The sequence below is a fragment of the Entelurus aequoreus genome, linkage group LG13, assembly GCF_033978785.1.
Source record: "Entelurus aequoreus isolate RoL-2023_Sb linkage group LG13, RoL_Eaeq_v1.1, whole genome shotgun sequence".
In the NCBI taxonomy this organism is placed as follows: Eukaryota; Metazoa; Chordata; class Actinopteri; order Syngnathiformes; family Syngnathidae; genus Entelurus; species Entelurus aequoreus.
The window spans coordinates 54264232-54336320 of NC_084743.1; the positions used below are offsets into that span (position 1 = coordinate 54264232).

Below are 72089 nucleotides of genomic sequence, written 5' to 3' on the forward strand. Positions count from 1 at the left end.
GTTGCCGCGCTCGGTCTGCCTGTTAGACTGCGGATGGTATCCCGACGACAGCCTAGCTGTTGCTCCCAGAGACTTGCAGAAGGACCTCCACACAGCCAGAGCAAACTGCAGACCTCTGTCAGAGACCAGGACGGATGGTATGCCACAGAGACGAAATACGTGGAGTTCCACAAGGTTGGCAGTCTCCAGTGAAGGATGAAGTGAGCCATTTAGAAAACCTGTCGACCACGGTGAGTACGACCCATCACGAAGTCCAGGGCAACGTGAGACCAAGGGCAGGATGGGACTGTAATTAAGCATTATTAACTTTGTATTGGTACAGTATTGTGTGTAAGTGTCATTAAGATGGTAATTGACCTCGGCTCACCTACATCTCATTTACTCATTACAACAAATCAGCTGCCTAATCAACACCAGTCTAAGAAGAGCACGTTGTTGAAGGACAATGTGTCTACATTTACATGGACTTTAAACAGAACCCACTATTTTCCAAACACTTGGAAAATAATAGGGCTACATTAAAAAAAAAAAAAGAAAGTGTTCTGCACTGTGCCTCTATCCTTACAGCAACTGCAGCTTTGTTTAAAAGTATTTGCAAAAAGTAGGACAAATGAGAAAGCACAGACACACACACATATATATATATATTTTACTGTATGTGTGTGTACGTGCTAATGATGTAAGCTCCTGAGGGTAAAATTGGGTGGAATGCAAACAATTACATTGTAAAACGATGGTGTTCTACTTTAATTAATTTGTTGATATAGTATATTATTATATATGATACATACAGTAAAATGAATTATTTATGCTTATTCTCCACTCCCATCCTGAGAGGATTTATCTTCTTTAGAGTCTGAGATTATTTCAAACATCCTGAACAAATTCCCAATAAGTAACATACTGTAATACAGTATGGGCCGCAGGGGTACTCAGTTGTAATACTCTTTTCCACCACTTGTGGCAGTAATGTCAATCTTACAGAAGAAGTCTGAAGCTCAAGTCATAGTTTCCTAAGTGCAAAAAATATTAAAGATTAAAGTAGTGAAGCTGTATTTTCTGTTGCACTTTAATTTTATTGACAGTTTAGTTTAGAAACATATTCATAATTAATTTAGGTTATTTATTTTCACGCAACATAATAGTATGTAAATATATTTTTTATTTGAGTCCTTTCTTATGCAGTTATTTTGGTTGGTACTTCTTTTTTTTTAATCAGCCCGAACTAAGCCATTTGACAAGGTTGTAAACTGTAAAGTAGGTTAGATATAATTATCTAATACCATTAAAATAAAGAGTAAAATTACTAATTCAGTGTTATTATTTGAGTGGGCTCTGGGCCCCCCAATAAATGGGTGAAGGTTGGGTCAAAAAGGTTAAGAACCCCTCCTGCAATACACTGTGTACTGTGATTCCACTTTGCACAGTTAAATATCCCAAAGAAGAGTGGGGAAAACGTCTATTTTATTTATTCCTACCTCCTCTCCATCAATTACAGATAGACTGTTCCCTTCCTGATATCACTTACAATAACAAAAGGATTAAATAACAATAGACATAGGTAGATTAGTAAAGAAGACAATGATTAATAAACTAATGCAAGAATATACATTATTATAAGTATTAGTTAATAAAGAGTCAGTGCTTACAGAACCATAACGAATGAGTAGATACAATCATATTCTTAATAACTTAGTAAATACTGAATGGAAGGTAAACATTGTAGGCTATAAGCTACTAGGAGTTAGCAGCCACACAACAGCTAAGCACACAAGTAAATAAAACAATGATTATGTTATACGTTTCCTTAAATGAACAATATTGTAGTCTGAAAACCGAAATTTGTCAATATAAAGAAATATCAAATAATTACAGTTTTACATTACTTATTAGAAAGTATCCAGTAACAAAAGTGTCCGCATCAACTTACTGCAATATGATATTTGCTGAATGAATTTTGTGGCCATTAAGTGTCGCCAAAAAAAACTATTACCACTCTCCTTTTATTTGAAGACAGCATAACAAATAGGTTAATGTTGTTGATACCTGTCATTATTTTCTATTTGAGTAATTTCACTTGACCAAGCCTTTTTTAACATTTCATAGGCTCAACAGCCAATACTGAATCTTGATATCGCCAGCTAAAATTGGTGAACAACAGGTATATTTGTAGCTAAATAATGAGACAAAATATGGACTTCATATAAACAAGTGCAGAAATATATTGTAGATGAGACTAATATTTGTAGCAGGAAATGAACTGCAAACAAACATTCTTTTTCTCATTAGCGTCACGATCTCAGCAGCACGGCACTCGTTATGTCAATCAATTGCATGAATAAATCCAACTTTGTCTTTCACCGATTAATGTTTAATTTGTGGACCCCTCAGATGTAAAGACATGATGTGCCTCCAATCTTTTCTTCTCTAAATACTGTAAGTGTCAAATGAAGTGAGGTAGTAGCAAGCGTGCCTTCTTGGTGATGATGAATGGTTTAAATCTTTAAAAGAGAAAAACAGTCTTAAGAATGTAAAAATCCACTCCATCCCATTTTAAATATTTATATAATATTCATGATCGCTTTTATATTTGCTTGTAAACCTTTTAAATACACCCAAATCTGAAGTGATTCAGGTAAATAAAAGCAGCCTCATGGGGCCCCAGACCATCGCCTGCAAGCGAGAAGTGCCTGGATGGGCCTCTAGGTCACGTGATTGCAACCCACCTATAATACGAAACAAAGGAATATACATTTTAAAAAATGCCACAACTTGCATGACATGACAACCAATTCTGTGTTTTTGCTAAATAATTATGACAATTCTTTGTGAATTGTATTTCATATTAGTACATTTATGACCTGGTTGTAATATATTGATATTATTGAGGCATTTAAATAACTATATTTGTTAAACTTGCATGTCACAAAATTCAGTGGGAACAAAAAGGCATTGTTTTTGGACAAAATAAATATCTGTTTTTCTTTTTTTAAGCAACGATTTGGGCACCATTTCAGTACCGGTGTTCTGTCGAAAAGAGCTGCTTTAACAAAAAAGCTACAAGTAAGTAATTACCGTAAATTACGGACTATAAGCCGCTACTCTTTCCTGCGCTTTGGACCCAGCGGCTTATAAAATGGTGTGGATCATTAATGGATTTTTCTTGGTTAGCGGCCATAATGTTTTGTATTCAACAAAGTTTTCAACAGACATGGAAAAAGTGTGTTATTGTTTGTGCAACCGCGCCATCGTTTGGACAAGTTTGCTCACTGCAGGTGCTGCAACGTGAACGTCTACAGTATTGCCTTCTGTCTAGTGCTTTCAACCGGAAGTACAAGTACCGTTCTGTCTTCGTATGGATTCCTCATTCATCACTCCAAGCCGAGTCGTACCAAAGACTATAAAAATGGGACCCATTACCTCCCTGCTTGGCACTCAGCATCAAGGGTTGGAATTGGGGGTTAAATCACCAAAATGATTCCCGGGCGCGGCGCCGCTGCTGCTCACTGCTCCCCAAGGGGATGGGTCAAATGCAGAGGACAAATTTCACCACACCTAGTGTGTGTGTGACAATCATTGGTACTTTAACTTTAACTTAAGCGACGTTTTATAATATAACTAAAACAATTCATACTTACTAAATCGTCCCATGTGTGATGTCTGTAGGAGTGTTTTCATGTATATTTGTTTATGCTAACATAATGTATAAAAGCATTAGCGAATATGCTAACGCATTTACAAGTGTCTGTGTGAGTATTATTAACTTACAATATTCTTTTTGTATTGTTTTAGTTTCGTAAATTCACCAAAACGTCACCGTGGAGTTATTGAGTCTGTTTAGCTGATTGAATAGCTAGCTTCCGCAGCTAATGGGTCCATGATGATAACTTCTGTTTTGTTTGATCAGCTGTTTTACTGCCGTGTTACATGCACCGTTAGGAAATAATAAATGTATGTAAATAAACATTTACAGAATCTTTCTGTGTAAATAACTAATTTCACAACTGCGGTTATAGTCTGGTGCGGCTTATATATGGAAAAAATAGTCGGAAAAATAAGGAATTTAAATTATATTTCTTTCATTGGGTCTTCTGACCAGTTAGCATGTAGACAATTACAGTTCACATTGACGCAAATAATGGTAGCCTAAATTTTTCTTTTCATCATCCTTGTTTAGACAGGAATAACATTGTTATCATTAGTGTACAGTAAGGCAGGCAAACACCCAAACTCCTGTTTGTCTTTCCGAACACACAAATACAAGGTGTAGTGTCACAATATATACTGTACATATATTTAAGCATTAGCGAATATGCCAACACATTTACAAGTGTCTGTGTGAGTATTATTAACTGCCAATATTCTTTTTGTATTGTTCCAGTTTCATAAATTCACCAAAACGTCACCGTGGAGTTATTGAGTCTGTTTAGCTGATTGGAGAGCTAGCTTCTGCAGCTAGTGGGTCCATGACCATGACTTCTGTTTTGTTTGATCAGCCGTTTTACTGCCGCGTTACAAGCACAAGAATAGTTTAGCACCTCTCTGTGTGCAGTTTTTACTTTCCACCCACAGTCTGAATGCTTCTGTATACACTACCGTTCAAAAGTTTGGGGTCACCCAAACAATTTTGTGGAATAGCCTTCATTTCTAAGAACAAGAATAGACTGTCGAGTTTCAGATGAAAGTTCTCTTTTTCTGGCCATTTTGAGCGTTTAATTGAACCCACAAATGTGATGCTCCAGAAACTCAATCTGCTCAAAGGAAGGTCAGTTTTGTAGCTTCTGTAACGAGCTAAACTGTTTTCAGATGTGTGAACATGATTGCACAAGGGTTTTCTAATCATCAATTAGCCTTCTGAGCAAATGAGCAAACACATTGTACCATTAGAACACTGGAGTGATAGTTTCTGGAAATGGGCCTCTATACACCTATGTAGATATTGCACCAAAAACCAGACATTTGCAGCTAGAATAGTCATTTACCACATTAGCAATGTATAGAGTGTATTTCTTTAAAGTTAAGACTAGATTAAAGGTATCTTCATTGAAAAGTACAGTGCTTTTCCTTCAAAAATAAGGACATTTCAATGTGACCCCAAACTTTTGAACGGTAGTGTATATGTATAAAGTATAATATTTAAACAACACATTTAGAACATTCATTCTCACACTGCAAAAAGTCAGTGTTCAAAAACAAGAATAAAAAATACAAAAATTAGGGGTATTTTATTTGAACTAAGCAACATTATCTGCCAATAGAACAAGAAAATTTGGCTTGTCAAGACTTTCCAAAACAAGTACAATTAGCTAACCTCAATGAACCCAAAAATACTTTAAAATAAGTATATTGTCACTAATAACAACTGTACTACTATATGAGTACGTATTTTCTATTGTTTCATTAAAAATAAAACCGCAAAGTCCATTTGGCTGTCATCTGTTCTAATATGAGACAATTGTGTCAAAGTCATGATTTTTTTTTAATGCTTGAAATAAGAAATTATTACTTTAAAAAAGTAGTTTTATACTTGTGAGTGTTGATGACACAGCTTTGCATCAGTTGATATTCTAGTTTCAAGCATGTTTTACTCAATACAGGTCATCAAATCTCAGCAACAAGCTGTAATATCTTACTGAGATCATTTAGGACCAAAACCCTTAAAACAAGTAAAACACTCTAACATAAAATCTGCTTAGTGAGAAGAAGTATCTTATCATACAGAAAATAAGCAAATATCACCCTTATTTGAGATATTTAATCTTACTTAGATTTCAGTTTTTGCAGTGCAGGACTGGACTGTGCACCTCACCTCATTTTTGCACTATATTCTTTTTCCTTCCTATGTTTTGCAAATTTGTAGACTGTCGCACTGATACCGGAGTTGCTTTTAATCTCATTGTACCTGTGTATAGTGACAATAAAAGCCATTCTATTCTAATAGCAACTGGTAGCTTTTTTTTTATTAGAAAAGCAGCTCATTTCGACAGAACACTGGCACCGCTTTAGATTTGACGCCAGTATGGGACAATATTAGAGATGTTCAATAATGGCTTTTTTTTCGATATCCGATATTCCGATATTGTCCAACTCTTAATTACCGATTCCGATATCAACCGATACCGATCAGTGTTTCCCATAAACTGCCAAGATACCTGTGGCGGTGGGGGCGTGGCTATGGGCGTGGTCACCATGACATCATCGAGTAATTTGCATAATTTACTACAATATGATTTTCTCTAAAAAGGCTCAAAAAATGTATACTTACTAATTAATAATAACAGTTTTGTTTTAAACGTCCACCCATCCATCCATCCATCCATCCATTTTACAATATAATTACAACACTTGAATTACAACACATTTGAACAATAAGTTATTCACTAAAATATATTTATTAATTGTGGTTCTTACAAAAAATATATCTTATAAAATATAAAAGCTAAAACAGATACAGATTTGAACAATAAGTTATTCACTAAAATATATTTATTAATTGTGGTTCTTACAAAAAATATATCTTATAAAATATAAAAGCTAAAATGTCTCTTAAAGCTCTGCCCCTTTAATTAGTGCATACTAAATAATTTAACTTTAGCCTACTACTACAACCATATTATTTACCAGCAACATAAAGTGAAACAGAGGCAGAGGTGTCCTGCCACAGTCAGTAACAAATAAACAGAAAACAGTAGTGGTCAAATACAAATAAGGCAACAAGAGAAGTATCCTACACTTCTCTTTTGTAAAGTAAATCTCAACAGCCTATATGGGCATCTACATCAACTATATGATTTGCCTGAGAAGCTGGACAGGACAAAAAAAAATAAAAATATATATTTTTTTATATTTGTGGCGGACGTAATTCTTTCGTGGCGGGCCGCCACAAATAAATGAATGTGTGGGAAACACTGCTGATACATACAGTCGTGGAATTAACACATTATTATGCCTAATTTTGTTGTGATGCCCCGCTGGCTGCATTAAACAATGCAACTTTACCATGAATTGATTAATGTGGACCCCGACTTACACAAGTTGAAAAACGTATTCGGGTGTTACCATTTAGTGGTCAATTGTACAGAATATGTACTGTACTGTGCAATCTACTAATACAAGTTTCAATCAATCAATTAAAAACAAGGTTTTCCAAAATAAGAGAACAACTTCAACTCCAGTTATGGAAAAAAGTGCCAACATGGCACTGCCATATTTATTATTGAAGTCACAAAGTGCATTATTGTTATTTTTAACATGCCTTAAAAAAATTTTGGGACATGCTCTCCCTGAGATAATCCTGACACCCACTACAACTATGGGAAATACTACACTTTGACTTTCACAAAGTGCATTATTTTTTTAAACATGCCTCAAAACAACAGCTACAAAAACAATGAAGGCACACAGCTTCAGTCCAGAGTATACTAGAGCATACTTGCCAACCTTGAGACCTCCGAATTCGGGAGATGGGGGGCTGGGGGGCGGCGAGGTTGAGGTGGGGGGGGGGGGGATTTGGTGGTAGCGGAGGGTGTATATTATAGCGTCCCGGAAGAGTTAGTGCTGCAAGGGGTTCTGGGTATTTGTTCTGTTGTGTTTATGTTGTGTTACGGTGCGGATGTTCTCCCGAAATGTTTTTGTCATTCTTGTTTGGTGTGGGTTCACAGTGTGGCGCATATTTGTAACAGTGTTAAAGTTGTTTATACGTCCACCCTTAGTGTGACCTGTATGGCTGTTGATCAAGTATGCATTGCATTCACTTATGTGTGTGTAAAAGCTGCATATATTAATATATTATGTGACTGGGCCGGCACGCTATTTGTACGGAGGAAAAGCGGACGTGACGACAGGTCGTAGAGGACGCTAAAGGCAGTGCCTTTAAGACACGCCCCTAATATTGTTGTCCAGGTGGAAATCGGGAGAAATTCGGGAGAATGGTTGCCCCGGGAGTTTTTCGGGAGGGACACTGAAATTTGGGAGTCCCCCAGGAAAATCGGGAGGGTTGGCAAGTTTGCCCTACGTCCGTGTTTTACCGGATATGGACCGCTCTGTACAGCGGCGTTTTAAAAAGTCATTAATTTTACTTTTTGAAACCGATACCGATAATTTCCGATATATTACATTTTAAAGCATTTATCGGCCGATATTATCGGACATCTCTAGACAATATGTAAACGGTACCAAGCCCAAGACTCTTATTTATAATTGTAATATACATTTACTCATAGAATTTATCATTTTCAGACCGTTTTTAGGGAAAATATTGTCTTTTCCATTGTTCATGCTTGTCTACAAGTGAAGTTGGCCACTGCTGGGAAACAGTACAACGTGGAGTACAGTATCTGATGTCATACTCTTTTCTAAAGCGTGTGACAGGGTGATGATGTATTCCAGCCATGTGACGGCCGGTCAGTGCCACAGCAACAATCAGGAAGGCTGCGGCTCAGGGGCGCAGGTCAATAATCTCCCCGTAGTGAAGTGCATCAGTAACAATCCCGTAACAGAAACGAATAGCACGACTCTTTCTCCCTCTCCGTCCACTCCCCCTGTCTGTCCACCCTTTTTCCCCCTCATGTGTGTCCTTATAGCATCTGCTGGTACTCGTTAGTGTGGGAGCGGGGGGTGGGGGCTCTTGCGACACTACGCCGTGCATTTGTGTGTTTTCGGAAAGACTAACAAGAGTGCCTGCCTTACTGTACGCTAATGATTACAACGTGGGGGGTAAATGCGCGCGTGTTAAACGAGGCTCGAGTGCAAAATGCGAGCGAAGCGGGAGAAAAGACGGGGGAGGGAGGGGCGGAGGAAGCATGCCACACCCGGCCTTCTTGCTTCCTTCTACCTTCATCCCTTCCTCTCTCTCACACACACACACACACACAAACTCACTCCTCCTCCTCTGCTCTCCAAGTCTATCTGCTAGTGTTTCCATGAGAACAGAGCGCTGGGCATGGGGGTGGGGGGGGGGGGGGTGGAATGATGGTGCGGGGTGACGTGTCCTAAGAGTGCTGTCTGTGTGCGTATGTATGCAAGCACGCATGCATGCGCCATCATCGCTTTCACACCTTCCTACCCGGCCAGTGCCAGGAAACACACTTTTGGCAGGGTTTTGGCAATTTGAACGTTGGATCGTAACACTAATAGCAGAGTACATAGAACACGGTCTGAGAGGAAGACGTTTGATAGTTGGGGAGTGCGAGACACTGTTCATGATCATGAAAGAAGGACTTGCGCTACCAAAAAAAATTGTCTAGGAAAAGACTGGCCTGTCTTTAGGCCTTGGGTGGGGTCGGGGGGTTTTGCAACAGCCTATATAAAAAAAAAGAAAGAGGAGTGCTGATTTAAAATAGGTGGTGGGGGATCATCTTTATGAGTGTGTGTGAGGTGTGCGTGTGTGTGTGTGCAGGGGGGGGATAGTGTGAAAAGGGATGAGGGGGCAAGGCAAAGGGTGGGGTTTTTAAAGGGCGGGCAGTAGGCATTGTCAGGCAAAGAGTATAGGAGAGAGGGAGAGAGAGAGAGAGAGAGAGAGAGAGAGGTGCAACCAGGCAGACTTACTGAGAGAGTGCAGACTGGGATGAGTAAATGCACTGGGCAGCGTAGCTGTTGATACAGCCAACGAGAGAGAGAGAGAGAGAGAGTGAGAGAGAGAGAGTGTGTGTGTGTGTGCACGAAAGCGAGCGAGAGAGCGTGCACGAGAGAGAGAGAGAGAGAGAGAGAGAGAGAGGAAAAGAGAAAAGGAAAAATAGGAAAGAAAGAAGCAGAGAAGAAAAAGGGAGGATACTACGACAACAACTATGCTGTGCTGCATAAGAAGAACCAAACCGGTAAACTGCTCTTTTTTCCGCATTTCTATTTCAAACAGGTGCGGCTCAACTTTGAACTTTGCCGGTGTTCCCTCGCCGTCAGTCAAGACGTTGGCGTAATTTACTTTGACTTGTGGCGGGGGTCCCGGTTTGTCTTCGTAGAGCCCCCCCGTAGACACGCCTCGTTGATGTGATTAGCCTGCATGAATGGACCCCGCTACCATGCCTCCTCAGACCTCACGCCGTGTATTCGCAGACCGCCTCAAGACTGTAACTTGATCTGGAGCCGCCGGGCATCCCCACTCGTATTGATCAAGCACTTATAAAAAGTGAACGGTTATCGAAAGACACCTGATCCTCGGCCTTCCACCTTTGTTTGTGTTAATTGCAGCAAACTTTCGCCGGTCACGAAGCGCTGTCTCGACAGAGGGGTTAAATTGTTCTTTCTATTGTCTCGGGCAAAAAAGTGGGTAACACAAGAAAGTACATTTCCTCAGTAAGGAGGAGAGGGAAAAAAGGGTGGGGTGCAGAGTGAGTGAGCAGCACCATCATGTCAGCGGCCTCGAGGGATTACAATAGGAATAAATGACTCTAAATAGATTACCATACATAGTCCTCCAGCTTTATGAGTGGATATTGCCAGGAGTGGCTACAATGGAGTGTGCACTCATTTAAAGGGTGTGAAAGGGTGCTAGTTTGCAGAGAATTCGGAAAAGGCAGACAAGGTGCTGCATGGAAGCGGGTGGCTCCAAATAGTGGAGAAGCCATAAATGCTTTAGTATTTTAATAGCCATCATTTTGGTGATTCTGTCGTCCTAAATCAAACATGATTTTGTCAGACTCGTGACGTGCTGGATTTTGGTTGCACTTGATCGCTTGATTAATTTCTGGATGAGTCATATTAACTGTGGCAGGCTGGAGATGACAGCTGAGAGACAAGCAGAAGACAGTAGCTGGAGCGCAGGGATGGACGTTCCCAGTGCAAGGGAGGAGGGGAGGAAAAGGTGCAGGTAAAACAATGATTTGAATGAGACTATGGGGGGAGGGAGGGAGAGTGTGCGTGAAGGCAGGGAAGGAAATGAAGCTGGATGGTGGCGGAACGACGGATGACGGTTGGAGGAGGTGTAGAAGAAGGGGCGGAAACGAGGAGAGAGAGAGAGAGCGAGAAAAAAAATGCCGGCACGCTGCACACTGCAGCCATGTGGGTGAGGCAGCGGCTCTTTAGCCACAGAAGGCTGCTTCAAGCATGAGTGCCGCCTAATATCCATCTGGGACTTGAAACACTTACAGTATTTTCCCGCACTGCTTTGGCCAGACTGTTCCTCCGAGAAAAGAGCCTCGTGTTTTCTGCTGAGGACACAAAAAGCCAGCATGTAAGATAGTAAGAACTATACGGGGAGTGGCTGCGAGCTTATTTGAGCACCGAGCAGCCCTCGTGTTTGGATAGAAAAATCCAAGGATTAGGTCCCTAGGTCCATTTCCAGCCCGAGGTCTTTTCAAACTCAGTCATCCCTTTTTGACGAAAAGAATAACCTTAATCTAATTCAACATAATAGCTTCTCTTCAGCTCCGCCCTGCCACCATATTTAGTGTTAATCCTCAAACCATGAACATACATGCCTGTCAATAATTCCAAAGCCATTCATGGTGTCTCCTCTAAAACTGTGCTTAATGTTTTAGATACCACATAAGCCCACACCGGCCCACCACATATTGTCCAACCGGCTCTTCTCCTCCCCCACTCGCTGCTTTCCTCTTCCCTCGCCCCCCTGTCAGATCAGTGGCGATTGCAGAGCCTTTGTTCAGACAGAGGGTCTGTGTAATTGAATTAAAGGCTGTTAGAGAGGATGCAATGGTGCCGGCGTATCGGCCGCCAAGGATCCCTCGTGCTAAAAGAAACATCGCTCGCTGATTGCAGGGGAGAAGGGGCTGGGGGCTGCCGCTACCTGAGCCGCTCTCGACTCATCTGCAGGAGATAGCTGACTAAAAGGGTGTGGTGCTCTGCTGAGTCTGCCTGGGTGAGCGAGACAGGAAGAGGAGAGAGAGCGAGGATAGCTGAAGACAGCATGGAGGAGATATTCACCAGTGGTCTGTGCTGCTGCTGTGTGTCGGAATCATTTTTACACCCCCTCAGCATTTGCAGGGGGGGAAGGTCGTTAATATGAACTTTCATAATTACTTATGCAGAAATCTCTAAACATCTGAAATGCAGTAATTTCAATGACTCGATTTATGAATCCCCCGTGATCAGAGAGCACTATGAATGTGTTTTAACGATTCCCTGTGTGCATTCCACCGCATTGCGCTGCGTGGCAAGGTGCATAAAGTCGAGCTACCTGTCTGTTGTGTTAATTTTTGTAAGAAGCGCTTGTGCGGTGGGTCAATCATCACTCAGCCTGACACTTAACTGTCCTGCTGCCCAACCACCCGCTTCCTGAAACAAGTCCCTAATGGCACTAGCAATGAGAAGGTGGCGGATTGATACTGTGTCACCGTTGGGGGTTGGGGGTGTATGTGCACGTTTATAGATCCATCGCTTCGGCCAATGGCTCTTTGGGTGTGGCTCTCGCAACAGCTGGTATCCACCCCAAGGGCAGAGACAGACCGTGAGGGAGCAACAGACTGCAGCTGTAAAATCCAGTGGTCAGACACTGTACTGAACACACTCTGACATGGACGTTCGTCACATGACTGAGTCCGATCAATCTTCCCGGCATTAAGATTCTCGAGGTTGACAGTTCATTTAATAATGTAAAATGATGTTACATAATGGCATCTTAATGACAATCTACAAACACATAGTCCTTAGTCCTACATCTGGTTTGAAATGATTAACATAATGCGTTTTTGTTCTTGGGAAAAACTGCAGGCACATTTTTGTTATTCCTTTGATTAACCGGAAGATGCAAATATGTTATCTTCCCGTGAAGTCATCAGGGTATATTTCTAGTCTATTTTGGCCTGAAGGGAGTGGTCTCCCTGTACCTTTGGGAAGAGCAGTTGGATTTGTGAATGAAAACGTGTGCCGCACTGACACAGAGGGGAATGGAGCCTGCAGGAAGGTACGTGACCAGGGTTCAATTAACAGTCACTGTCTCTCAGAGGCCGATTTGCAGTGAGACACAGAAGTATGTCTCTGAAAGAACTAGAGCGGTTAACGATCAGGTTTTAAATGTATAGAAGGCGTAAGGCTCATCGTCTATCTGGTGTGTTGCACAATGGATTGCAGGTTTGACAGTAAACCCTGCAGCAAATCTTTAAAAGTGCATCAAACAAAGTTGGTCTCGTGCATTTTGGAACGGAAACAAATACATGATCAATAATGCAGACGATGATGCCATGGATGCGTCAGGACAATGAACTTCCCCTTCGTCTTCATAACTTCATATGAGATCACTGCTGGCACGTTATTACATTTGCACTCACGCACCCTAATCTCTAAAGTAGTTGACACCCCACCCTCCGTTCCAAAAATGATGTCATAGCACGATATTCCCAGACACCCTCATCCGTTGCTGTCTTGTTCTCTCCTTGGCTGATTCATTGTATGCAGCCGGTAAGTAATTCTATTTAGAGTTAAGTGCTTGGGTCCAATTTTTGGCAATTGTAAGCACCAATGAGATTCAATGTAATAAAAGGCCCAATAAGTCACCAGGGAGCATGCATGTTACACACAGGGTATGCTTGTGGTTAGTAGTATTACTCCAATTTTTCTATTGGGTTACATGTGTGGTGTGGCTAACATTTAATGGCTTACTGGTAGACTTTAAAATACAAATGAATATTACCAATCTCTGCTGTTTCTGATCTTATGTCACTAAGAGCCTGATTTATTAAGATTTACTAAGATCTAAACACCACGTGGTAAACAGCGTGTGCAATCTATAAAATTCCGTGTGGTCTTAGTGGGCTTGTCGCGTGCCATTTACTAACACTGCGTGTGCAATTGTAAAGTGGTGCAGACCGCCTTATCTAAATGAGGACTTTGCGTGTACTATACCAGGCAAAACCATGGAAACACTCATTTACTGCACATTCATGTTATCATGCTTCTAGCTGTGGCGATTTGCTATGTTTTCAAACATGCAAGAGACGTACCACACTATGGCCGTTTTAGCAGCGATCCTGCAGTACATCTACAATGAAACCACTTTTTATCTTATTTTTACCACTCAAGGTGCACTAATTAGTGAGAGGCTGCACTAACTCTGCTCAAGGCGCGAAAAAATGCATACTTAAGAAGTTATTTTTATCATATAAGAAATATTTTAACAATCTATATCTTATGTAAACAAAAAAACATGTTTTAATCAGCCCCTTAAGTCCTCTTGCAGCTATAAAATTATAACATTATGTTGCTGAATAGATAATATTAGTCTATTATTTTTTTATTTCTGACTGTCTAAAATGTTGACCCCAGCTCGTAGCACAACGGATTCTCGCCTGTCCATCGTCTGTGCAGCGCGAGCACTGATTCCTCAGCCGTGTGTGAAACTGTCAGTTTGCAAACTAAATAGAGCTTGCAAAACGGTGATGATAACATTGCTTGTGCTAAATAATTATTTTTGCATTTTCTCCTCCTAATCTGATGAGCATTTATTTTGCATATTAATGAAGACAGAGACGCAAAATGGATTGCACACCTTATTCTACCCACCTAACATACGCAATCCACTTTGAACACGTTTAGTAGATCAGTTTTGCATGTGCTATCATGTTTGCACGTGTTTTAGTACACGCAAAGTCGCAAACCTTTTGTAAATCAGGCCCTAAGTTGCTTGAGATGGTATACTTGTGTCTGTTAATAAACTGAAGGAGATTTACAGGCTCTGAACCTTTGGGCTCCAATGTGAATATACTACAGCTGCACCTTGGCTTCGCTGGTGCAATATTGAGCTGACACAGTGACCCTGAAGATGACGTGTGGGTTTTAGGACCCGCAGCTCCTAAATCACGCCTAACAGATGGGACGTCGCACTTTAAAGCCCCATAGCCAATGAATCAGGAAAGTGAGCTGATGCATTTAGACATCGTAGTCTCTAGACTGACTTAAAGAAGACTCGTGAAACTGATTTTAAATAAAGGAAGTTGCACTCTGACCCTACGTTGCACAGAACACCTACTTAGCCGAGTGCGCCGCTCCCCGTTTTACGAGCACCTATTTGCTGCTGAGGGGTCAGGTGCACTGCCAATCATGGTACTCTTTCATTGCACCAACCAGCAGTCAGCACTGGGATAAGTTAGCACTCTGGTTGTCAAGGTAACCTTTGATAGTTGGGAGGGGTATGGTAGTGAATGCTGAAGAGACTGAAGCATGCGGCTTGTTCCCTAGCAGCCGGATGAGAGGAACCTTCTGTGCAAATCCTTATTTAGGGGAATAATATTGACAATATTGGATGGTGTTTCAGTTTACAAAACAGCAAGCGTTGTATGCAACTATTGTACTGAATCATCTTCGGACCATTAACATACCGTGCAACAAATCATGGAAGCAATCAACCCAGGGGCATGTGTCCCTCCATGTTTTTTCATGATTCACAAAGGCACTAAATATCCCCTCTACAGCCCATGAACTTGTCACATCAGTGACTCACACCTTGCAAATCTTTGCTACCTGTACAGACTTGGATCAATCCAAAGAAAATAACAACAACCACAAAAACACGACAGTTGTGCCCTTTTATCATTCCCTCTTATTAATGTTGCACCGCTTGCATGCTCAATTTGTGTTTGCTTCATGTTCACATTTATTCAGAGTGTTCATTAGAGGCTGTGGATTGCCTGAAATAATATTTTTGTGTGAATGCTGATTGATCTTTGATTTTTTTCCTCATTTATTTTGAATGTACTAAGTCATTTTGTTTGCACTTTTCAGTGTTTATCATTTTCTTTATTTGATTTGATTTCTTTTCATTAGATTTAAATGACTCATAAAACAACCCCCTATTTGATGGACAGCTTTGGATCCAGTTACCAAAGGTAATATAAAAGACCCCTTTTAATAACTCCTTGTATACATCCTACTCCTAACTGTATGTTCCTCATCCCTTCTTACACATACAGTACATACAGCATATCCTAAAACTACAGCCTTCACCTAGCTTGTCCAGCACTTCTGCATTAGACTTCCAGTATGTTCCTAACCCAATAATAGCCTACTGTTCCTCCTCTAACCTTTCTGCTCCATCCATTATTTCATTATTAGTAACAAATAAGATAAACATGCATGGAATACGATGATTGTCAACCTACATGTTTCTTTTTCCATGCTGCTCAGCAGGTACAGTGCATCCGGAAAGTATTCACAACGCTTTACTTTTTCCACAATTTGTTATGTTGCAGCCTTATTCCAAAATATAATACATTCTATTTTCTCCTAAAAATTCTACAGACAATACCCCATAATGACAATGTAAAGTTTTTATTTATTTAGCTATATATATATATATATATATATATATATATATATATATATATATATATATATATATATATATATATATATATATATATATAGTGTACATACATATTTGTATATATATATATATAGTGTACATACATATTTGTATATATATATATATATATATATAGTGTACATACATACACACACACAATAATATATATATACATATATGTATGTACAGTATATACACACACACTATATATATATATATATATATATATATATATATATATATATATATATATATATATATATATATATATATATATATATATATATATATATATATAGTGTACATACATATTTGTATATATATATATATATATATATATATATAGTGTACATACATATTTGTATATATATATATATATATATATAGTGTACATACATATTTGTATATATATATATATATATATATAGTGTACATACATATTTGTATATATATATATAGTGTACATACATATTTGTATATATATATATATATATATATATATATATATAGTGTACATACATATTTGTATATATATATATATATATATATATATATATATATATATATATATACGTGTATACATATATATATATATATACACACACATACATATATGTATATATATATATATATATATACATACATACATACACACATATGTACATACACATATATATATACATACATACACACACACAATATATATATACATATATGTATGTACAGTATATACACACACACTATATATATATATATATATATATATATATATGTATATATATATATATATACACACACACTATATATATATATATATATATATATATATGTATATATATATATATATATATGTATATATATATATATATATATATATATATATATACACACACTATATATATATATATATATATATATATATATATATATAAACACATGAATATAAGTGCTAACAGAATTTGCCCAATACAATACTTTATTGATGCATCTTTGGCAACAACTACAGTCTCAAGTCCTGACATTCACGCCAAAAAGTTCAAACTTTGTCTCATCAGACAAGATCATTTTGTTTCTCATGACCTGAGAGTCTGTCAGGTGCATTTTGGCAAACTTTTAACTAAGAAATGGCTTCTGTCTGGCCACTATACCATACAGGCCTGGTTGGTTGATTGCTGCAACGATGGTTGTCCTTCTGGAAGGTTCTCCTCTCTCCAAAGAGGAATGCTGTAGCTCTGACCATCGGGTTTTTGGTCCCCTCCTTGACAAGACTAAGATGAATACAGCAATGTACAGGTGTGCCCAGCTTGTGGCATTGTATTTAAAAATACTTGAGTCTGTAATTGCTGCCAAAGGTGCATCAACAAAGTATTGAGCAAAGGCTGTTAGTTTTAATACATTTGCAAAACTACAATTTTATTTTTGACATTGTCATTATGGGGTATTGTTTGTAGACTTTTGGGAAAACTGGTTTATTCCATTTTGGAATAAGGCTGTAACATAACATGGAAACATGGAAAAGGTGAAATGCTGTGAATACTTTCCGGATGCACTGTATGTTTGCGTGAGATATTAATGTACTTCCTATTTTGGCAACAAGGTGGAGAAGAATGAGGATGCGGACCAGAAGATTGAGCAGGATGGCACCACCAACAAACCTGAAGACAAGGCCCACAAGGCTGCCACTAAAATACAGGCCAGCTTCCGTGGACACATAACTCGGAAAAAGATGAAAGATGGAGAAGAAGAGAAGGACGGAGACAGTCCCGCTGCTGCAGATGAAGCAACAGAGGGCGGAGAAGAGGCAAAGAAAACAGCGGGGTCCCCGGTTAAGGAGGAGAATACTGCAGAAGAGGAGGGGAAAAAGCAGGAGGAAATGAGCCAAGCCAAAAGCCCGGTGGCAGAAAAGCCTGCTAACTCGCCAGCTGCTGCTGCTCCTTCTCCGGCAGGAGCAGCGACGTCTCCTTTAGCGCCGGCACTTGCTGCTTTCTCTCTTTCAGCGCCTTCCGAGGCCCCCAAAGAGGAGCCAAAGGCGGCGGAAAAAGCTGAAGAGAAGCCCAAAGAGGTGGAGGCTGTGGCGGCCAAGAGTCCCATCACAGCCGAGAAAAAGGTGGAGGAGAAGGCTGAGGAGAAAAAGGAGGAGGCCAGACAAGCCGATGTGCCTGCTGCTGTCAGCCCGACAGCCGAGAAGGAGGAGCCTGACCAAACAAAAGATAAAGGTAGGGATGCTTGTCACAGTAACACAGTTTTAAAAATAAAGGCATTGAGTTCAGAGACAAAAATTATATTTGCACAATCAAGATTTGGACAAAAAATGATGTGCTTTCCCAAAGATCCTTACTGTGCGAAGGGGATTCACATGGCCCCATTCGTCACAGTTTACCTGACACATAAGACGTGACGACTTAGGGGGTTGCACAATACACTTTAACAGCCAGATAGCAGTAGAGCAGGGGTCACCAACGCGGTGCCCGCAGGCACCAGGTAGCCCGTAAGGACCAGATGAGTAGCCCGCTGGCCTGTTCTAAAAATAGCTCAAATAGCAGCACTTACCAGTGAGCTGCCTCTATTTTTTACATTTTATTTATTTCCTAGCAAGCTGGTCTCGCTTTGCCCGACATTTTTAATTCTAAGAGAGACAAAACTCAAATATAATTTGAAAATCCAAGAAAATATTTTAAAGACTTGGTCTTCACTTGTTTAAATAAATTCATTATTTTTTTTACTTTGCTTCTTATAACTTTCAGAAAGACAATTTTAGAGAAAAAATACAACCTTAAAAATGATTTTAGGATTTTTAAACACATATACCTTTTTACCTTTTAAATTCCTTCCTCTTCTTTCCTGACAATTTAAATCAATGTTCAAGTACATTTTTTTTATTGTAAAGAATAATAAATACATTTTAATTTAATTCTTCATTTTAGCTTCTGTTTTTTCGACAAAGAATATTTGTGAAATATTTCTTTAAACTTATTATGATTAAAATTCAAAAAAAATATTCTGGCAAATCTAGAAAATCTGTAGAATCAAATGTAAATCTTATTTCAAAGTCTTTTGAATTCCTTTTAAAATTTTTGTTCTGGAAAATGTAGAAGAAATAATGATTTGTCTTTGTTAGAAATATAGCTTGGTCCAATTTGTTATATATTCTAACAAAGTGTAGATTGGATTTTAACCTATTTAAAACATGTCATCAAAATTCTAAAAGTAATCTTAATCAAGAAAAATTACTCATGATGTTCCATAAATTCTTTTTTTTATTTTTTCAAAAAGATTCGAATTAGCTATTTTTTCTCTTCTTTTTTTCGGTTGAATTTTGAATTTTAAAGAGTCGAAATTGAAGATAAACTGTTTCAAAATTTGTCAATTTTTTCGTGTTTTCTACTCTTTTAAACCGTTCAATTAAGTGTAAATATCATTAATTATTAATAATAACATAGTTAAAGGTAAATTGAGCAAATTGGCTATTTCTGGCAATTTATTTAAGTGTTTATCAAACTGGTAGCCCTTCGCATTAATCAGTACCCAAGAAGTAGCTCTTGGTTTCAAAAAGGTTGGTGACCCCTGCAGTAGAGTGTTGAATACCCTAAAATATGTTTTGTGGCAATTCCAACTTTGACCACAGCGTCACTTGCTATGTAGAGTGGCACTTTCCATCATTTTCAGCATTTCAAAAAGGGAGATCCACCCAGGAATGGGCTCATATGAATCCCTCTGCTAATGTAGCAAGCGCCACATGGTGTATCTACGGGCCTTGGAGATTTACAGATGATTGGCAGGCCTCCACCGTCGACTGGTTAACACAGACATCACAGCTGTCTATTAGATTAAATCTCATCCTGCAAAATGCAGCCTCCAGACAGACCTTGGTGGTCGTAGCAAATATTCAAACAAGAACTTTACGAATAACTGTATAATCTTTTGTCACATAGACTCATATCATATTAGAATTAGAATACACAGTAGTGAATGGCGCTGTTTTTTATAAAGACACAACCGAATTACAGCCATGCCCTTTGCAATTTGTGAATCAATAATAGTGAAACTACATACCGGTATTGATCTCACTAATAACGTTTTACATATCCGCAACAACCCTCTAACAGTCTGATGCCCCTTTAATAATCACATCTCAAGCGGTAAAACATGAATGGATGGATCTCTCCACCAATATAACAGTCACATGCGATCAGGGAGAGACAGGAGACAGAGCCATCATGAAAAAAATGATAATGTACCAACTGTGTTACACATGTATTTCCATATGATTGACACCGTTTTGACTTTTACTTATGTAAAAATCACTGAATTTGCACATTTCCTAGTCAAATACAGGGCAGAAACCGGAGGGCCTACCGCGTGATTGCACAATTCTGCATAACCTGGGTTTGATGGCGCGTGCCCGTTTGTGTGTCATCATGTCGCCAATAGGGTGTTTCAGAAGCATTTATTATATGCCATGATTTTTGAAAGCTTGTGTAATGTTTTGAATGTAGGTGTGACATTCTGCTTGCTAATCATACGTAAAAACACAGTACTTTGGCTCACCGTGAAGGGGCAGGGAGTACATGAGCTGACAGCGGCGTATGTTGCTGCCATCTTTCTGCAGAGAGGAAAAGGAGAAGTAATAGATAATAAAGGGGAGTTTAACAACAAAATAACAGAGATTTTCCTGGAGAGGGATAGCTCCGTGGTCGAATCGTTGGACATTAAGCGGGTGTGTTAGAGCACCCCACGGCGCGCCTCGGGTGGGCTGAAGTCAGCCGTCAACCCTTGTGGGACTCGCCGAAAATTAAACCTGGTGCACGCCGACGGGGTGTACGTTCGACCAGTTATCTCGGGCAGAAGCCTTCCTCCCTGCTCCTCTCTGGCAACCGTAATGATTCTTCCACAGGTTCAATTTATCAATCAAAGTTGACTTGTATAGCCCTTAATCACAAATGTCTCAAAGGGCTGCACAAACCACAACAACATCCTCGGCTCAGATCCCACATCAGGGCAAGAAAAAAAACCCAACCTGAACAACAAGATACCTTGGAAGGGACCGCAGATGTGGGAATCCCCCCCTTGGGTGACCGGTGCAATGGATGCTGAATGGATACGGTTAATAATGTGAGAGTCCAGTCCATAGTGGACGGAAACCTCATTATGACGTTTATTTCCCAGTCAAATTTAAACCACGCTCACGCACCCTGGCAGGTCCGGTGTGAGGATCTCACTAAACTATCCAATCTATGCTGGGTTTCTTAGTTTATCTGAGTGTTTTAGCCTTTTTCAGCTGGAAAAGGTCGCAAATGAGGTATGGTTATTTGTGGGGCTCCTCATTAGCTGTGCTCTTGCTAACAATCATGCTAGCATACAAGTACAAACCTCGTTTCCATATGAGTTGGGAAATTGTGTTATATGTAAATATAAACGGAATACAATGATTTGCAAATCATTTTCAACCCATATTCAGTTGAATATGCTACAAAGACAACATATTTGATGTTCAAACTGATAAACATTTTTTTTTTTGCAAATAATCATTAACTTTAGAATTTGATGCCAGCAACACGTGACAAAGAAGTTGGGAAAGGTGGCAATAAATACTGATAAAGTTGAGGATTGCTCATCAAACACTTATTTGGAACATCCCACAGGTGAACAGGCAAATTGGGAACAGGTGGGTGCCATGATTGGGTATAAAAGTAGATTCCATGAAATGCTCAGTCATTCACAAACAAGGATGGGGCGAGGGTCACCACTTTGTCAACAAATGCGTGAGCACATTGTTGAACAGTTTAAGAAAAACCTTTCTCAACCAGCTATTGCAAGGAATTTAGGGATTTCACCATCTACGGTCCGTAATATCATCAAAGGGTTCAGAGAATCTGGAGAAATGACTGCACGTAAGCAGCTAAGCCCGTGACCTTCGATCCCTCAGGTTGTACTGCATCAACACATGGGCTCAGGAACACTTCAGAAACCCACTGTCAGTAACTACAGTTGGTCGCTACATCTTTAAGTGCAAGTTAAAACTCTCCTATGCAAGGCGAAAACCGTTTATCAACAACACCCAGAAACGCCGTCGGCTTCGCTGGGCCTGAGCTCATCTAAGATGGACTGATACAAAGTGGAAAAGTGTTCTGTGGTCTGACGAGTCCACATTTCAAATTGTTTTTGGAAACTGTGGACGTCGTGTCCTCCGGACCAAAGAGGAAAAGAACCATCCGGATTGTTATAGGCGCAAAGTTGAAAAGCCAGCATCTGTGATGGTATGGGGGTGTATTAGTGCCCAAGACATGGGTAACTTACACATCTGTGAAGGCGCCATTAATGCTGAAAGGTACATACAGGTTTTGGAGCAACATATGTTGCCATCCAAGCAACGTTACCCTGCTTATTTCAGCCAGACAATGCCAAGCCACGTGTTACATCAACGTGGCTTCATAGTAAAAGAGTGCGGGTACTAGACTGACCTGCCTGTAGTCCAGACCTGTCTCCCATTGAAAATGTGTGGCGCATTATGAAGCCTAAAATACCACAACGGAGACCCCCGGACTGTTGAACAACTTAAGCTGTACATCAAGCAAGAATGGGAAATAATTCCACCTGAGAAACTTCAAAAATGTGTCTCCTCAGTTCCCAAACGTTTACTGAGTGTTGTTAAAAGGAAAGGCCATGTAACACAGTGGTGAACATGCCCTTTCCCAACTACTTTGGCACGTGTTGCAGCCATGAAATTCTAAGTTAATTATTATTTGCAAAAAATAAATAAAGTTTATGAGTTTGAACATCAAATATCTTGTCTTTGTAGTGCATTCACTTGAATATGAGTTGAAAAGGATTTGCAAATCATTGTATTCCGTTTATATTTACATCTAACACAATTTCCCAACTCATATGGAAATGGGGTTTGTAAAACATTTTGCAAAATCGATTCAGACTCAACTACATGAAAATGTTTAATTTAAGACAGCCCTAGTTTTTAACACATCTGTATTCCACGCGTCTACTTTAAACGTGCCTGCGACAATTTTAATAACTAACACTGTTACGCCACAGACACAGTAGGAGCCCGTACATGGTTTCTCAGATTTATCATTGAAAAAATGGAAGTACTTGAAAACAACATTCACACAATGTGGATTATTTTATTATTTTCTCTTTTTCAAGGGGTGTCAAACCAAATTTTCTGGTGGGCCGCACCACAGTTACGGCTTGTGACAGCGAAACCATAAAAATATATGATTGCCTCATGGTATTATTACGTTATTGGCCCCACATTTGATTATTATCATTATTTACCAACACGCTGCTTGTGAAACAGAAGTCAAAATGAGAAGCCGATATTAAAGTTGAGTTTGTAACAGCTTGTTGCATCAAATAATATTGGTTAAGGCAGTGCTTCTCAATTATTTTCTGTTACGCAGCCCATAGGAAGAAAACAATATTTTGCGCCCCCCCCTACTCTCCAACACGACTATAAATAGTATAATTTGTCTATAAAATTGTTAAAACTATACCTCTGCATAACACTGTAAGCTTAAAGGAAACAACACATCAGTATTTCCTTGTCTTCCACCGTGGATACAGTGAAGCAAAGTTCTGGTACAGCAAAAAAAGCATGTTTAAAGCTTAAAGCCCCAGGGGGGCCCGCCCCACTATTTGAGAAGGACTGCATTAAGGAGATGCATTGTATATGGTGCAATTTTATTCTTTCGAAATTTAAACACATTTAGCAAGAAGGATGAAGTCGCTTCCTGAAGCACATTATTTCCAGGCTTTCCCGTCCGTCCTCATCAAATTATGCCGTGAGTTTGACGCCTGTGTCTAATTCTCTTAAAGAGCAACCTGTCTTAACATGAATTTGACCACAAGGATTTAAAGTTTAAAAAAATAAGCCAGTGCTTTACCAGCCATGAACTTCAGTTCACACCACTGCTTATAACAATTTCACAATGGCAATAAAAAAATGCTGAGATTATATTTGCTGTTAGTGACCCATAGGCCAATAAACAGGGCATGTTCAGTACCAGCCATGCCCAGCAGGCTGTTTGAATGCCAAACTCAGGACTGAACCAACAGCATTGTAGAGATTATTTATACATTATTTTCCACAATTGCACTCTCTGTTGAGTAGAACATATTGTACATATTGGCAATACAGAAAAACAGCGACATCTCCCTGTCCTAATGTAATAATACGCTCACACAAAAGTGATTTTTGTGGTCCAGGGATTTCCAAGTGTGGGTCAGACAGGTACAATGGCTGGAGCATGCTCCATCTTAGAATAGGTGGGGGTCGAGAGGGAAACACACACACACACCAACACCAACTGAGCTGCACTAAATCTAGGTCATGAAGAGGCACTGTCTCTACGTTGTCATAGTTACCACCTCCATGGGAAAGCTGGCCTGCATAGAGCAGAGCGCAGATAACAGGTGTTCTGATTCAAATGAATGATTAATGATCCTTACCGGTCACGATCCGCACTGGGGACGTCTGTCACACACGAAGAACCGTTAGGCCCAATATGCTTAATTAACATACTGTAACATAGAGAAATTAATTATCAGAACTTTAGTTCCAGTCGGATAAGGTGGGTGAATTTATACAGTCCTACAGTCTAATTTGAATTTAAAAAAGTACCTAAAAATTATACAAAAACATTACCATTGCACATTTAATTTCCATACACAACTAAAAAAAATTATCTAAAATTGGTTACATTTAGGCCCTCTCTAGAAATTAAAGAGATGATACGCTAAATGGTCCCTAGTGTGTGATTGTTGTCTGTCTATCTGGTAGAAAAATGGATGGATGGATGCAGTAAATCCTTTCAAGAGTGTGGCTGTTATATATAGGGTTATAACTGTACGACTTTGACCAACATGAACATATTCCTTCTTTTTTTTTTTTTTTTTTTTTTTTTTTTTTTTTATAATGTCCTGCCCAGCTTCTCGGGCAAATCATATAGCAGATGTAGATGCCCATATCGGCTGTTCAGATTTACTTTACAAAAGAGAAGTGTAGGATACTTCTCTTGTTGCCTTACTTGTATTTTGACTTTATTAAATGTATTTATATTATCATTTGGTGCAGCCGGGCCGGAGCAGGAGGGGATAGAAAGAGAGAAAAAGGAAGACAGAGGGGGGAATTGTGGGGACAAGAGGGGGATTAGACAGAGAGACAAAAACAACAACAGCAAACACAACAACAACAACAACAACAACAACAGAGCAACATCAGCAAATACGACATGTACAAATATGATGGTAAAAGTAATAGCAAATAAGCAGTTAGCGAAAATTTAAAAAAAAAAAATACAGAAATGACAATGAGCATTATTACACTAAAAATGGAGCAATGTGAATACCAATAGAAATAGTGCTATTGATAATAAACAATACCAGTACTTTACCTTTATTATCAACAATACAATTGTTCAAATGCAACGATACATATACGTAATGATAACTTGAGATACGAAAGAATGCAGAAAAATGGAGGGGAAGAAAGAGAAGCAACCTTAACCTTGTAGATTGTTATAGTAACAATAGGTTAAGCTTTGTCAGTGTGCCATGTGTTATACCCAGTTTACCCTAGACATATTCCTTCTTTAAATTTAGGACCACATTGGCAATATTTATGAAAAAAAAACAACTACCCAAAATCGTAAGCTACTAAAGGAAAAGCTGCTTGTTTTACGACATACACTGACAAAAAGGTAGTGGTTTCAAGATATGCATCAATTACAATGTACGGTTTATTATTATTTTCCAGAAAAAATAAGTATTGGGCTTATATGAATAAAACAGGATTAAATAAAAGATACAGCATCAAAATGCCTCGCAGGAATTAAAAGTTTTAAAAAAGTAAACATTTTTACTGTGCTGAAAAAACGGTTCTATATTAAATGACTAATATAATGACTGTACAAAAAGACTCTAATGTCCCTTGCTTTGTCAGTTCTGTGATCAGCCTCTTCTCATCTCACCCTGAGTAAACTGGGACAGGCTCCAGTTTGTCAGTAACCTGAAACAAAAGTGGTTTAAAATGATAACGATGATTTTTACTGGCAGCTTGAAAAAAATTAAGACCACATTCCGAAATGAGGGTGATTTCATCTACAGTACGTCCACAAAATAATTGATTGCAGTTGAGCCGAGCTGTGTTTACATTACAATGACTCAGACGCCGCTCATATATACTGATTACACTTTACCTGTAAGCATGCTATGACTCATGAGGTCTTGAGTCATATCTACTCATACATTAATGTAGAAGCACTCACACATTTTTGTCCGGTTCTCGTCTGTGCTCACATACACGCTGAAGGACACACACAATGATGTCATCCCTCAATGTCTCGTAGTTCTATTAAAAGAGTGTGAGGTCATTGTACAGTATGACTTCAACAGCATGTTCTCAGGGGGCTTGAATAAAACTGAGGCGCTATCAGAAACTACCAACTACCAACCAAGAAATCACCGCTGAATGTTTTTCCTACTGCTATACCCTGTGGCCATCACATGATATCAGCTATGACAGGTTGGGATACTTTCACTTTAAATATTTCATGGGCCCATTAGGAGCACTCGTCCTCTTCATTATTTACAGTCAGGGTGTATATGTACACTGCATGGATCCAGGGTATATGAAAAAATCATATGTAGAAACATGATATGCGAACTCTTTGAGGCTTGGTACGGTGGCACATAATATATTTTCATATTGTGTTTGTTGCGTGATGAGATTCTCAAAGTTTAAACGACATACAATTCATGCAATTTATTTAGTTTTTTGTTCTAAACGCAGGAGTCAAACTGGCCACATTTGGCCCAACACATCATTTTATGTGGCCCCATCACTAAAGTTCTTTATTTTTTCTCACTAGATGTATTCATTCTTCCCATTTTGTCAGAAAAAATACATGTACTGCACGCAATTGCATATCTTTTAAACTTCAATATGATCTAATAAAGCAGCAAATATTAGATTAAAACACATTAAAACATTTTTTTAAATATACTCAAATATCTGCTTAACTTATGATTTGAAAGCACTGTAAAAATGACAATAAATTGTACACTAAAAAACTGGCAGGTCAATAACTTTTGCAACAACCATAGATTTTACGGTAAAAATAAAAAGTTTTAAAGTTAAAAATGCTGTAAAAACCACCGTAAATGTTTTTTTGTTTTTTTTCACAGTGTACAAAAAAATATACATAATAATAGGTCATTGGCAATTGTGTGATAATATCATGAGGCAAACCCTGTTACACTCATATTGTGTTGTCACTGTAACAGGTGGCCCTCCAAGGGCAACCATAACTGCAATGTGACACCCTGTTCTAAAGGACCGAATAGTACGAAAAACCGAAAAAAAAATTTCCCATAAGAAATAATGCTAATCTAAATAATCTGTTACAGACTCCCAACCATATAACCACAAAACATATTTTGTAGAGCATGATTATAGTTTTACATGTAAAAAAAATAGGTGTAAATAACACATTACATTCATAACAAATCATGTAATATAATTGTTACCTATTTTTGAAGACTCTTTTTGGAGAAGACTGCAATGAGCGGAGAGGAGAGGGCAGGGAAGATTGAGTTGCCAACACAAGGGGTTCTTTGCTTGCGGACTTGATTCTGCGAAATGATACGCGGCATACGAAAACTGGGGGGATAGTTTTGGAAAAAAATGTTTAATCGAAAACCGAGTGTGTGGTTCAAAAGGAGCTTTATCACTCTGGGCCGTGATGTGAAAAGTCTTGCGCTAGCTTATCATTTTCTTTCATCTTTTCTGTCCCACTCCCTCACTTCCTACTTTTCTTTCTCCAGATGCTGCAGAGGAGTCTAAAGCAGAGGATGACACCCCGGCAGATGCAGCTGCAGAGGCCACCGAGTCCAAGGATGACTGAGGCAAAGTCTACTCTCCTAGAAGCAGAATCAAGAAAAACAAAAATCAACAAAGGTTGCTCTTTGCCTTCCCGACGCGAAGGCGGTCCGTTTTTATTTGTTTGTCATTTTTTGTGTGGCAATGATTTTTCTCATGTTGGGGGAGTTTCCAGCGTGACGTTTTTTGGCTCAAGCTAATATATGATAACGTGGTGATGATGTTGTTGTTGTTGATGATGATGCTGAAATATGATTGTTAAGCTGACGAGGTGGATTTCATTTCTAACATCTTTTACTATGTATTGTAAGGGATCTGGTCGTGGATTAAAAAAAACAACAACCTCCCAACTGGATATATACACATTTAAAATGCATCGCAAATACATTAATTTGCTTTGCATTACTCTATCACAACATACTCGTTGCAAGTAACCTTCTTCTTCGGCCAGTGCACGCACAAAAAAGCTGGTTTTACAATGCAACCCCAGTTTTCATTATCTTACAAGTGTATTGAAAACTCCAACATATGATATGACAAGAATGTATCAATAAATGTGTACCATTTCCAGTTGGAGAGCTGTATAGTACACTTCAAAAACCAACATATAGGACAATAATATTACTCTCCCTTTACTGTGCTTGAGTCGATTCAAGCTTTGTTTACTGTACACCCCTTTTACAAACAGTCTGCACGCTCGTTTGCAGAAATAGGACCTGACGTGATCATAGAATAATCTTAAGAAATCTGCTAAAGTATTTATGTCTCCACAAGACAATTTATATTCTGACAACCAAATATGAGAGCAGTAGCATGAACCATCGAACCAGATGCATGATGGGAACTCTCCCTCTGAGGGGAACGTTTTTCGCAGTTATGAAAATTAAAGAGGTGTGGCGGCTTCTTTTTGATGTCTTTGATGTTGTTATGACAGTTTATATGAATTGGAATAATACTCTTGCACAATTGTCAAGAAAAAAACATATATATAAAAAGAAAAAGAATCACAAATGACCAAACAACAAAAAAAACAACTTTTCCTATGTTCCAGTGAGTGCAATGTCCAATTTTAACCTATCAAAGAGTTCCAACTTGTGAGGGAAAAAAAGAAAAATGGTTTCAATGTCTGTTTTCAAAATAAAGCAAATGTGCCAATTATCATCATCAACTGTGGTGTTTGTGTCAAGACACGGGAGGTGGAAAATAATATTTCATATTTTGGGGAATTGTTCTAGCTCAGGGGTGTCAAACTAGTTTTCATTGAGGGCCACATTGCAGTTATGGCTGCCATCACAGGGCTGCTTGTAACAGTAAATAACATATGAATTTGATTGTTAGATTTTTTTTTTTACATACACTGAATTTTTTTTTTTTTAACAGTACAAAACTGGCAATTTAGACACCAGAATTTTACTATAACATATACAGTGTTTATTTGTTTTTTTTTAAACAACATATTATTGTAAATGGAAAAACAGTACAACTGTTTTTTGTTTTTTTTAATTCTGGCAACTGATCTGCCAGTTTTTTTACCGTAAAAAAATGTAGTACCGTTTTTAAATTTTCAGAAATATACCGGAAAAACAACAATTGTAGATTTTACGGTAAAACAACTGGCAATTCAGTTGAGACAACATTTTACCGTAAGCACAGTTTTTTAAATTTACAGTGATATGCTGTAAAAACACCGTAAGTTTTACCTTTAAATCTGTTGTAATTTTTACAGTGTACAATTTGATGGATATATTGCTTTGAAATCTGACCTTTGGACCTAAGTTGGACACCTGTGTTCTAGATCAGTGTTTTTCAACTTTTTTTGAGTGAAGGCACATTTTTTTCATTGAAAAAATCCGGTAGGCACACCACTAGCAGAAAACATTAAAAAATGAAACTCGGCAGCCGATATTGACAGTAAAAAGTCGTTCTCGCATTAGTTGGATATATATCCAAACCATAACCAACCATGCATCACTATAGCTCGTCTCAAAGTAGGTGTACTGTCATGACCTGTCACATCACGCTTTGACTTATTTTGAGTTTTTTGGTGTTTTCCTGTGTGTAGTGTTTTAGTTCTTGTCTTGCGCTCCTATTTTGTTGTTGATTGTCATGTCATGTACGGATGTACTTTGTGGACGCCGTCTGCTGCTCCACACGCTGTAAGTCTTTGCTGTCGTCCAGCATTCTGTTTTTCTTTACTTTGCAGCCAGTTCCATTTTAGTTTCGTTTTGCATAGCCATCCCAAAGCTTCAATGCCTTTTCTTAGCGGCACTCGCCTTTGGTTTATTTTTGGTTTAAGCATCAGATACCTTTTTACCTGCACGCTGCCTCCCGCTGTCGTCTGCATATTGTGATTACGACAATGTTCCCGACTTCCTCAAAGCATTTAGCTACCTGCTGCCACCTACTGATATGGAAGAGTATTACACGGTTACTCTGCCGAGCTCTAGACAGCACAGACACTCTACAACAGCACATTATTTGCGGATTATAATTACTATTATATTATTAAATATTTTCAACCCATCCATCCATCCATCGTCTTCCGCTTATTCTTAACCCAATTAGGTGAAATGACATCATCTCCCACGGCACACCAGACACTATCTCACGATACACTAGTGTGCCGCACCTTTTTTGAGCCAAGGCACATTTTTTGCGTTGAAAAAATGTGGAGGCACACCACCAGCAGAAATCATTAAAAAATGAGACTCAGTTGACAGTAAAAAGTCGTTGTTGCAATTAATGAATATGAATTCAAACCCTAACCAACCATTTGATTGATTGATTGAAACTTTTATTAGTAGATTGCACAGTAAAGTACATATTCTGTACAATTAACCACTAAATGGTAACACCCGAATAAGTTTTTCAACTTGTTTAAGTCGGGGTCTAAGCAAATTAATTCATGGTAATCCATGCATCAATATAACTCTTGTCTCAAAGTAGGTGTACTGTCACCACCTGTCACATCACGCCCTGACTTATTTTGAGTTTTTTGCTGTTTTCCTGTGTGTAGTGTTTTAGTTCTTGTCTTGCGCTCCTATTTTAGTGTCTTTTTCTCTTTTTTTGGTATTTTCCTGTAGCAGTTTCATGTCTTCCTTTGAGCGATATTCCCCGGATCTACTTTGTTTTAGCGATCAAGAATATTTAAGTTGTTTTTATCCTTCTTTGTGGGGACATTGTTGATTGTCATGTCATGTTCGGATGTACATTGTCTTTGCTCCACAGTAAGTCTTTGCTGTCGTCCAGCATTCTGTTTTTGTTTACTTTGTAGCCAGTTCAGTTTTAGTTTTGTTCTACATAGCCTTCACTAAGCTTCAATGCCTTTTCTTAGGGGCACTCACCTTTTGTTTATTTTTGGTTTAAGCATTAGATACCTTTTTACCTACACACTGCCTCCCGCTGTTTCCGACATCTACAAAGTAATTATCTACCGGCTGCCACCTACTGATATGGAAGAGTATTACATGGTTACTCTGCGGAGCTCTAGACAGCACAGACACTCAACAACACGTCATTTGCAGACTATAATTACTGGTTTGCAAAAAATATCTTTAACCCAAATTTGTGAAACTAGATAATCTCTCACGGCACACCGGACTGTATCTCACGGCACACAGTGGTTGAAAAACACTGTTCTAGATGATCATTGCAGGAAAATGATAATTTAATCTTAGAGCAAAGCTGAACAGCAGTTCTTTATGGTAGTCTTGCACTTGATAACCACCCAGTTTTAAAGAGGATTAAGTAGGTGTCTGCTTGCATCGCTCAAGTTCACAGTGTCAGAATGAGTAGACAAGGAAATGATCTGGGAAAAATTAACTCGAATATAGAAAATGGATGGATGGATAATTAAATGACAGATGCCCTCTCGTGGCGACGGCAATTACTGCGACAGGGGCAATTTAAATAATACATGTGGGCGGTGTTTGGTTGCGTCGCTCTAAATCAGACCTGGGCATTCGGCGGCCCGCGGGCTACATCCGGCCCTTTGTGCGTCCATGTCCGGCCCGCGTGAGGCCAATCATAAATTACAAAACATTTTTTAAAAAGTATGTATGTCGAGTGTGCAATACAACGGTGCTGCTTTTGTTTTGAAAAGCGTTATTTGTATTACTTCCTTGTGGACGTATGCTCGTGCGTGATTGTGAGTGAATGTGAACATCGGCAATCACAAATTACAAAATACATTTAAAAAAACATCTATGTCGTGAGTGCAAAACAACTGTGCTGCTTTTATTTTGAAAAGTGCTATTTATGGGCGTATGTCCGTGTGTAACCTGTGAGTGAAGGTGCACAGCGACAAGTGATGCCCGGTTATCCCTGAGAGTCTTTTTAGCGTCTCGGGTCGAGACGCTAAAAAAAGAAAAGTTGATGACGAATGCCGTGTTTTCAACAAGACATGGACTGCCAAGTATTTCTTTACAGAAATTAAAGGTAAAGATGTGTGCTTAATTTGTGGTACACAGGTTGCTGTGTTTAAAGAATATAATTTGAATGGCCACTACACGACGAAGCACGAGGAAAAATACCGGAATCTGTCTGATGAAGAGCGCGCAAGGGAGGCTGATGCGTTGATGGTAAAACTGCAAACCCAACAAGGACTTTTTGCCAAATTTCACACCCCCAGAGATGCAGCCATCAGGACAAGTTTCTTAATTTCTCACAAAATCGCCAGAAAAAGTAAGGCGTTTTCTGACGGAGAGTTTATTAAGGAGTGCTTATTGGACTCTGTTGCGCTGATATGCCCGGAGAAGAGGGGCGCATTTGAGAATGTGTCACTCTACCGACGCACTGTAACGAGGCGGGTTGAGACCATCGCTGGAAACTTGGAGCTTCAGCTGAAGAACAGAACGTCCGACTTTGACTGTTTTTCGCTGGCTTTGGATGAGAGCTGCGATGTACGTAACACCGCCCAGCTGCTCATCTTCTTACGTGGGATAACTGCAGACTTTCAAATCACGGAGGAGCTGGCAGCCATGCAGTCAATTAAAGAGACAACCACAGGTAATGACTTGTTCACATAGGGAAATGCGTGTTTGGACATGTTAGGACTAAAATGGGACAAGCTGGCAGGTGTGACAACAGATCTGACGGGGAAAAATGTTGGACTTTTAAAGAGGATGCAGGATAAAGTGACAGAAATTGACATTTTTGCATTGTATTAAACATCCAGGGTGTTCCCCGCCTTCCGCCCGAATGCAGCTGAGATAGGCTCCAGCACCCCCCACAACCCCAAAAGGGACAAGCGGTAGAAAATGAATGGATGGATTAAACATCAGGAAGTGTTGTGTAAGACGGTGTTAAAAATAAAACCATCAAAAGCAATCTGCTTTTGTATAAAGTTAAGTTAGGTTAAATGAAATTATTATTATTATTATTAATCTTACGGTATATCAAAAATAATTTGAACAAAATTTTATTGAAATATTGTCGGTGTGGCCCTCCAGCAGTGCTCAGGTTGCTCATGCGGCCCCCGGTAAAAATTAATTGCCCACCCCTGCTCTAAATCGTCCGGGTAGAACAGGGGTGTCCAAAGTGCGGCCGGGGGCCATTTGCGGCCCGCAGGTCATTTTTTAACAGCCCCACGGCACATTTTAAAAATACGATTGAAAAAAAAAAAAAACATTAAAAGTGGTATTTAAAGAGCAAACAGGTGAAATGTAACAAGAAAATGTAGCAATTTTTACTCTAATCACACAAAGCTGCCATGTAGGCTGTTTCTTTCTTTAAAAAATAATACTGAATCAAAATCAATGTCATTATGAATTATTGACCTATTCAAGGCTCCAATTACGTCACATTAAATATTTTGAGATATTCTTTGGGGAAAATGTTGCATATTTTGTGTTTGCCATGTAAAAAAACGAGCTGTTTTTTTCAAAGAAGGGCCTAAAACGAACAAACAAAAAACAACAATAAAACTTATAATTGAAAGATAGATCTGAAGTTGATCTCGAGATTATTGTGTTAAAAGTAAACAGTAAAAAAAATTAAAATTTGAATTTTTTTTTAACACTTTAATGAGTAGGACCCTTTTGGATCCCCTACAATTTTAGTGTGATTAGTTTTTAAGTTTCATTGCTCAAAAAATAACAATGAATTAAAATCAATGGTTTTATGAGTTATTGACCTTTTTAAGGCTCCAATTATTATATAATCTCAAATATCCCACTTAAAAATGTTATTGGGTGAAAATATTGCATATTTTGTGGGTTTTTTTCATTAAAAAAAAGGGTTTTCTTTGACAAAAGGAGCATACAATTTAAATCTTTAAAACATTTTATATTGACAGATAGACCTAATGTTGATCTAGAGATTTAAAAACTTGAATGATAACACAAATAATAATACTGAATAATGACACATTTTTTTATATTTTTTGGACCAAAACCCTTTGGGGTCCCCGGGATCAAGCCTGAGTGGAAGCCTAAAAGTATATTTTTTATATACATATATTGTATTGGTTTTTAAAATAAAAAATATCAAAATGGCCCCTGCTAGCTTTGATTTTTCAATGTGCGGCCCTCAGTGGAAAAAGTTTGGACACCCCTGGGGTAGAACATTGCGTCGCAATAATTCGTTTGTAGGGTGTAAAATATTCTAGTTATTGCATTTGTTTGCATTGTTAGCCGTATTTTGCAGGACATAGTTGTATTTGAACTTTACCCTGACAGCTGCTGTATGTCATCGCTCGGTGGATGCTTGGGTTCGAAAGAGCCGCGTTTATTGTGAACCTCCCTCTTCCTGGTTCCAAACAGATACCCTCCTACGAACACGAAATGAGAGAAAATAAGGACGCCAAGTCGCAATAGCTGAGTGTGGGGTGGTTTATGGTCTCGCTTACCTGTTTGCCGGCAACACGGCGGCCATTGCATCTGTTTTTTAAAATCCCCGAATTCGTAGTGAAGAGCTTGTCACGCCAAATTTCTTCCCCCTACAAACCCCCCCTCCCCCTCCCCCCCCCCCATTTACTTCCGGGGCTGCGTCCAATAAAATCACAAAGTTGCCGGGGGTCCTTAACCGGCACGCGATTGTCCTGTTTCGCGCCTGTACAAAAAAAAGACAATAATCGATTTCTTCAGATTCCAGCAGCTGTCAAAGACGAAATATCCTTCCAGCGACGGGCAGTCAAAGCCGAAGTGCTATCGATCGATGTCAATGACGTAAGAGGAAACATGACCACGGAAGTAAATGGGGGGGGGGGGGGGGGGGGGGGGCCCACGTGACAAACACAGTCGTGATTGACAGCCACGATAGCCAATCAAATCCACCATTGTGTGAAACGTTTTATTAAGTGACAAATATAGACATTTTTTTGTTAAATATGTTCATTCTAGCCCTTATTGGTGTTCTTTTCTTTTTTTGGTTCCAAAAAACGGTACTCTTTGGCTGGTGACCTAGAGCAGCTTTGACAAAATCAAAGATTAAACAATCAAAGTCAGCTGACACATGGGGTTATATAACTATATACCAGGTAAACAGCCTATTTCTATGCTTCGTATAATAAATGTATGTTCCGGGTTCTGGAGAGCGCAGAGTTTCAGAAAAAACACTAAATATATAGTAAGGTATTAGGATTATGTAGTAGATTTTGCATGCAGTTGCAATTCCGACTAATAGTGGTGTGATATCATAGCCAGGAAGTAGTCTTTGCCATCAAATGGGAACTGTGCTTTTTGGGGGAATTTTGCCTATCTTTCACAATCCTTATATAAGACAAGAACACATACGTTTTTCTTTGTTCAATGCATTCTAAATAGTAAATAAATGCGATCAAGTTGGATATAAATTCAAACCATAACAAATCATGCATCACTATAGCTCGTCTCAAAGTAGGTGTACTGTCATGACCTGTCACATCACGCCGTGACTTATTTTGAGTTTTTTGGTGTTTTCCTGTGTGTAGTGTTTTAGTTCTTGTCTTGCGCTCCTATTTTGTTGTTGATTGTCATGTCATGTACGGATGTACTTTGTGGACGCCGTCTGCTGCTCCACACGCCGTAAGTCTTTGCTGTCGTATGCTTCGTATAATAAATGTATGTTCCGGGTTCTGGAGAGCGCACAGTTTTAGAAAAAAACTAATAATATAGTAAGGTATAGGATTAGTTTGAGCATTATGTAGTAGATTTTGCATGCAGTTGCAGTTCCGACTAATAGTGGTATCGTAGCCAGGAAGTAGTCTTTGCCACTGCGTGGCACAGTTGGGAGAGTGGCTGTGCCAGCAACCTGAGGGTTCCTGGTTCAATCCCCACCTTCTACCATCCTAGTCACATCCGTTGTGTCCTTGAGCAAGACACTTTACCCTTGCTCCTGATGGGTCCTGGTTAGCGCCTTGCATGGCAGCTCCCGCCATCAGTGTGTGAATGGGTGAATGTGGAAATAGTGTCAAAGCGCTTTGAGTTCCTTAAAAAGGTAAAAAAAAAAGCGCTATACAAGTATAACACACATCAAATGGGAACTGCACTTTTTGGGGGGAATTTTGCCTATCTTTCACAATCCTTATATACGACAAGAACACAAGCGGATCAAGAGTCCGCTTGAAATGGAGCCTTTGGGAGTCGTTCTATTCCCCCTATAAAAGCTTGTTGGAATTTGTCGTTGTCCTTCTCCTATCCAGGTGAGAGGCATGATTTATGATCTACAATAATCTTCCACAAGCAAGGAAAGGAGGAAGCAGCTTACCACTGGCAATGTTTGCCGATGTCAAAATTGGCAAACAAGTTTGTGATAACGGCGCCGCTATGAATAGTTTGGGTTTTTATGGGCGGAATAGAGAACCTCTCATTGGCTCCGTTGTAAGTGAACTTTTGTTTACGAGTTAAAATGCATTAAGAAAATACTTATTGATTGTGAACGATAGGCTAAACAAACAAACAAACAAAAAAATGCAGTTTCGCTTTAAGTTGAATGTGCCAGTCTTTTCTTCTGTTGAGCCCTACAAAGTGTTTATACTGTAATAATTGTACCTATTACACACCATCTGTTTGATTGTAACTTGCATCCTAGTTGTAAGTTTTACTTACAAAATTTGCAGGTGTCGAAATCGTAATTTAAAATTCCATCCATCCATCCATCTTCTTCCGCTTATCCGAGGTCGGGTCGCGGGGGCAGCAGCCTAAGCAGAGAAGCCCAGATTTCCTTCTCCCCAGCCACTTCGTTCCCAGGCCAGCCGGGAGACATAGTCTTCCCAACGTGTCCTGGGTCTTCCCCGTGGCCTCCTACCGGTCGGACGTGCCCTAAACACCTCCCTAGGGAGATGTTTGGGTGGCATCCTGACCGGATGCCCGAACCACCTCATCTGGCTCCTCTTGATGTGGAGGAGCAGCGGCTTTACTTTGAGCTCCCCCCCGGATGACAGAGCTTCTCACCCTGTCTCTACCTGGCAGAGGAAACTCATTTCGGCTACTTGTACAAGTGATCTTGTCCTTTCGGTCATAACCTAAAGCTCATGACCATAGATGAGGATGGGAATGTAGATCGACCGGTAAATTGAGAGCTATGCCTTCCGGCTCAGCTCCTTCTTCACCACAACGGATGGATACAGCGTCCGCATTACTGAAGACGCCGCACCGATCAATCTCACGATCCACTCTTCCCTCACTCGTGAACAAGACTCCGAGGTACTTGAACTCCTCCAAATGGGGCAAGGTCTCCTCCCCAACCCGGAGATGGCACTCCACCCTTTTCCGGGCGAGAACCATGGACTCTGACTTGCTGATTCTCATCCCAGTCGCTTCACACTCGGCTGCGAACCGATCCAGTGAGAGCTGAAGATCCTGGCCAGATGAAGCCATCAGGACCACATCATCTGCAAAAAGCAGAGACCTAATCCTGCAGCCACCAAACCGGATCCCCTCAACGCCCCGACTGCGCCTTGAAATTCTGTCCATAAAAGTTATGAACAGAATCGGTGACAGAGGTCATGTAAAATTGTTTGCTAATCAATAACACGTCTATGTCAAATCTGGAATTTTTGGAGAAATTTGAGTTTTACCGTATTTTTTAGCTTGGAAAATTGTGCCTAACGGCTTGTTTTGTAGCCAAGTGCTTGAGCCGATGCCGACGTGACTTCTCGTGCAACAAAGGTATCAAAATATGGCACCAAATGCAGGTATATTATAATATATTGTAGTGTTGCTGGGAGTACGTGCTGTTTCCCATCATGCTTTGTAAATAAATGTTAAATGTTTTGGAGGAGCTGCATCTAACTTATAATGCAGATTTACTGGCAAAACAGCGCCCTCAAATGGCTGTAGAGAAGCAATGCACACATGAGCCTCAGTGCAGGATGCATGTATACAAAAGTACCAATGATTGTCACACACACACTAGGTGTGGTGAGATTATCCTCTGCATTTGACCCATCACCCTCACCCCCTGGGAGGTGAGGGGAGCAGTGAGTAGCAGCGGTGGCCACGCCCGGGAATCATTTTTGGTGATTTAACCCCCAATTCCAACCCTTGATGCTGAATGCCAAGCAGGGAGGTAATGGGTCCCATTTTTATAGTCTTTGAACTCACGACCTACCGATAAAGGGTTCAAATGATACATAATGAGTTTTTTGGGAATATTGACCGTACAAATAATTACCATACGTTGATCATTTTGAAAGCCTTACTTTTTGCAGGCTGAAGCATTCTTTAATTGGTTCGCCTTTCAAAGTCATATGCAAATCATTACGCAGAAACGCATCAAATGTTTATGTATGGGGCTCCTGTATTTTGCAAAGTCATGGCACCTCGCAGAAAAAAAAGTGCAACATTGACAGGACTTGGCAAAGACAAAACGTCTGCGTGATGATTTTAGTCCGCGTCCGCTTCAAGAGCACAAAAAGTCACAAGAAGATAAACAGACACACTCCCTCTGTTTCTGAGGACAAACATATCTGCCACAATAACAACACATACAGGTATATCCCTTTATTAGCATGATACATGGTCATAAACACAACAGTTTCATGTCAGATTCTGTGTTCCAAGCAGTCAAAAAAATAAATGAAAAAAGAAGTTACGCGACATCGCTAGTCACATTCACATAACATTGATTTATTTTAATATTCTCTTTGTTACATACATTTTTAAATGGGGAAACGTTCACCTTATGCTATAAAAAAAAAGGCAAGTGAAACTGAGAAAATAAGTGGGACGTAATGCTTGATCAATTCTTAAGTATAAATGTTTATCGTTACATTTTTCAGGTTGAATTTGCAGATTTTTTATTTTTTTTTTCAACATTCTTCTGTAAAAAAAACATCTCTCTTTATGTACACACTGAAGAGGGCTGTGGCACTGTACCCTTTGCTTGCTCCCTATTTAATTCCACGTACACACAGAGGGCATTTTAATCATCGTAAAAACCAGGACCTGTTCCCACGTGCATGTACTGAAATGGCCCCTCTGATGCTGACAACATTGACTTTTATTTCACAGTTCTGGACCTAAACATGAAAAATATTATGCAAATCCACTAAAGTTTCAGTTTCAGTTTGTTTCCCAACTACATTCGGCACATTTATTTTGGAACGCCCACTTCTAGCTCCTGCTGACGTCCCCTACAAAAAAACTGGGGGCAGTTTCATGTGTTTTGGCAGGATCTTCGTCCCGAATCCCGTCTGCCAGATGCCTCGTTGCAGGGTGTGGCAATACAACTAAAGAAGGGGTTAGTCTGCATACATTTCCAAATGATGGGAATTTGGGTCTATCAAGACAAATTTGACCGACCAAGTGAGAGGAGTGTAATTTTTTTAGCAATCATTTTATTGATTCCGTTTTGACAGTTTTGGTTAGAGTTTGGGATGGACCAAATATGAAGGCATTAGGCCAAATGCGATCCTGAAAATGAACGCCCTTGAGGGGGGAAAGACTGCGGAAAAACAAAAAAGAACAGAAAAAAAGAAGTTAAAGTATTTTGCGTCCTCTTCTACTGATGTTTTTCTCAAGCATGCTGTAAGAGCACGAGGCTACGGCGTCTATGGAAGAGGAAGTAGCAATTATTTTATATTTATTTTGTGCTCATATTGTTAACCATACCACTGTTATAGTCCTCCAGGGCGAAAAACACGCACAATTAAGTGATCAAAATAATAATTTGACATGTCTTTATCCACACTCACTACATTTCCATGCACTAAATTAGTCAGATTTTTTAAATAGTTGGTTTTTTTGCATTTTCGCACCTATGTTTAAAGTCCAAGTGTCCATGCACACTCTCTAATGCGACTATTGTTCATAGGCCATGTGCCTCCTGTACACTGCGGGGCGCTTATTTCATTTTGACCTATGACGCCACACTAGGCTTCAACTGATGTCCGCAGTAATATTGGCACAGATGACAAATATTACGTCTCTTTTTTTTTTTGTCCTGTCCAGCTTCTCAGGCAAATCATATAGTTGATGTAGATGCCCATATCAGCGGTTCAGATTTACTATACAAAAGAGAAGTGTAGGATACTTCTCTTGTTGCCTTATTTGTATTTGACTTTATTAAATGTATTTTAATTATCATTTGGTGCAGCCGGGCCGGAGCAGGAGGGGATAGAAAGAGAAAAAAAGAAAGACAGAGGGGGAAATTGTGGGGACAAGAGGGGGATTAGACAGAGAGACAAAAACAACAACAACAAACACAACAATAACAACAACAACAACAGAGCAACATCACCAAATACGACATGTACAAATATGATGGTAAAAGTGACAGCAAATAAGCAGTTGGCGAAAAAAAAAAAAAATACAGAAATGACAATGAGTATTATTACACTACAAATGGAGCAATACAAATACCAATAGAAATAGCGCTATTGATAATGAACAATACCAATAATTTACCTCTATTATCAACAATACAGTTGTTCAAATGCAACAATACATATACAAAATAATGCAGAAAAATGGAGGGGAAGAAAGAGAAGCAACCTATATTAACCTTGTAGATTGTTATAGTAACAATAGGTTAAGCTTTATCAGTGTGCCATGTGTTACCCAGTTTACCCTAGGGCAACAACGTTAATATATGTTTGATGAAACGGGATTATGTGCATGAGTGTATGTATGTATATGTACTTGTATATGTACATAATGTGTATATGTGTTTGTACAGTGAATGTATGTGTACAGTATGTGTATATGTATGTTTGTACAGTGAATGTGCGTGTGGATGTACGAACTTTGAGTAGGTATGTCCTGTATTTGTGTATGTATGTGGGAGCGTAGGTGCCTCTGTATGTATGTGAGTATAGGTGTATTTGTATGTGCAATATATTTGACTCCCAGTGTGTGTGGGAGCCAGAGTACGGCCCCAGCCACTCAGAGAGCTCAACCTACAAACAGCAGGTGTGGCGCCCAGGGAACCAGGGACCACCGGCCCCGCGCAGTAAGGCCGGCCAGCGACAGGAACCCCAGAGCCAGGCCCGCCCGTAAGAGCCAGCAGCAGGCCGCAGACAGACGCACCCGGCAGAGGACAAGGCACGAGAGAAGCAGGGGACAGCCAGACCTCAAGCCAGCGAGAGACCACACCCCACACGGGCAGAAAGGCGGGACGCCCCGCCCGAGGGGCCCAGAGAATCCCCGCAACCGGACGAGAAGACCGCCCCCGCCCCACTAGCAACCGGGCCCCCACGAGCAACCGGGCCCCCACGAGCCCACCCACCACACCTGGACAGCACGGCGCGGCCCACCCCCGGCCACCCTACCCAAGTCGGGCGCTGCAGGACCGCCCAGCATTAGGCCACGGGAACCACCCACCCCACCCGCAGGGACCCCAACGATGGAGATGGAACAACCAGCAACCGCTCTGTCGAGTTGCCCCCCCTGAGGGAGGGGAAAAATAAAAAATAATATTAATAAAATATATATATTTTTAAAATATCATGTCTCTCTTGGAGGACGGCATCAAGAAATGATCTTGGATTGCGCTACGAACATGACGCTACTGCCAAGAATGTATCGGGGTGGACGCAAGTTCGATGCAAAGAAAGACCGACGGAAGAGGGTTTTTTTAAGGAATTTTCGGACGCAGAATCATGGAAACAAAACTTGTGAATATCTCAAACTTTATTCACTGATAGAAGGAGTTTTAAATCCGAAGGAAAAGACAGTTCGTGCCTCGACTGATACTGTTCCAGATGAAGGTTGCTGTTGTTCTCCACTATCTTGCCCGTTGTGCGGAGGGTTAATCAGTTTGGAGTGCACAAATACAGCGTGAAGATGTTTGTGTACACTTTAATATTCGCCTTTAATATACCTGCTTCATTATCTTTCATATCATTGTTTCGTTCGGGAGTCCGAATTAAGCCATTTTACATTTCCTTAGCTACTATCTTAAATAAACCTCAATTTCTTTTTTTTTCTACCATTGATGGACATCAAAATGTTCTGTTCTTTTAATTTGAGAAGCAAATAAACAGTCTCCTCTTTATAACAATTGTTGCTATTTTTTAAAAAAAATAGTATCTTCTTTCCGGGTTTAATACCGTTGAGACTGGCGCATGCGCGATACGAAGGGTCCTCTACGGCCGAGATCTGGTTTCCAATCGCATAATACAGGTGTATCAGTCCGACTCTTCAAAAACCAAACACAATCGGATTAAGGTGTCTCCATGGGCTGTGGGATGCTTATTTAGAGCCGAACTATTTGAGAAATCGGACTAATTTAGTGCATGGACACGTACTGACTGTTTATGCGGGGAAATGCGTTCCAGTTTTGTAGATGATGTCACACCAAGAGGGGGCGCCATACCGAGTCTGGCAAAGGAAAGGGGGCTTTCCGAGTACAGTCAGCTATCTACGCATTATTAAAAAAAAAATTGATATTTTGGGAAACGACTGCCAGATTCTTTTTCAGAAGCAAAAAATACATTAAGAGAACTTGTTAGTGAAATTTCGGTCATCAGGACTGTAATCAGAAATGAATGTGAAAATGGTTGAAATGAAAATGACTGATTAAATGAACAAATATAATATTTTCAGTACACATTTGTACTAGCTGGATGCCATAATGTGATATTTGAAAATTGTTCTCCCTCCTTGAGTCACTAACCCCTTTATCCTGTTTTCTCTCTCGCTACCCTCTATCTGAGATCTCCATCTGAGATAACTTCTGTTGTTGCTATACAATAAGGTCCAATCCACCGAATAGGTGCAATTTGTACACTCAGGAAATAAAAGTGTAAATGCACAATACAATTAATTGTAAAATCATGTTTGTCAATTCAGCAAAGTGTGATTGCATGTTTTTATAAATACAAGTTAAAAGATCCATTTAAAATACCTTTAAAACTTGAAAAACAGCATGTGTTGCTTCTTCCTGTGTCTAAAAAAATGACTTGTCATGAAAATTAAATCCTTCTGAAATGTTATTGTGGGGAGGCGTGGCTGGCAGACCAACAGGGAGGCAGGGCACGCCGGGGCTGACTCCAAGATGGCGGCGAGGAGGCGTGGCCGGCGGGCCAGCGGCGAGGCGGGGCGCGCCGGGATCGACGCCGAGATGGATGTCAGGTGCGTGGCTCGCCCACCTGGGCACAATTATATAATCTCCTCCGAGTGTGTAAACGACGGGGCAGAAGGAGGTGGAGAACCAGCAGTGGATGCAGCGCTGAAGAGACAGAGAGCGAGAGGCAGACGAAGGCGACGACGCGGCAGGCTGAAAAGCATACCGAAGAGGGAGCAGCGAAGAGAAGCTGAAAAGCGACCCGACGTGGACTGAAGGTTTATTGAAATAATAAAACAAAGTCAAAACCTGCTCAACGTAATGTCTATCCTTGGTGGTCCATGGAACCCGGACGGTGTAAGTCTGTCACAGTTATATTCTAGTGATGGGTAAATTATGCCTAAATGAGTGTTTTTATTCACTACCTGTATTGACATGGCACTAGTGAAGTGAAGTGAAGTGAATTATATTTATATAGCGCTTTTCTCTAGTGACTCAAAGCGCTTTACATAGTGAAAACCCAATATCTAAGTTACATTTAAACCAGTGTGGGTGGCACTGGGAGCAGGTGGGTAAAGTGTCTTGCCCAAGGACACAACAGCAGTGACTAGGATGGCGGAAGCGGGGATCGAACCTGCAACCCTCAGGTTGATGGCACGGCCACTCTACCAACCGAGCTATACCGCCCACTAATACACTATATTGCCAAAAGTATTTGGCCACCCTTTCAAATGATCGGACTCAGGTGTCCTAATCACTTGGCTCAGCCACAGGTGTATACAATTAAACACTTAGGCATGGAGACTGTTTCTACAAACATTTGTGAAAGAATGGGCCGCTCTCAGGAGCTCAGTGATTTCCAGCGTGGAACTGTCATAGGATGCCACCTGTGCAACAAATCCAGTCGTGAAATTTCCTCGCTCCTAAATATTCCAAAGTCAACTGTTGGCTTTATTATAAGAAAATGGAAGAGTTTGGGAACAACAGCAACTCAGCCAGGAGGTAGGCCACGTAAACTGACAGAAAGGGGTCAGCGGATGCTGAAGCGTATAGTGCAAAGAGGTCAGTTACTACAGAGCTCCAAACTTTATGTGACCTTCCAATTGGCCCACATACAGTACACAGAGAGCTTCATGGAATGGGTTTCCATGGCTGAGCAGCTGCATCTAAGCCATACATCACCAAGTCCAATGCAAAGCGTGGGATGCAGTGGTGTAAAGCACGTCGCCACTGGACTCTAGAGCAGTGGAGACGCGTTCTCTGGAGTGATGAATCACGCTTTTCCATCTGGCAATCTGATGGACAAGTCTGGGTTTGGAGGTTGCCAGGAGAACGGTACATTTCGGACTGCATTGTGCCGTGTGTGAACTTTGGTGGAGGAGGAATTATGGTGTGGGGTTGTTTTTCAGGAGTTGGACTTGGCCCCTTAGTTCCAGTGAAATGAAACCAAAACGTTTTGGACAATTCCATGCTCCCAACCTTGTGGGAACTGTTTGGAGCGGGCCCCTTTCTCTTCCAACATGACTCTGCATCAGTGCACAAAGCAAGGTCCATAAAGACATGGATGACAGATCCTGGTGTGGATGAACTTGACTGGCTTGCACAGAGTCCTGACCTGAACCCAATAGAACACCTTTGGGATGAATTAAAACGGAGACTAAGAGCCAGGCCTTCTCGACCAACATCCGTGTGTGACCTCACCAATGCGCTTTTGGAAGAATGGTGGAAAATTCCTATAAACACACTCCGCAACCTTGTGGACAGCCTTCCCAGAAGAGTTGAAGCTGTAATAGCTGCAAAAGGTGGACCGACATCATATTGAACCCTATGGGTTAGGAATGGGATGGCACTTCAAGTTCATATGTGAGTCAAGGCAGGTGGCCAAATACTTTTGGCAATATAGTGTATCATGTTGTTGTTGCATAAGACAGCCACCATCTACTGGATTAAAAACTATTACATTTGACCTGCAAAAAAATGAATAGTTTACGAATATACAGTAATTGTTTTAGTTTTTTAAAAAAGCGCTTCTTGATTAACAAGTTATGCGCTTCACAGTCAAACGACACAGCAACTGTACGGACTGTATGTTTTTTTTTTGGTCATAAAGTGACACACACATCGAGGTGTTGAGGGGAACAGTATCACTTTGTGTGTTTCATAAGGCATCGATGATTTTAGTATCTTCTGACCATCACTAGTGTTTACATTTGTGCATATTTGTGTTAGTCCTTATTCCAACTGTACTTTAATTTAAAAAAAAGTTACAATTCACATTGAAGTGTGTGGGAAAAAATATCAATAGGGAAATATGATATATATATATATTTTTTTAACATTATAATTTTTTAATGCTTTAATATACTTTTTTAGTTTATTCATTACATTTTATTTATTATCATACATTTTTCTAGTCATGTTTTGGGCTGATTGTAACTCAGACATTGTTTTTTGACTCAAGTTTGTCAAAAGAATACTCTCCAAGTACCACCGTAATGACCAACATTAAAAATACAGTAGCAAAGTAGGCCTAAACATTTATTAAAAACAAGGCAGAGGTTTTATATTTAATATTTTTGTAACATTACACACAGTTTGAACAGTAACACTGTGTTTGAATATCTAATTAAGTGATTCTTTGGCATACCACCAGATCGAGCCCGTGTACCACTACCACAGTTTGAGAATCACTGTTCTAGAGTGCATACTGTATATACAACATGTATTTTAAGCTACATTATGATAACATTTCACAATATCACCATACTGTATCGTATCGTGACTCAATACGTATCGTATCGAGAACTCCTTGCCTATTCCCAGCCCTATTTAGTGCCTGGGTTTTTAACTCGGTACTGTTACTACCCCTTATGAAAAATGTGAAATATTCCACAAGTCCCATGGTCCACAGGAAGTTGCATCATTTAGATGTTATGAAGGCTTTTGCCTTGGAAAGACCAAAAGTAAATTTACTCAATTATTTTTCTGGATATTCAATATTTAAACTATCACTACACTAGAGGACTTATAATTTCAGCACATTCCTTTCACCTAAATAATTTTTCCCCCTAAGTATTATTTTTTGTTGGTATACAGTATTAGTGTCAACACCTGCATGTATTTGCTAACTCTATGCACAAATGTCACTCCTGTTAATTTAAGTTCTGTTACTCAAATAGGTCGTCTTCCACTTAGGAACCTTGTACAAAATTAATATATACTTAGATAGGCCAATAAACATTTTAAGTGGCATTATTATATTTGAGAATTTTTTTTCCCTAAATGACAGCGATTTGGTGTAACGGCCCATTTATCAAATTGTCTTGGACCAATTTTAAAATTGCAGAAAAATTACAGTTTTCTGATGAATATTTATTAGTTTCTGTTTCACAAAAAGATAACAGCTTATCTGCTCAGAATAACAATGGGCACAAAATGAAAGCATTCAACATATTAACATTATCAACACTTCATTTTTGTGAACTGCAGTACACAACAAGGAAAAAAAATATTGGACATCTTTTAGTATGGCAGGGCTAAAGGGGTAGAGTGGCCTTTGAGCACCTTGGGTGCTGGTTCGACTCCCATGTGACTTGTGAAAGGCTCCTTAAAGGTGTTACACCCAGTTGTTTCTGATGTTCTGCTCTGTAACTGAGACTAATAATTACATTTTAAATTCTTTGGTAGTCTGTTGGGGTCTCTTCATGTGGATGCACCTGTAAATCACGAGAAAGTACCACATTTTCCGGACTATAAGCCGCTACTTTTTCCCACACTTTACACCCTGCGGCTTATAAAACGGTGCGGCCATAATGTTTTGTATTCAACAAATAGTTTTCATAAAACACAGACAGAGACATTGAAAAGGTGTTATTGCTTGTGCTATGGCGCCATCTTTTGGACGAGTTCGCTCACTGCAGGTGCTGCGGGTTGAACGTCGACAGTATTTCCTTACGTTTAGTGCCTTGAACCGGAAGTACATGTGCCGTTCCGTCTACAAGTCGTCCATAGCGTTCCTACTCATATGGTTTCTTCATTCAAGCAACGTTTGTAAGTTTTACAATATAACTAAAACAATTCATACTTACTAAACCGTCACATTTGATAGTAGCGTTTTCATACATATTTGTTTGTGCTATTGTAATGTAATCAATATAGTGTTGTTAGCATTAGCTAATATGCTATAACTTTTATGAGTGCCTGTGTTAGCATTATTAGATTACAATGGCATTCTTTTTGTATTGTTTCAGTTTCGTAAATTCACCAAAACACCACCGCAGAGTTATTGAGTCTGTTTAGCTGATTGGAGAGCTAGCTTCCGCAGCTAGTGGGTCCATGACGATGACATCTGTTCTGTTTGATCAGCCGTTTTACTGCCGCGTTACAGGCACCGTTTGGAAACAATTAAGGTATGTAAATAAACATTAACACATTTTTTCTGTGTAAATAACTTGTTTCGCAACCTATATATATGGTGTTTATAGTCCGGTGCAGCTAATATATGGAAAATATTTTTACATTTTAAAATTTAGGTGCGGCTTATAAACCTATGCGCTCTATAGTCCGGAAAATACGGTACATGATGCAAATATTGTAAAATAAGCGTATTTTACAGCTTGGTCAAAAATACATAAAGAAATTATGCGACATGACAAACACATTCAAAACAACTCTTATTTTTGGAGATGTGTTATACAGACGTATAAATGCTCATATGAATTGAAAACTGGATCAGACAGCTTTACCAACTCTCCAATATCACACAGTCATAGGGAAAGATATTTTCAATAGTACTACTACTGTACACAAGTGTTTTACAGTACTGTAATCTCCCCCAAGCAACGTAAATATGACCAGCAAGCAATGGACCTGAGCTGAACACTTGGTTCTGTGGAAGAAATGCCATGTCAGCTGTTTGTTTACAGATCCTAAATAAACACCAGTCAAATTTCTCGAATAATACAAAAAAAAAAAAAAATCAATACTCAGCTTTTGTGTTGCAGAGTGTATCATGACAGGAAAACACATTCATTTTCGCAGGTCTCATTTTGAATTTCTCCATCTGTAGATTGACATTCCATTGCTCAAAGGCAGGTAAAACAATACCCACACAATACTTGATCTTGCAACTGGGGGCGATGATTTATCTGGATTACAAGTGTAAGGAATCCACAAGAGTGAGAAACATGACGCGTGAAATGATCTTATATAAGGACATTGGATTCAAGTATATATGTATGTATAACTGAAATCAATGAGGTGTGGAAAACAAACACATACCTCATTATCACTAATAGTATCATACATGTTCAGTATAATTGCTTTAGAAAACACACAGTTCTTTGAAAGTTAGAAGTCATTCATTGGTGTCATACATTTTCATCCAAACTGCAACATGGCAGGAAGTTTATGAGCATGAAGCAGGTTGGGTGTACTTCAGTGCACTGTACTGAAGTGTACTGTACTGTACTGGAGTACTGCATGGAGCGAAGTGTGCAAGCTGCCTGGAAGTGGAGGCCAACAAGGTTGTTGATGCACTGCAACAAGTTACTGATGGAGTTCTCTAACGGAGCAATACCAAATGTCATTATGTACATTAACTTATATGATGACATTCTTAGTTTGTACTATCATAATCGTTTGGTCGCATTCTACGGATTGGAAGAAAGTATACATTTGTAAGGGTACAATCATGCTTCAAAGATTGCGGCTGAATACATTTTTTTAAAGCGTTATCTATGTATTTTTGGCCTAAATTCAACATTTAGAAATGGCTAAATGAATTAAAAATATTGTACAGTAGATGAGACCAAACAAATCCGGGCATGCTCTTCAGTATCGTGGCCACTGATTGGCTCCGCCTAAAGCAGCATTACTATAATAGATTAAACATATCTAGAGGGTTGTCATAATATTAAAAAGGTCATAAACAGTTTTTTTTTAAAATTCTTTAGATATCAAAATATTTGATTTATTAATGAAAAATTCATACCTTACCAGCCCAGGAACAAATTTACAGCAATAAATGAGTGTTTACTGTATTTGTTTTTATCCATGTAAAACTTTAGTTATTCTCTATCAAACTGTGTTTTCTGTCAATACTTCTGGGTGCCTGGAACAGATGATAAATGACTACTTATGGGATTTCTTTTTTTCAATTTTTCGTACACTGTAAAAAAAATTATATATAGGTTGTACAGTAAAAAAAAAACCCACAGTGTTTTATATACCAAATTACTTGAAAAACGGTACCACTGTTATTTTGTACAGTGAAATTCTGGCGACTGAGCTTCTGTTTTCCCCCCTGCAAGATCTACAATTGTTTTTACTGTGCATTACTGTAAATGGAAAAAAAATGGTACCACTGTTATTTTCAGGCAAAAATTCTGGCGACTGAGCTGACTTTTTTTTTTAGCGTGAAAATCTATGGCCGTTTTTACTGTGCATTATGGTAAATGGAAAAACTGTTATATTTAAGGTAAAATTCTGGCAACTGAGCTATTAGTTGTTTTTATTGTGAAAGGAACTTAACTTTTTTTTTTACGGTGTACAATTCAGTTTTCGCCAGAACTTTTCGAACGGATTACTTACGAAAAACCGAGGTACCACCATCGTTCAAAGAAAAGATATTGCGTATGGTAGGGTGTCTGCATGTCTGTTTTTGGAGTGGAAATGTGTAAACACACAACATAAATTTGTACAAAACGGGAACATTTCCTAGCATGTTTCTGAAAAAGTTTCACAAACACTGTAAAAGTCGATCCCCACGCATACGGACCTGGCAAAAGATGCACATTATTATGCATGCCAGGCCACTAGAGGGCAATGTGTCTTTAAGCGTGTAAAAAACAAGTACAAATATTGACACAATTGCGAACCAAAAGCACATTGAATGAATACGACATAACAGTGAGGGAAATCATGATTTTGTGAAGTTTCCCCCCCTTACATTTAGTTCATATTTTTTGTAGGTTTACTGTAACTAAGAGAGACAGAACATTAACAAAATAATCCTGGAAATACATTTTTGTTTTGTATTTTAGTGAGTGAAATTAGTATTTGATTCTATAACAACCAGCAACAAATCTTATTGTCCCTTCAGCAGGATATTAGTCAAAAAATAGACCACTTTTGGCACAATAATTGGAAAATGGAAGACATTTTACTTGATCTCAATCGCATGCGGAACTCCACGCAAGATCTCGACTGGTGAGTAAGAACGATTTTTAGAAATGTGAAGGAATAGCCAAGAACCATATGGGGGGAGTTACTGAATGATCTTAGTAAAGTTACCGCGACAAACAGGGCCAAGAACCGTTGAACCTTCATAATTCTTGTCAACTTAATGCTTAAGTACGAAATTTAGTGACTGTTATTATTAAACGGAAAATAAGCTATAAAAAGTGAACTTCACATGATTCAGAAGCCACAGTTCCGTTAGCTAGTGTTGTCATGATGAGCGATTTTAAAATAACAAAAGTAAACATGGCTAATGTAAATTCCAAAAGTAGTTTAGCTGTTTAATCATTCACGAAATAGAGTAACTTGTAGTGAAGAACGTTTCCTGTATTATAGCATACTAGCTCCAGCCGCGTTGGCTACGGGAGCGATTTTCAAATGCAAAAACATTTAAGATATTGCTCATTTTAATTCTCTAAGTAGAATAACTGTGTAATCATTAATTAAATGTAGTCAAATGTAGCAAAGTTTGTTTGCTGCTAATATGATAAGCAATTTTGGAATAAAAACTCTACATTTTAAACATAGCTACTGTAAATTCTGAAAGTAAATTAGCAGTCTAATATGAAATGTAGTACATTGTAAAAAGTCTATTTGCTACCAGCCTATCATAGTTTACGTTCACTAGCTTGTATGACGATCAATTTTAAATTAAAAAATAACATTCTAATGTAAATCTTTAAAGTAGATTAGCTTTCTAATCATTCCTGAAATGTTGTGAATTGTAGTGAGTTTGCTGCTAGTCTGACATTGTAGTTTACTACCTCCAGCCAGGTCAGCTACTTTTATGTAGGGTTGTACGGTATACCGGTATTGGTATAGTACCGCGATACTAATGAATCATATTCGGTACTACACCGCCTCTAAAAAGTACCATTCCTGAATGTAAACAAATGCCACGGGTGGATCTACACCTAACATCCACTGTAATATACCACATACAGGAGCGTATCTAGTCAATACTACTATGATTACATTGATATTTTTTAGCATCAGAAAATCTATTTTAGTTTGAAAAAAATGTATATTATGTTTATAAACTCAGGAAATATGTCCCTGGACACATGAGAACTTTGAATTTGACCAATGTATGATCCTGAAACTACTTGGTATCGGATTGATATACAAATTTGTGGTATCATCCAAAACTAATGTAAAGTATCAAACAACAGAAGAATAAGTGATTATTACATTTGAACAGAAGTGTAGATAGAACATGTTACAAGAGAAAATAACCAGATATTAACAGTTAATGAACAAGTAAATTAATAATTCATTTTCTGACAAAATAATAGAATGGAAAATGACACAATATGTTACTGCATGTCAGCAGACTAATTAGGAGACTTTGTTTGCTTACGTTGTCTTGTGTGTTCACTATTTTATTTAAAGACAAACTTGCAATCAGAAACATATGTTTAATGTACTGTAAGATTTTTTGTTAAAATACAACCAAAAATGCAATTTTTTGTGGTCCCCTTTATTTAGAAAAGTATCGAAATACATTTTGGTACCGGTACCAAAATATCGGTATCGGGACAACACTACTTGTATTACGAGCAATTAAAATAATTATTAATATAATTGCGATTATATATTGCGATAATTATAATTAAAATAATAAAAAAAATAATAATAATTTTTAAGCTACAAAATATTTTAAAACAATAAAAATAACAATAAAAATCAATACAGTTTAATTACTTACATTTACAGTATGTGCTTTCGGTTCAGCTTTCTTTTCATAAGACTTGGTTGCAAATGTGGTAGGGACCCAGCTATGCACACTTAGTTCTTAACCTTAAAACACTAATTGCCCGACGTAAACACGCAAAACAGAGGACAAAGGACGAAGACAAAACGTTAGGGGGAATTCAGCCTTAGTTCACTCAATCAAATACACGTTAATACTGCATATATAAATCTTTAATTTCATATATTTAATTGATTTGTTGATGATATTATGTCTCTCTCTGTTAGAACATGCTGTTCATGTCTGGTCAGGGGGTAAACCAACAAAAGTTACTTAAGTGGGTTTATAATTTGACTTAGGCTATGTCTATACTAAGCAGGATAACTCCTTAAACGAATAATTATTTAGCCTAAGCCCCGTTTCAGCCACACTAAACCATCGTTTAAGGCCCCCCTCCTTGGATAATTTTTTACACGGGTAAGTGCGCTGTGTATTGCTCTTAACTTTGTATGGACTCATTGATCGTTTACAAACTGAGTTCGGGGAGGAAGTGAAGTCAGAAAGACTGCGCCCCACACAGGAAGTGACGTCAGAAAGAATGCGCCAGAGCCAGCTTCATAACAACCCAAACTAATCACTGGAAAGATGGAGGCGAGTCATCCAGACATGCCCGTGTTTGTCATTCTTCTTGTGGATATCACACTGTGGGGAGGCGTGGCCGGCAGACCGACAGCGAGGCAGGGCACGCCGGGGCCGACTCCAAGATGGCGGCGAGGAGGCGTGGCCGGCGGGCCAGCGGCAAGGCGGGGCGCGTCGGGATCGACGCCGTAACAAGTATCAGGTGCGTGGATCGCCCACCTGGGCACAATTATATAGTCTCCTCCAAGTGTGTAAAAGGGCGGCAGCCGAGAACGACGAGGCGGCAGAAGGAGTTGGAGAGCCAGCAGCACATGCAGCGCGCAAGAGACAGAGAGCAAGAGGCAGACGAAGACGCGGCCGGCTGAAAAGCGGACCGAAGAGCGAGCAGTGGAGAAGGAAGGAGCTTAAAAGCGACCCGACCTGAGACTGAGTATTTTTGCAAAATAAACAAAGTCAACCCTGCTCGCAGTCATGTCAGTCCTTGGTGGTCCATGGAACCCGCACGACAGCTGGAGTCTGTCACACACGCATGGATACCTTAAGAGAAGAAAACGCGCGATTGCAGCTATTTTGGATACAACACATCTCAGACGGCAAGAGAACTTTCGAATGTCCAGGTCAGCTGTGATTCTACTTACCGAAAAACTTTGTCCATTTGTCGGAGGAGAGTCAACGAGAATGCGGGCTCCCGTGGATGTGATAAAAAAGGTAGCGTGTGCTTTGTATTACCTAGCCGTCGAGGGAAGACTACGGAAAACATCGAATGCATTTGGACTGGCAAAGCAGACCGTATCAGTTATTGTCCGCCATGTATGTCGCGGACTCAACGTCTAGGTCCAGAGTATATAAAGTCACCAAAAACGAATGGACAATGAAGGTGAAGGCAAAAGAGTGAGGAGTGTCCAAACCAGATATCTAGATCCCTAGATTGAATGATGTAAAATGTTCTTTATCACATTGTTTACTTTCACGTGTCTAATAAAGATTTGATTAATTTATGATGTCTCAGGTGTGATTCACTACAATAGGGCCCCACAGCACACTGGATTTCAGTTAATTGAAATACCACAACACTGGATATTGTTCAGATAAGTTACATTTAATTTAAGAACTTGCACACAAAGCAACACTGGAGGTGACTATGATGTGCGCATTTTCCGCGCATGAGTATTAGGTCGCGTTGCGCTGGCGGACGGAGGGGGGAGGGGGTCTTAAACGACCATTGTGTGTGTGTGGACACGGATAAGGTTGGGTGGGATTTACCCTGGATAACCATAGCCGGCTTAGTGTAGAAGGGGCCTTAGAGTACCGTATTTTTCGGAATATAAGTCGCAGTTTTTTTCATAGTTTGGCCGTGGGTGCGACGTATACTCCGGAGCGACTTATGTGTGAAATTATTAACATATTACCGTAAAATATCAAATAATATTATTTATCTCATTCGCGTGAGCGACAAAGCAAACGGCAGCCATCGTCACACACACGTCAGCAATCGTCACTCACACGGCAACCAATAAGAATTCGGCGGGGGCGGGTCATGGCAGAAGTGCATTGTGGGTTTTGGAATGCTAACTGCTATATGCTATACGCTACTGCCGGAGCTATTAAAATGGATCAAATCAATGTTGGCGCTAACTTATAAAAACTAAGAAGGACTGAACTAAAACGGCACCAAAAAGGAAATCATGAACTGCAGATTACAAGCTGGATGTAGTGAAATATGCAGCAGAAAACGGCGATCGAGCAGCAGAAAGAATGGACGCTGGCGGGGCATACCAGGAGCGACACAGAGGAGAAAGATTGCATGTTATTTAGCGATCTGGAGTGAAAGATTGTTTGGTAAACGTATAGCATGTTCTATATGTTATAGTTATTTGAATGACTCTTACCATAATATGTTACGTTAACATACCAGGCACGTTCTCAGTTGGTTATTTATGCCTCATATAACGTACACTTATTCAGCCTGTTGTTCACTATTCTTTATTTTAAATTGCCTTTCTGATGTCTATTCTTGGTGTTGGGTTTTATCAAATAGATTTCCCCAAAAGTGCGACTTATACTCCAGTGCGACGTATATATGTTTTTTTTCTTCTTTATTGTGCATTTTCGGCCGGTGCGACGTATACTCCGGAGCGACTTATAGTCCAAAAAATACGGTATGTAACTAAAGCATCGCTGATGGTGCAGTACAGGAACTTTGCCAAAGAAGCTCATTATCTTGATCAGCACCTTTGTTGTTTGGGTTGTGAAAGACCCTTAACCCACTTTAACACACATCACCATTTTCAGCACTGACAGAAACGACAACATGGGCTTTTTCAAAAACATTTCAGGCACCAAAACGAATAGCCGAAAAAAGTAGAAAAAAGGACGATACAGTGGTACCTTGGGTTTTCGTATACCCTACTTTTCCTATAATTCGGTCTTGGATGAAAACACTGCGCCTAACAAACCGTGTCTTTTCTGATCATATTTGTGGGTGTCTGGATGATTTCTTCTGGCAACAACCGCTTCGGTTATTGCCTGACCTTTCGGAAGAGATTGCTAAATAAACAAAAACAAACGAGGTACCGCCTAAGTTCTTTTTGACCTAACATGTGACCCATCTGTGAGACTCCTAATAGACCTAGTTTTTATTTGCCATGAGAATAATGTGCACAATCGTTAAAGACCTGGTGCAGAAAAAAAAGGGAATTATATTTTTTGTTGTCCGTATCTACTTGAGCTCCATATGAAAACATGAATGCTGCATCCAGAAACAATTTCATCCTACTTTGACTTTCTCTTCGTGTTATATTTGGCAGATTCTTGCACCTCAATAACGCACTGGATAGCGATAAAATATTATATTTAATTTCTAATAACGCAGCTCTGGGAATTTTCTAAAGACAAATGATTGTTGGCATCCTCCTAAGTGGGGCACCTTTGTGTTCAATTCCATAAGACATAGAAGTACAACAAACCCTAAACCTCACCCAGACCTCACAGACAAGATATATAGCAGAAACAAAGAAGTGCATACATATTAAAAAGAGCAACACATTTTTTTTTTTTTTTAAAGAGCACTGTTTGCTTGTTCTGTCCTTCATATCGTTTTTTTTTTCTTCTTCTTGCTTCTATAGCGTTTTACTCATGACCCGACACATAATATCTTTAAGCAGTGTTTGACAGCACATAAGGTTTTTTGTAATAATGCAAACAGTCTGGGGGCTGTAAGGTCGGTGATCAGGTAGCGATAAGGATGTTGGTGAGTAGGAGGAGAGCACAAGGAAGGAAAGGTTGAAAGGCCGAGTGGAAGGAAAGAGGAGGAGGAGACAAGGAGAAGTATTAACACTTGAAGAGAAGGCAGGCAAAGCAGGCCAGGAACAGCCACAGTGATTGAGAGACGCAGGCAGAGCCGTTGATATCGCGGCCTGTTCCGGGTCCTGTACACACAGAAAAGGAGAGATAGAATCAGAAGAGAGTGCCTTTATTTACCTTAATGGGTACATTTGGATAAAAGGCAGCTTGAAGTGCTCCTCTCATGCTGACAACATTAGCACTTATTTCATATTCCTGGACCTGAAAATGATGTCTACAGGTAAAATAGACACAGTAGTGATTTTAGACTTTTAGTAACGCCCACTTTTAGCTCCAAAATGACCTCACCTGCAGGAGAATGGAAAAAATGTCATGTATTTTTGTAGCATTTTGGTCCCGAATCACGATATCTTTGCACATTATTTGAAGGAACGATCCAATATGTCTGCCAGATGCTTTCGCTGCAGGTTGTAGCAATGCAACTAAATAAGGGGTCGGCCTGCATACATTTCCACGTGATGGGAATATGAGAAAAATATGTATCTCTCCACTCAAAAGAATGGACCAAGTGAGAGGAGTGTAATTTCCAGCGACCGTGACCAGGGTTTTGGTCGTATTTTGGATGGAAAAAATTCAAACACTCAAGCCAAACGTTGTCCTGAAAATCAGTAACACCCTCGTGGGGAAGAGGATTGTACGGAGCCCCTAAAGGGACATGGGGGATTTTTTTTTTTTTAATAATCTTTTTATTTTTTTTTATTTTTTGACATGTATCTCGTGCGCACGAGAAACTTTCTCATGCGCACGAGAAACTTTCTCATGCGCACGAGATAGTTTCTCGTGTGCACGAGAAACTTTTTATAAAGTTTAAAAAAAATTTAAATAAATTAATATATATATATATATTTTTTTTTAGACATGTATCTCGTGCGCACGAGAAAGTTTCTCGTGCGCACGAGATACATGTCTAAAAATAAATCAATAAATAAAAAATATATATATATTTTTATAACTTTATAAAAAGTTTCACGTGAGCACGAGAAACTCTCGTGCACACGAGATAGTTTCTCGTGCGCATGAGATACATGTCTAAAAAAATAAAATTATAACAAAAAAAAATCCCCCATGTCCCTTTAGGGCAGGGGTCCCCAAACTTTTTGACTCGGGGGCCGCATTGGGTTAAAAAAAATTGGCCTGGGGCCAGGCTGTATATATATATAAATATATATATATATATAAATATACATATACATATACATATACATATACATATACATATATATATATATATATATATATATATATATATATATATATATATATATATATATATATATATATATATATATATATATATATATATATATATATATATATATATATATATATATATATATATATATATATATGTACATGTATATATATATATATATTTATATATATATACAGCCTGGCCCCAGGCCAATTTTTTTTAACCCAATGCGGCCCCCGAGTCAAAAAGTTTGGGGACCCCTGCCCTAATATATATATATATATATATATATATATATATGTACATGTATATATATATATATATATATATATATATATATATATATATATATATATATATATATATATATATATATATATATATATATATATATATATATATATATATATATAAATATGTATATAAATATGTATATATACATATATACATCGTCTTTATAATCTGTTTTGTCATTTAACATCAATTAACATTGATGTTCATCAACATTTAACATTGTCACGTTATCGATGGGAAAATTAATTTTTAGACAATATGATTTGCCTGAGCGGCTAGGAGACACCAAGAGTAACAAGCGGTAGAAAATGGATTAGAAAGGAAAGATTAATAAAAAATAAATAAAAAATAAAAAATAAAAAAAATTAACTTGGGACTTCCTGTGGGCTGGATTTTGGATGCTGGGGGGCCGGATCCGGCCCGCGGGCCATAGTTTGGGGACCCCTGCTTTAGGGGCTCCGTAGGATTGAGTCAGAAATACAGAGAAAGTTAAAGTACCACTGATAGTCACACACACACTAGGTGTGGTGAAATTACCCTCTGCATTTGACCCATCCCCTCGTTCCACCCCCTGGGGAGATGAGGGGAGCAGTGAGCAGCAGCAGTAACCGCGCTCGGGAATCATTTTGGTGATTTAACCCCCAATTCCAACCCTTGATGCTGAGTGTCAAGCAGGGAGGTAATGGGTCCCATTTTTATAGTCTTTGGTATGACTGGGCCGGAAATTGAACTCACGACCTACCGATCTCAGGGCGGACACTCTAACCACAAGGCCACTGAGCAGGTTTAAATTAAATAAGAAAAGCAGACTCGCCGAGAAAAACAAGACAGAAAAATGTAAGCCCAGAGGGTTTTATTTCAGTCATCTGGGTGCTATGGGTCTTTTAAAGCAGCGTTTCTTAACTATACAATAAGGACCGGGCCCATTGTTGGGCCACAAGCGCCCCCAAGAGGGCTGCCAAAAATATCTGTTTCTCAGCTGTTGTTCAGCAAAACTCAGTTGTAATACATTATTCTACCACTTGACAATATATCAATCAAACAGTCTGGAGCTGAAGTCATAGAGAAATTTCTTAAGCACAAAAATTATGACTAAAGTGGTGAAGCAGTATTTTCATTTGCACTTTAATTTTATTGACAGTTTAGTTAAGAAACTAATTAATTATTATTTATTTTAGCACAACAATTTTATGTAAATTTATTTTTGTCGGTTATTTATGAGTCCATTTTTATGCAGTACATTTGATGAGTAGTTATTTTTCTAATCAGCCTGACCTAAGGCTCAGGTTTATGTGTTAAAGAAATAATATTTGTGATTAACACATTAGGCTTTATATCATTTGACAAGCTTGTAAATGTAAGTAGGTTAGATATAATTATTGAATAGAATTAGAATCAAGAGTAAGATTATTAATTCAATGTTAATATTTGAGTCAGACCTGGGTGCCTCTGCAGTGAAAAAGTTAGGCCCCGACGTAAAAAAGTAAGAACTTCTGCTGATAGCCAATCAGAAACTTGGAAATATATTTGACAATCAACTTGGAAACTGCTATCACTCATTTAACTCACGGTATCAAAATTAAATAAACACTACAGCCATCGCGCAGCGAAATTGAACACACAAAAGGTAGATGACACAGCAATGACTATTTTACTGCGAGGAAAGATAAAAACAACTACTAACGCCAACTATTTCAGGTAAGTTCGATAACCGTTTAAAAAAGTCCCGCAAGGCATGCTGGGAAGCCAAAAGCAAACTTTGCAATGCTTCAATATTATGTACAAAATAATGTTTATTGACTGTTTATAGTCTTTATTGGAATACATGTTTTTCATTACATTGATTTGTACTGACAATGTGACATTGGACAAAACCACTTAAGAGAAAAAGCCTAGGTCTTGTCTTGGAGGTTGGGAACTCTTCTATTCCCTCCATAATTTGTTCCAGAGTATTGTAGACTCCTGTTTGCCCACTCACTATAGGAGCTTAAATTGCAACAATTCTCTCATGCATGTGTTATTGGTTTTTTTTTAAAATTTATTTAGCAGCATTTAAGTAATTGTAGCATTTTTAATTTTCAGCGTTTGAGTTGTTTTGGTCACACAATACTGAATTGATATTTCTATGAAACACAACATAATACTGTACTGTTCATACCTGTTTATGTTATGACATCATAGACATCACTTGTTATGCTATTTTTGTACACTGTACCCAGAGACATCATTTGGAAAACTACATTAAAAAAGTAGTTATGATTATTTTAAGCTCCATAAAATACTGTTTTTTATTATATTAATTTCTTCACATTGTGCAGGTTCAGTGTATGTTTCGCTTTACCACAACGCTAAGAAAGGCTTATGGCTGTTTTTACTCTGTAAAGTAGCTCTAAAGAAAAAGGTTAGGAATGAGGATTTCCAACTGCAGTAACACCCTTTGTCCACCAAGTGGCGTTAAACCCTTAGTTTGTTAAGCCGTAAAAAAATCCTATATATATATATATATATATATATATATATATATATATATATATATATATATATATATACATATATACATACATACATACATACATACATACATACATACATACATATATATATATATATATATATATATATATATATATATATATATATATATATATATATATATATATATATATATATATATATATATATATATATATATATATATATATATATATATATATATATATATATATATATACACACACATATGCAGTACAGGCCAAACGTTTGGACACACCTATGAATGAACACATGTGGAGTTATGTACTTAACAACAAAAGGTGAAATAACTGAAAACATGTTTTTATATTCTAGTTTCATCAAAATAGCCACCCTTTGCTCTGATTACTGCTATGGACACTCTTGCCATTCTTTCGATGAGCTTAAAATGGTTTTCACTTCACAGGTGTCATAGTTTTGATGCCTTCAAAGACAATATACAATGTAAATAGTCATGACAATAACTATTTACACACACATATACACACACACACACACACACACACACACACACACACACACACACACACACACACACACATATACAGTATATATATATATATATATTTTTTTTTATTTTTATTTATTGTATTATTATTATTTTTTTAAATTTATTTATTTATTTAATTTAATTAAATTTTTTTATTAATTTTTTTTTTTTTTAAATTTATTTATTTTTTTAATGGTCCTGTTTCAATGTGTCGACCTCAGTGGAAAAAGAGTGGACATTCTATTGTAGGATTTTGTTTCTATGGCTTAAAAACTAAGGAAGGGTTTAACGCCACTTGGTGGACAAAGGGTGTTACTGCAGTTGGAAATCCTCATTCCTAACCTTTTTCTTTAGAGTTACTTTGACAGAGTAAAAACAGCCAAAAGCCTTTCTTAGCGTTGGGGTCAAGAGAAACATACACTGAAGCTTGCATGATTAAACCTGCACAATGTGAAGAAAATAATATAATAAAAAACAGTAGTTTATGGAGCTTAAAATAATCATAACTACTTTACTTTAATGTAGTTTCCGAAATGATGTCTCCGGGTACAGTGTACAAAAATCGCATAACAAGTGATGTCTATGATGTCATAACATAAACAGGTGCAAACAGTACAGTAAATATTAATTCAGTATTGTGTGACCAAAACAACTCAAACGCTGAAAATCAAAAATTGCTACAATCACTTTAATGCTGCTAAAATTTTTTAAAAAAAATCAATAACACATGCATGAGAGAATTGTTGCAATTTGAGCAATTTAAGTGTGCAGAGTGGTTTACACAGTGGTAATGGCCTAATTTAATTCATGCATATGTATATATATATATATATATATAATGTTTGTATATATACACATGATTGTACTGTATATGTATCATTTTTGGTTTTTTTTTTGCAATTGTTTTTGTTGTTGCTTTATTTTATTTCTACAATGTGCTGTGTGCCAATAAAAATGTACTCACAAAAGTCACAACAACTGCGGACGCCACAACAAATACAAACACCACTACACAACAACATACATCTTAAAACACGAACAACTTTCAGCCTAAACATGACAGCAAAAGTTGCTTCATGTTGTTGTGTTGTGGCTTTATGTTGTTGTGTTGTGGCTTATGATTGTTACCTCGTGGCGGTTGCATTTGTTGTGGCTTTTGCAACCGGGATGTGGCTGAAAGTTGTTGTGTTGTGGCTTTATGTTGTTGTTTTGTGGTTTTAAGTTGTTGTGTTGTGACTAGGGTTGTACGGTATACCGGTACTAGTATAGTACCGCAATACTAATTAATCATATTCGGTACTATACCGCCTCTAAAAAGTACCGTTCTTGAATGTAAACAAATGCCGTGGGTGGATCTACACTTAACATCCACTGTAATTATACCAAGTACAGGAGCGTATCTAGTCGATACTACTATGATTACATCGATATTTTTTAGCATCACAAAATCTATTTTTTAAAAAAATTTTTATATTATGTTTATAAACTCAGGAAATATGTCCCTGGACTTTGAATATGACCAATGTATGATCCTGTAACGAACAAGTGATTATTCCATTTTAACAGAAGTGTAGATAGAATATGTTGAAAGAGAAAATAAGCAGATATTAACAAGTGGATAAATAATAATTTTTTACAGCTTGTCCTTAATCATTTTGACAAAATAATAGAATGAGAAATGACACAATATGCTACTGCATATGTCAGCAGCTAAATTATGAGCCTTTGTTTGCTTACTTACAAGACAAATTGTCTTGTATGTTCACTATTTTATTTAAGGACAAAATTGCCATAAAAAACACATGTTTAATGTACCATAAGGTTTTTTGTTAAAATAAAGCCTGTAATGCCATTTTTTTGTGGTCCCCTTTATTTCGAAAAGTATCGAAATACATTTTGGTACCGGTACCAAAATATTAGTATCGGGACAACCCTAGTTGCGGCTTTTTGTTGTTGTGTTGTAAAGTTGTTGTGCCCTGGCAACTTTTTGGACACGGCTGCCCTACAATGACTGATTATATTCACCCATAACAATATCACAGATATAATATGGCACTAAGAAAACAACATTAATCATGCTTTATTCAATCACAGTGGGAATGCACTCCTGTCCACACTAGCTGAGCGATGAATAGAAAATAGAGTTCATACTCACTATAGAGGAAGAGGCTGGCGTTCTGGACACCCAGTCGGTTTGAGGCCACACAGGTATATTTCCCATAATCCTCTTCAGTGACACTTGGAATCATGAGAATAGTACTAGTGCCAAGAACTTGAATATTGATGTTCTGGGAACTGGACAGTCTGCAACATGAAAACAGATAATACAAAATATAATGAGGCATTTTAGGTGCTAAAAAAAAAAATAGGGCGATAACGCCAATAGGGATTAAGCCAAGAAGACACCACACACCCTAGCTCCCATCTTTTTAACCGGTTGCCCTATGGCAGGCGCTTCAGGTCCAAAAACAGACTCAGGGACAACTTCTTTCCCAAAGCTGTCACTATACTCAATGCACATGTGCACTAATGGAAGCTGTTCAATTGCACTCATCCTTCAGATTCCCACTACCGTATTTTTCGGACTATAAGACGCAGTTTTTTTTCATAGTTTGGCCGGGGTTGCGACTTATACTCAGGAGCGACTTATATGTGAAATTATTAACACATTACCGTAAAATATCAAATAATATTATTTAGCTCATTCACGTAAGAGACTAGACGTATAAGATTTCATCGGATTTAGCGATTAGGAGTGACAAATTGTTTGGTAAAACGTATAGCATGTTGTAATGCAGTAGTTTTTCCAATAGATGGCACTGTTGTACTGTTTATCATTTTCATTCCACTTTGTATGCACTTGCTCTGTGTGTGTTTGCCAGTTAATAAAAACTCTGCCAAAGAACAGGTTATGGGCCCAGATCGTCGCTAAAAAGCTGTTGTGCACGGACTTTGTGTGAAGATAAACGGTATTGTGGGAACTCACAATGGAGGATAAGATGTTTATTGACAGACTGAGCGGACCAGAGAATTGGGCAACATGGAAGTTTCAGATGGAACACTTGCTAAAGGCTAAAGGACTATGGGGCATGCTAACGGAGACGGAGACGCTAGCCGCAGATGCTAACGCAGCAGCACAGGTGGAATTCACAAGACGGAGAGAGAAAGCGTTCTCTATGTTAGTGCTAAATGTAAGTACACCCCAGTTGTACCTGATAACAAACTGTCAAACTCCCAAAGAGGCGTGGACCACGCTGAAAGCCCATTTTGAGAGGGATACTTTGGCTAATAAACTGTTTCTGAAGAAAATATATTTCAGATGTGAAATGAAGGAAGAAGAGGCTTTAACTGATCATTTAAAACAAATGAAGGAGCTAACTGATCAGCTATCGGCAATTGGATCTGTAATTGAGGAGGAAGACCAAATTGTAACACTGTTGGGTAGCTTGCCACCAAGTTATGCTACAATTGTCACGGCACTAGAAACAAAGATTGACAGCCTGACACTGAAGTTTGTTCAGCAAGCATTAATAAATGAAGAGCAAAAGCGAGTGAATGCTAATGATTCCAGTGGTGCTACGTCAGGTGGTGCATCCGCCATGTCATCACAATTTCGGGGAAATGTGCAGGATAGCTCCAAGACAGTGGGAGCAGCAGACAAAAGCAAATGGAGATGTTACAAATGTGGTAGAGAAGGCCATATCAAGCGTGAATGTCCAACCTTGAAAAACAAACCAAAAAAGAAATTTCACAAGGCCAAGCACATGATGTGTGAGGATGAAGAAGATTCCTCTGAAAGTGCCTTTGTGATCAGGGATGCAAACAGTGACAGACCACAACAGGCTGAGTGGTTAATTGATTCTGGAGCATCCAAACACATGACGTGTGATAAAGACATTATTAAAGAATACCAGCAGTTCACGAAATCACAGTCTGTGAAACTGGGTGACGGCAGGGTGGTTGACGCCCTAGGAATTGGAAATGTCAACCTGAAAATGACATTTAAATTAAGTGATGTAAAAAATGTCACAATGTATGATGTTCCAAAGCTGTCTGGGAATTTATTCTCAGTGGGAGCTGCTACCAAGAAAGGGAATACAGTGCAGTTCAGAAAGTCTCGTTGCTACATACGTGGAAAAAGTGGAACACTTCAAGGAATGGGAACACAAAGAGCTGATGGACTATATCAGCTGGATATTAAAGGAAGTGAGACTGTATGTCACAGTGCTTCTGTAGCGGCCAGCCTGTGGCACCAGCGCCTTGGTCACACTACCAAGCTTAAAGAACTCAAAGATCTGGTGAACGGAGTGAACTTTTCTGCAGATAAAGAGATTCCCTTCTGTGAAGGATGTGTGGAAGGCAAGTTGGCGAAAAAGCCATTCAAGTCGATTGGAGGAATTCGTTCCAAACGCAAGATGCAGCTGATTCACAGTGATGTCTGTGGCTCCATGCAGACTGAATTTATAGGTGGAGCAAAATATTTTGTGACTTTCATTGATGATTACACAAGATGCTGCAAGGTATACTTCTTGAAACAGAAAAATGAGGTGCTAAGCAAATTCAAGGAATTTGAGAGAACATTCTCAAATGAGTCTGGTCTAAGCGTCACAAGGCTGAGGACAGATAATGGTGGTGAGTACACATCAAAGGAGTTTCAAGAATATTTGAAGTCTCAAGGCATTCACCACGAAATGACTGTACCTCACTCACCACAACAAAATGGTGTTGCAGAAAGAAAAAACAGGACATTAGTTGAAGCAGCTAGAAGCATGCTGTCACATGCAAAGTTGTCAAAGATGTTCTGGGCAGAGGCTGTAGCCACCGCAGCTTACATACAGAACAGGCTGCCCACAGCGGTTCTGAAGGAAGAGACACCCTATGAGAAATGGTGTGGAAAGAAACCTGACATGAGTCACATGAAGGTGTTTGGCTGTATTGCTTATGCACATATCCCAGATGAAGAAAGAAGGAAACTGGACAAATAGGCTGTAAAGCTTCGTTTTGTGGGATATGCAAACAATGCCAAGGGATATCGCCTGTATGATGAAGAGAAGAGAAGGATTCTAATCCGTCGTGATGTCATCTTCGATGAATCAAACTTCAGCTGGAAGCAGGAAATGAAAGTATTCTGTTCAGAGAAGGAGATAACCATACAAACAGATGAGAATGAAACACAACATGATGAAGTCACAGTTGACAGCACTGTCAGAACAAGTGGAAGAATCAGAAAGGCTCCAAGGAGATTTGGATATGATGAGTTTGTTGATATAGTGACTGTTGATCATCATGCCAATATGTGTCGTGTGACAGAGCCAATCACACTAAAGGAAGCATTGGTGAGTCCTAATGCAAAAGAATGGCAGGAGGCGGCTGACTTGGAATATGAGTCACTGCTTGAAAATGAGACGTGGGACTTGGTGAATTTACCAAGAGAAAGAAAGGCAGTAGGATCGAGATGGGTGTTTAGAGTCAAGCATCATAGTGATGGAAGAGTGGAGAGATACAAGTGCAGGCTCGTTGCCAAGGGCTACTCACAGTTGTATGGTGCTGACTATGATGAAACATTTTCACCTGTGGTACGTTTCAGCTCTATTCGTACATTATTGTCCTTTGCCATTCAAAACAATTTACATGTACACCAGATGGATGTTGTAACTGCATTCCTTAATGGGCACCTGGAAGAAGAAATCTACATGGAGCAGCCAGAGGGCTACATCAAACCAGGGCAGGAACACCTGGTATGCAAACTAAAAAAATCAATCTATGGACTGAAGCAGTCTCCTCGCTGCTGGAGCAAGGCTTTCACAGAGTTTATGATGGAAATTGGATTCAAGCAAAGCACATCAGACCCCTGTGTGTTCGTGAGATCAAGAAAAGAGCTTGAGATACTCGCAGTTTATGTCGATGATTTGATTGTGATAACAGAGTCAACTGAGAGCATGAACAAACTCAAAGTGGCTCTCAAGGAGCGCTACAAGATGAAAGACATGGGAGAGCTGTCCTATATCCTGGGCATCTCTGTGATCCCAGATAAAGAGAAGAATCGTGTAATTCTTCAACAGAAGCATTACATTGAAGCCATACTTCAGAAATATGGAATGGATAATGCAAATCCTGTGGCAACTCCTGCTGATGCCAATGTCAAATTGAGAAAGAGAGATGGTGTCAGTAAGCAAGTGGACCAGCATACCTATCAGTCAATGGTGGGAAGTCTACTGTATGCTGCAATGGCCACACGACCAGACATAGCTCAAGCAGTGAGTGCTGTGTCAAAGTTCAACGCAAATCCAGATGCTGCACATATGACCGCTGTGAAGAGGATACTTCGATACTTGAAAAGGACAGTGAACTTTGCTCTCAAGTATGAGCAGTCAGACTCTGGAGCTTTGATTGGATTCTCAGATGCTGACTGGGCTGGAGATCAGGATGACCGACGCTCAACAACAGGCAACGTTTTTCTACTGAGTGGAGGAGCAGTGAGCTGGCTCAGCAAGAAACAAGCAACAGTTGCACTTTCAACAGCAGAAGCGCAGTACATTGCACTCAGTCAAGCCGCTCAAGAAGGAATCTGGCTAAAAAGATTACTGTATAGTAAAAACTATGTCCACAGTGATCCTGGAAGACAACCAAGGAGCCATCGCAATCGCGAAGAATCCTGTGAACCACTCCAGGACCAAACACATAGACATTCGCTATCACTACATCCGTGAATGTGTGCAGAATGGACAAATAGAACTGCAATATTGTCCAACAAATGACATGAAAGCGGATATATTTACCAAACCACTGCCTAGACAGAAGTTTGAATATCTCAGAGGTGAGATTGGACTTTTCTCTATTTAGATAAAGTGGTTAGTTGTGCTTGACAGGTGTACGCCGAACGCTGCCTGATCAAAGCAAGTTAAAAAAGAAAAAATGTGTGAAAGAGTTTCAGTGAAATTATTGTAAACAAACTAAAAGAGTTCCTGTGAAAACAATGTAAAAAACAAAAATATTTTGTTGTTGTTGTTTGACATATTATTGTAAAGGAGAGCACGGCTCTATATTATTTAAAGGCACTTTGTCATTGAAAAAACTAAGTGGGAGTGTTGTAATGCAGTAGTTTTTCCAATAGATGGCACTGTTGTACTGTTTATCATTTTCATTCCACTTTGTATGCACTTGCTCTCTGTGTGTTTGCCAGTTAATAAAAACTCTGCCAAAGAACATAGCATGTTCTATATGTTATAGTTATTTGAATGACTCTTACCATAATATGTTACGTTAACATATCAGGCACGTTCTCAGTTGGTTATTTATGCGTCATATAACGTACACTTATTCAGCCTGTTGTTCACTATTCTTTATTTATTTTAAATAGCCTTTCAAATGTCTATTCTTGGTGTTGGGTTTTATCAAATACATTTCCCCCAAAAATGCGACTTATACTCCAGTGCGACTTATGTTTTTTTCCTTCTTTATTATGCATTTTCGGCCGGTGCGACTTATACTCCGGAGCGACTTATACTCCGAAAAATACGGTACCTCTTCTCTGTTTACCTGCCTGTGTTTTTATACCGTGTATTTATACTTTTAATTTGTGCTATTTATGTGCGCGCCTACGGAGCTGCTCTCCAAATTTCATTATACTGTGTATAATGACTATAAAGGCATTCTATTCTATTCTTCTGTTCTAAAAAAGTATAACAGAATACATTTTAAGTACAAATACATACAGAACAGGAACACTTATCGAGTCGCCACATTAAAAAAAATAAGGATAAATGATAAACATGAGGGTAAAAGGGAGATAAAAAAAGCAATGTGGGATACGTGTGTAAGTGGCGTGTATTTTCTGCAGTGGTGTGCTGTCAGGGCCAGCAAGGCCTTCTCTGCTGGCCTAACGTAACCAGAAAACATGATCCTAATTAAAGATACAATTATTTTTTTATTTACTTTCCCTAAATATCTAAAAGGATTCATATTTTTTTCACGTCATTGTGGAGGGGAGATGTAGCCAGCGCTGCCTGCAGGAGCAAAAGTCACCGCCTCTGTCCATGGTGCTGAGAACAGAGCACCATTAGACGGAGGCCTGGCAGTGCTGGCGGCGAGACACAGCTGGCAGGTGATTAGATTTCACAGGTGGTACGTGTTAATCTAATCATCTGTTGTCTTTAACAGTAAGCGGCCGGGAGCAGGAAGAGAGAGAGGATACGGACGTGACTGAAAAGTCACGTTCCACTAGGAGAGAAAACTTTGGTTGATAACATTATCATTAAAACCTTTGTTTAACCTGCACGCTTGGCTCCGGTGCCGTGTCTGACAGTGGGACCGCTAGGAAGCGACTTCCACAGTGATATTATGCACGTTGCAGTGCTGTTGTTTTTAGTTTTAGTTTGTATCCAATCAGAATTCAGCTAGCTTATGTTGCCATGCTGTACCAAATCTGCCAGACGCCTTCAGAATCAACAATGCGGGCGTCCGTGCACTGTAAGTGAACGGGCACAAACATTTGACAGACAGTTGCGACAGCCAATCAGATCACGAGTTGTTGTCAGTAAGGCCTTCTAGATGGCCTCACGTTGAACGTGACATTTACGCGTCCTGTGATTGGATACTCATGGTATTTTACGGACTGTATCCCTGCAGACTGTATTGATCTATATTGATATATAATGTAGGAACCAGAAATATTAATAACAGAAAGAAACAACCCTTTTGTGCGAATGAATGTGAATGAGTATAAATGGGGAAGGGAGGTTTTTTGCGTAGGTGCACTAATTGTAAGTGTATCTTGTGTTTTTTATGTTTTTTTTTTTTTTTAAATTATTAAATCAACATAAAAAACACAAGATACACTTACAACCAGTGCACCAACTCAAAAAAACTCCCTCCCCCATCCACACTCATCCACACTCATTCACACAAAAGGGGCTGTCTCTTTCCGTTAGCAAACTTCTGGTTTCTACAATATAGAACAATGCAGTCTGCAAGGGATTCTGGTCCACTAACATTTTCATTAATTACTATTTTTTATGTCATTGTTTTTTTTATATTGTTTTACTTTCTTTTTTATTCAAGAAAAAGTTGATTCATTTATTTATCTTATTTTATTTTATTTTATTTTTTAAAAAAAGGACCGTATCTTCACCAGACCAAGCTGTCAATGAAATCAGATTGTTCAAAAGGGTTCTTAAAACCAGGTCCATTTCAGATTATGTCCAGCAACGCACACCTTCACCCATGTACAGTGAAAACCAGGGAACACAACAGATTGCATACAATCCACAAACAAAATTACATTTTCTAAATAAGCACCCATGTACAGTCCAGATCACGTCCAAGTCGGACTCAGCAACACACACCTTCATTTATGTACACTTAAATTAGGGAACAACAGATTGCATATCATATATAAACAAAATTACATTTTCAAATTAAGCCTTTGAGGACTTCCCATATTTTTTGATGTTTTTTGGCATCATTATCGTTTTCAACCATATAACTTTCTAAAGTAAAAAAATACTGAATAAATGTTTTAAAGAAAGAAATACTAAGTGAATATCTGTTTATGTTGATTTAATAAAAAAAAAAAAATTATTGTGCGCCCCGGTACCAATCGATCCAAGAAACCGGTACCGGGCCGCGGGTTGGGCACCACTGAATTAGAGAACACATAGAGTTGAGAGACAGTTGCGATAGCCAATCAGTTGTTGACAGTAGCTGTTCTGTTACAACTAAAAGTTGTAAACTTTTGTTGTTAAAGTGTGTCATGCTTGTCATTTAATTAACATTGTTAGATGTTACATGTGTATTTGTCACCATCATGTGGTCAAGGCAGTTGATATATCTTTGATAAGTGTGTATTTTGAATCAAACTTTATTGACCGGAAGTTCCATAAGCCAAGCAGAAAAATTTACGGTTTATGTTTTAATTGCTGATGCGTTATAATTTATTTTTAAATGTGCCAGAAAATAACCCGTTTTGTATACTGTTGATGTGATTCAATGTCCGGTAGGATGTAAATGTGTTCCTGTATAGTATTTCACCAGCAATGGTCATGTGGTGACATCAATTATGGTATTTTGAGAGGTAATCATCGAAGTCAAAGATCACTGAAGGCCGAGGTGGGAAATGCACGGCCCGCCACTGGTTTTCTGTGGATGTGTGCATGTAAGCCCAAAGAGTTGCTCTGTTTCGCGACCTTGGTGCTCTCGCAAATAATAGTCATGATCCGTTGCCCGGGTCATGGCTTGATTTATGTTTAGTAGCTTTTTTCCCATGTTTTAGTCTGTTTCCGTGCTCTAACCTCCTCCCTTTCGTTTACTTTTGGTTTCCATTGACACTAATTCTCCACACCTGCCCTTGTTTAGTAATTAGTGTTTCCACCAGCTGTTTCGGTTAATCACTCCCCTTTATATTTTTCAGTCACCGAGCACAAGTTGCTGGGTCAATGCTCACTCTATGCGACGTTTACATCTGGTCTTGTTTTACCACGCTTAAGGACTTCCTTGTTGTTCGCCCTTGGCGACTATTTTGTTTTTTGGCTCCACGCTTTATTAGCGTCTGAGTTTTTGTATTTTTGTCCTGCCTCGAAGAATTAAAACAGACTACTACCTAGTAGTGATGGGTTGATGAGGCGTCATGAAGGGTTTCGACACATTGCAAAACTGTATTGATACTGTGTCGATACTGTGTCACTAAATACTGACATCTGCTGGACGTTAAAAATCCCTACAGGCAACCTATGGACCGACTCAACTGACAGTGATTCTATGACCTAGTATATACAATAATATAAACCAAGTCATTGTATTTCATTTAGGATTATTTCATACCTTCATTTAAATAAAAATATATTTTTATCTTTTTTAGAGACAGTCAATAAATAATGTGAACACGTATCGTGACTACAGTGGTAGAAAGTGGGGATCGAACCCAAGTAACCAGCAACCCTCCGATTGCTGGCACGGCCACTCTACCAACTTCGCCACGCCGTCATTCCTGTAACTTTCTCTAGTAACAGCATTCCATGATTAATATCAATAAATCAACATTAATAATAAATGACAGAAAAATAAGCACACGTATGACTGAGG

The 72089-nt window shown here is 38.9% G+C and overlaps 2 protein-coding genes and 1 long non-coding RNA gene across 6 annotated transcripts in view; 1 reads left to right on the forward strand and 2 right to left on the reverse strand.

Moving 5' to 3' along the window:
- The first annotated feature begins 9537 nt into the window (after positions 1-9537).
- On the forward strand, positions 9538-29304 carry gap43 (growth associated protein 43). The gene is made up of 3 exons (XM_062068048.1): positions 9538-9815; positions 17847-18465; positions 28088-29304. Exons 1-3 carry the CDS (start codon positions 9786-9788, stop codon positions 28165-28167), a joined length of 729 nt encoding a protein of 242 aa, XP_061924032.1. The 5' UTR covers positions 9538-9785; the 3' UTR covers positions 28168-29304.
- LOC133663523 (uncharacterized) lies at positions 10812-35095 on the reverse strand. Of its 3 annotated transcripts, XR_009828362.1 has the most exons (5): positions 34990-35095; positions 34812-34911; positions 27791-28183; positions 20798-20852; positions 10812-11144 (listed from the first exon to the last, which is right to left on the reverse strand). It is a non-coding gene; the product is annotated as an uncharacterized LOC133663523 (long non-coding RNA). The 3 variants fall into 3 exon arrangements; XR_009828361.1 differs by lacking the exons at positions 10812-11144; positions 20798-20852 and adding an exon at positions 25006-26270; XR_009828363.1 differs by lacking the exons at positions 10812-11144; positions 20798-20852 and adding an exon at positions 26531-26612.
- A 17004-nt stretch (positions 35096-52099) lies between these two features.
- The window catches only part of lsamp (limbic system associated membrane protein), a 471983-nt gene continuing 451993 nt past the window's right edge, over positions 52100-72089 (reverse strand). For both annotated transcript variants that reach the window (XM_062068053.1, XM_062068049.1), the window contains exons 7-8: positions 63166-63314; positions 52100-56567 (exon numbers count right to left, since the gene is read on the reverse strand). In XM_062068053.1, coding sequence (XP_061924037.1) covers positions 56470-56567; positions 63166-63314 — 247 coding nt within the window. In that variant the 3' untranslated portion in view covers positions 52100-56469. The remainder of the gene's footprint in view (positions 56568-63165; positions 63315-72089) is intronic.

What these genes read in the sequence shown, in the direction of transcription:
- gap43 (XM_062068048.1), top strand. Translation starts at nt 9,786, where the DNA reads ATGCTGTGCTGCATAAGAAGAACCAAACCG. An exon ending in GCATAAGAAGAACCAAACCG is followed by an intron (nt 9,816 to 17,846) that starts GTAAACTGCTCT and finishes TTTGGCAACAAG; the next exon opens with GTGGAGAAGAATGAGGATGC. An exon ending in TGACCAAACAAAAGATAAAG is followed by an intron (nt 18,466 to 28,087) that starts GTAGGGATGCTT and finishes TTCTTTCTCCAG; the next exon opens with ATGCTGCAGAGGAGTCTAAA.